Source organism: Citrus clementina, unplaced genomic scaffold (assembly GCF_000493195.1).
Source record: "Citrus clementina cultivar Clemenules unplaced genomic scaffold, Citrus_clementina_v1.0 scaffold_9, whole genome shotgun sequence".
Classification (NCBI taxonomy): Eukaryota; Viridiplantae; Streptophyta; class Magnoliopsida; order Sapindales; family Rutaceae; genus Citrus; species Citrus x clementina.
In genome coordinates, this window is record NW_006261964.1 from 4,601,105 (window position 1) to 4,655,091 (window position 53,987).

The 53,987-nt window shown below is 35.1% G+C and overlaps 1 protein-coding gene and 3 pseudogenes across 1 annotated transcript; all 4 read left to right on the forward strand.

Moving 5' to 3' along the window:
- The first annotated feature begins 4,532 nt into the window (after nucleotides 1-4,532).
- LOC18031805 (protein ACCELERATED CELL DEATH 6) lies at nucleotides 4,533-7,005 on the forward strand. Its single transcript, XM_024180498.1, has 3 exons — nucleotides 4,533-5,142; nucleotides 5,524-6,062; nucleotides 6,418-7,005. Exons 1-3 carry the CDS (start codon nucleotides 4,533-4,535, stop codon nucleotides 7,003-7,005), a joined length of 1,737 nt encoding a protein of 578 aa, XP_024036266.1.
- Nucleotides 7,006-10,868: 3,863 nt separating this feature from the next.
- On the forward strand, nucleotides 10,869-13,133 carry LOC18031253 (annotated as a pseudogene).
- Nucleotides 13,134-23,370: 10,237 nt separating this feature from the next.
- On the forward strand, nucleotides 23,371-27,419 carry LOC18033114 (annotated as a pseudogene).
- Nucleotides 27,420-35,585: 8,166 nt separating this feature from the next.
- LOC18033461 lies at nucleotides 35,586-37,795 on the forward strand (annotated as a pseudogene).
- The last annotated feature ends 16,192 nt before the right edge of the window (nucleotides 37,796-53,987 follow it).

Below are 53,987 nucleotides of genomic sequence, written 5' to 3' on the forward strand. Positions count from 1 at the left end.
CAACCACTTGTTGCGAAATTACTTGGTTAAAATATTTACTTGAAGACTTAAAGGTGAAACATTCGCAAGCAGTTATGTTATATTGTGATAACAAGGCAGCCATTCACATTGCTTCAAATCCTATTTTCCACGAGCGTACAAAGCATATCGAGATTGATTGTCATCTTATACGTGAGAAACTTCAAACCGGCATGATTCAAACAGCCCATGTACGCACCAGCCAACAACCAGCTGATATTTTTACTCAAGCCCTTGGTCCAGCTCAGTTTCATCATCTACTTGGCAAGTTGGGTGTTATGAATATACACTCCAACTTGAGGGGGAATGTTAAAGATTGAGAAGTCAATCACGAAGATTTGAATTGATTGTATAATTATATGACTTTATTTGTTTCCTTTCTTACTTTTGTACAGCTATAGAAAGGAATCACATTAATGGGTTTGCCTTAGATTTCGGCATTCCTCTGCTTTTGTATCTTGTATATAAACTCATGATATGTTGGCTGAATAATATATACAGAATTCATTCAATTCTTTACAATAGCCATAGTCCTCTCACTTTCTGAGGTCTTTCTCCACTTCATTCTGTCACTTAAATTTTAAATAAAATTATCTTTTCATTTCTTTTTGCTCTTTTCGTTCACTTTCGTTGCCCTGGCAGCAATGATGGTAGCATTTGTTGCAAGCACATATGCAATGTTGGCACCTTCTTTAGGGCTTGCCCTTGTTACTTGTATCATTGGCTTAACCTTCTTCCTCTTGGTTATTTTCAAGTTACAAGGTTATGTCAAAAGCGAGGAAGAGGAATCTGAACATTAGCTTATGGCTGCAAGCCTGCAATAAAAATATTATTGTATACCTCTCTCTAACACTATGATTACGTTAGCGTCATCCTTCTATTATGATTTAGAGTTATAAGTTATGATTGAAATTTATTACATTGATCTTATTTGATGTATTGTTTCAAGGTTGTCTAACATTCTAAGAGCTTGAATGAAATGATCTCATCTATTTATGATGCTGAATTAGTTGTTACACAAGCATTCCAATTAATTCCAAAGAGGACCAGAGGAATGATTATTAGTTTTCCGATGGATAAAGTTTCTTGCTAACCTAATTAAGTGGAGAATATCAAGAGAATTATGAAAAATTGTCGGGGGTGGACCAAATCGAAGGGGCCTTATTCGTGTCGATGGATAATGGGATAATGGATTCGTCACAAGAGCCCATAGTGCAGAAGAGTTACATTTGGTTGTGGCTGCGCTCATTGCAACAGTAACTTTCTCTGCAGCTTTCGCCTTACCCGGTGGCTTCGGCGAGCAAGACCCCCACAAGGCCAGGGCTGTCCTCGTCAGAAATGCAGCCTTCCAAGCTTTTGTTAAATCGGATGCTATAGCCATGATTATTTTTGGATATAGCTTAAAATTTAATCAAAAGTCACTTTGATGAACTCCCTGACAATTTTTTTTTTTTAAAAGTATAAATGTTCATTAGATGGTAGCGTAGCTAAATTATTAGCATATTCCCCGTTGCTTTATTGGGATTGTAGTTGGCCAACCAAATGAAATTTTATATTTAAAAAAAATTCTCAAAATTGATTACATGATAAAATTTTTTTCATTATTTTGTCGTACTTTTATTCATTTATCATTGCTAAAAGGGTAAATTTCATCGTACTCCTTTATTAAATTAACATACTTCAATTTATTCTCTAAAAATATAAAAATTTCAATCTACCCCAAAAACCATTTTTTTTATGTTAATTTTAACGATAGAAAATATAAAATTGTATTTGTACATTTTCTGTTAGGGTCACTAAATAATAAAAGTCAAACTTCTATTTTTTACTTTTATTACATGAGTATTTTAATAAATTAAAAAATAGACCCCAAATATTTTAATAAATTTCACTTTACACCAAAATAGTTTATTATCTTAAAATTAATTTTCTTGTTTAATTTTTATTATATATATAAAATCATTTGAAAATTGAATGGTTGTTGCTAAGAGTTACAGTAGCAAGAAAGGAAGAATCAAGAAAAGAAGACGAAAAGGACAAAAGAAGACAAACAACTAAAAAAATAATGAAGAAGAAGAGCAGGAGACGAAGAGTGAGAGAAAAAAAGAAATTGAACAAATGAATTAAAAATTTAAAATGTTATCAGTTTTTTATTTTTAATATTTTAATCAAAATTTCTTTAAAGTAGAATTTTTTTTTATTTAATGCTCAATTTCTTCTAATAGTCCAAACAATAAAATTATCCATTTAATTCTCGCAATTCCAATTTCTGTTCAAATCTCTAGATGGCATTTTATCAACTTTTTTTAATTTGTTCTAACAATGGATTCATTCTCCACAAATTTTCTTGCGTGTCCCAATCAGAAATCAAAAACTCATTTCAAAGAACTAAAGATTCCTTTAGAAATGTAACAAAAATATAATCTGCTACACAATTAGTTCTAAAAAACAACCTAAATCAATGGACTCAAACCCTAGCTCTCAAATTAAAGCATTAATTGAAAAATAAAAATAAAAAGAAAGAAAGAAAAGAAAAACAAAGGAAGAGCTTTCGCCGTTTAAATTGGAAAAAAAAAACAAATTTTTTTTTTTTTTTTGGAAAACCATAGCCACCATGTTGTTACCAATTCCGTTTCCACCACCGTAATTCGACTGTCCTTTCCACCATCAAACAACTCGACGGCAATTGCTGGCCAAAAGCCAACCTTCTTCTGCCCTTGGTTCGCCATGAAAATGTTGCGCAAATCCTCCAAATCACAAGCTCCGCCACCAGTTCGCTGTCACCAAGCCAGCCATCACTGCCGTCAATCTAACCCACCATTTGATTCATTCGATTCCAACGAGCACATCTGAGCAAACAACATCCCCAATTGCAGCCAAAACCTTGTGTTTGGAGGGAAGATTTTGGATGGTTTTTGGTTGGGGTTGATGGAGAAAAACATGTTTTATGATAAAGGAGAAAAAATATGGAAAAAAGAAATAAAGAAGAATTTGAACAGGGAAGGAAACGAAAAAGACGAAGAAGAGATAAATAAGAAATTTCCCTTTTATATAATTTTTGAGATTTTAATTTTTTGATTGTGTTATATACTTTAATTTTGATGATAATAACATTGATTGATGCAGAGAATTATTTAATATGATGCAGAGAAGAAGAAGAAAGAAGTAGAAGAACAAAGAATAGATAAAGAAACGAAGATTAAAAAAAAAAAAAGAGTAGAAGACAAAGAAATAAGAAGTAAAAATTGATTTTTTTTAGTTTTCATTGCGATGATATTGTAAGTAAAATTCTTGATTATTATATTTTTTTATAAATTAAAAAATAAGTATAAATTAATTTAATTTTTTAAAAGTCTTTTATTTCTTTCCATAGAGATTTTCATTCATAAATTAATTTTTGTCATCTAACTTAAAATATGTCAGATTTTAAGGGACAAAATAAAATTATCTTTTTTAATCTCGCATAACTGTTTGTTATGATTAGGGACATTTTCGTATTTTTTTAAGTCAACATTGGTGAACTGTTATAAATAACGGTTTTTTGGGGATAGATTAAAATTTTCATATTTTTAGAAGATAAATTAAAATATGTCAATTTAATAAGGAGATATGATGAAATTTATTCTTACTTAAAAAATAATTAATTGACTTTATTAGTAATGATATAAAATAGGGTATAACTATATTAGAGTTACTCCACCTTTAAACTCCATAAAAAAATAATAGTAATAAATATAGATTTAATATTAATTCTTATAATCGTATTGTCATTATCGGTGGCTATAATATGGAGTAGATCTAATATGGTCGCTGCCTATAAAATAATATTGGATGATTGGACTTGGCCGGCCAAAAAAATTGATAAAGAAAGACAAGCAGCAAGTCACAGAAAATAAAAATCGTAGTCTCATACAAGACAACTAGTGGCCTAGTAGTGTTCAAATAAACCTACATCAATTTTTTCTTGCGTTCACATTTGTTTTTTCTTGCAATCAATTCTATAGTAACGTGAACACTATTTAAGACTGCAAATGGTCATTAGTTGAGTATAATAAAATAACTACCATGTAATAAAAAAACTCCGTATACATTATTTAATTGTCAAGTGGTGGAGGTGCAACTTGTCATTGGTTAAGTTATATACAATTATGTGTTGCCTGTAGGATTAGAATTCTTTAAATATTGAGCAGGTGGGGAAGTTCACTGGAAAAAGACCAAAGTCGTAAAGTGCCGTTGTGAAGAACATGTGGTCTATGGATTGCCGTGGACTTAGAGAGTTTCAGTAGTGTAGTTATGAAGCGAAGCCCGAGAGTGAAGGAAAAATACTTGAGCTACATTTTTAATTAAGCTGGCTATGTTTTCATCACTGCCCTCTATTTTCATCTAAATTCCCTTAAACATTTAAGTACTCTCAAGTCCCCAATCTAACAAGTCCATTAGCTTGTAGCTTCCTCTGCTTCAAACGCATCCTAGTCCGTACTCAAACTAAAATATCATCGCATTTAGAAATTAAGATGGATCCTGACCTGTACAAGGCAGCAGCTGAGGGTGAAATTGATACGTTCATCAAAATTGCAAACGACCATCTTGGGAGCGTAGTGACACACAACAAGAACACTGTCCTTCATGTCAACATTGCATCCAATAGAGAAGGAGAAAGTATATCAACCAAGTTCGTGGAGCAGGTACTTGAAATGTGTCCATCATTGCTACTACAAGTTAATGCCCAAGGTGATGCTCCACTCCATGTTGCGGCCAGATACGGGCATGCTGCTGTTGTGGGAGCTCTGATTGAATTTGCGGAAAAACAGCCCGGTCAAGAGCTAGAAAGTGGCGTGGAAAGTACAACAAGACATATGCTAGGGATGAAAAATGATGAAGAAAACACGGCATTGCACGAGGCAGTGCAAAATGGTAGCCTTGGTGTCGTGGAAATTTTATTGAAAGCAGATCCTGATTTTCCGTATTCTGGTAATGGTAGCGGCGAGACTCCACTTTACTTGGCAGCCGCGAGGGGACATAAGAAGATAGTAGCTGAAATATTACAACAGTGCGAATCACCGGCCCATGAAGGCCCCGGTGAAAAGACTGCCCTTCATGCAGCAGTCTGCAGTGGCTCTTACGGTATGGATGTTTTTTTTAAAAAAAAAAAAATTTTGTTGTTGTTTCTTTTTTAAAATTATTTTTAAAGATTAAATAAATTATTTTATCTTTATTAATAAAATTAAATTTTAATGTTTTAAGAATAAAGGTTGATTTTTTTTTTAAATATTCAAATGTCTAAAATATTTTATATTTGTTGGATAATTTATTTCATAACATAATTTTAAAAAAAATTTACTTATTGAAACAACTTTTGAAATTTTTTATAAAATTTTCATTAATAATCAAATAATTTAAATTTTTTGATAAAAATTCTGCTAACAAAAACTGCTCTTAAATGAATTTATTTGAAAAATTAAACCAAACATAGGCTGAGCTGTTTAGTTATTATTTTATTTTCAGGTGTGCCACTACTATTACTTGACAAAAAGAAAAGTTTGACCAGAGAAAGAGACCGACACGGTTGGACTCCACTCCATTACGCTGTGTATCTCGATCGCTGTTTCATCTCAAAGTGTTTATTAGAAGCTGATAAATCTGCTGCGTTGATTTCTGATGAAGATCGGAAGATGACAGCTCTTCACTTAGCAGCCGGCCGAGGGGATGTTTGGATGGTACAAGAAATTATTGACCATTGTCCGGAATGTTGTGAAGTGGTTGATGACAGAGGATGGAATGTTCTTCACTTTGCTATGGTTAGTTTTTATGCGCGTGACTTAAAACATCTGGTGGACAAATATCCGGCAGTCAGAAATCTAATTTTTAAGAAGGATGTGAAAGGGAACACTCCTTTCCATGTGCTTGCTGCTGTCTGTCGACAATCATACGATGCCCGCTATGACATTGTCCCTTGGAAAATTGCTAAAGCTCATTTTCAAGCTACCAACAAACAAAATATTAGTGCTGAACATATATATCGTTATGGATTTCCTGACCTCGAGGTACTTAATTCCTCTTTTACTCCTCAATGTTATAGTTTATATATGGATATGAGTAGTGAAATTAGATTCTAATTTATGGTAAATTTTTTATAGATTTTTTGTCAAATGTGCATTTATAATAGTTATTTATTTAGGATTTAACTATACACATTTCCTATATGATGTATAAATAAAACATTATTGATTCTGATTCCATATATGAAATTAATATTTAGTATGTTAATTCATAAATTGTATAGTCCAGCACGTAGATGTCGCTGCCAAGTCAATTTTTCCTTCCCTTTCCTTCTTCTTTTTTTCCCATTAAACTTACTTTCTTTTAGTTACGTTTACAATTTAGCAAATATGATTGCAGCAAGAAATCCAAGAATTGTCCAAAGCTGATGGCAGTGGACAATATCCAGACGGTGTCGTCAAAATGAACAAAAACAAAAAGATTGCGAATTATTCGTTTTGGAAAGACTTAGATGAAGATGTCATTGGAATGAAAGAAGCATCAGAGTCACATTTGGTGGTCGCAGCACTCATAGCAACAGTAACATTTGCTGCTGCATTCACCTTACCCGGTGGTTACAAAGGTGATACTGAAGACGACCCAAACAAGGGCACTGCAATTCTCAGTAAAAATGCAGCTTTTCAAGCATTTGTTATATCAGACGCCATAGCCATGGTCCTCTCGCTTTCTGCTGTCTTTGTCCATTTCATTCTGTCACTCAAGTTCTTTCGAAAATTCATCTTTTTATTCGTTTTTGCTCTTTCGTTCACTTTGGTTGCCATGGCAACCATGATTGTAGCATTTGTTACAGGCACATATGCAGTGTTGGCGCCTTCTTTAGGGCTTGCTATTGTTACTTGTATCATTGGCCTGGCCTTCTTCCTCTTGGTGGTTTTCATGTTTTACAAGGTTAGATCCAAAGCAGTGGAAGATGAATCTGAAGATTAGCTTATGATTGCAATAAAAGTAATTACTATATACCTCTCTCTCATACTATGATTATCTTAGCGTCATCCTATTATTATGATCTGGAGTTATAAGTTGTGATTTAGATTTATTACACTATCTTATTTGGTGTATTGCTTCAAGGTTGTATACCGTACTGAGAGCTTGAAAGAAATGATATCATCTATTCATGATGCAGAATTAGTTGTAGCATAAGCATTCCAAATTAATTCCAATGATCAATCTTCTCTACTCATTTTAGGACCTGCGGAATGAGTATTAGTTGTTCCAATGGGTAAAGTTTCTTCTTATTCTAATTCAGTGGAGAAACAAATTTGATGTTTCAAATTGCGAATAGCATTTACCATGAAAAATCGATTGTACAACTCTAAACAAATTCTAGTTTTGCAACGTCTACAATCTACTTATGAATTGCATAAAGAATAGAGCTGGAGTCAGACATAAGTCGAGAAAATTAAGATGTACAGCCAAATTCCAACTGCTAATACTTGTTCTAAATTTAAAAATCAACTAAAGCAGGACAACAGTATGATTACAAACCGGATAACCAGATGCTAACAGTTTCCACTTTCAAGAGCTTGAGAAGGTCAACAAGAAATTGAAAGTAGCATTCCAACATTTCTAATTATCTAAATTTAAAAATTTCCATATTGACATGCTTTTCAAGTACTGAACAAACGACAATCTTAAAAGTTATTGCACAGAAGCTTCATAAAGAAACCCGTCCTAGAAGTTCACTCCCTAAATGATTACTTACATTATCACCTTAATTGTTATATTGTGAATTGTATGAGATATTCATGTGTATGCTATGTTATTTGTATCAAATTTTAGTGAAGCATAACACACTCCCTCTCTCTCTCTCTACACACACATACACACACACGTGTTATATATTACACAATTAAAGCTATCTCCTGTGCTGCCCTTGAAATTCGTCCCTTTTTTTTTTATTGTTTCATAACTTTTCTTAGCTCATTATATGATTTGATTTGATCAACATGTCATAGCAAGAAATCCAAGAGTTGTCCAAAAATGTTGGCGTTGGATAATATCCAGATGGTGTTATTATCCAGGTACAAAAAGAGAAAATGCCGCTTGAAGAAGAAGAAGGATTAAAAGAAACTAAAAACGCGACATACCGTAGTGGCTACGCTCACAGAAGATGTTGTAACCTTCGCTGGGGCTTGCCATTGTCACTTACGTCATTGGCTTGACATTCTTCCTCTGATTTTCATGATTTACAAGGTTCTATCAAAAGCGGTGAAGATTAGACATATGGTTGCAGTAAGAGTATTATTATATCCTGCTGTTATGATCTGGAGTTGTAAGATGTGAGTTTGAAATTTATTGCACTATCGTTCTTATGAGTTGGTGTGTTATGTACTAGCTAGTTTCCTAATTGATATTTGGATATTTCAAATTGTGATTTGGATACTTAACAATCAATTATAGAACTTCTAACACATTCTAGTTTCGAAATGTCTACTTATTGCATAAAGAACAGAGCTGCTGCCAGACATAACTTGAGAAAGTTCAAGTGTACAAGCTAAACTGCTGGGAACGTTGTAATGGCAATTCTTATTTCCCAGCAAGGTTTGAGAATCAAGGAACAGAGGAACGCCACCATCTTAGTAACCACAAGGCAAATGCCATTTGCTCATTGTCATAAGAATTTCATTTTGCATAAAAACTGGCATCGACCAAGGAAATTACAGATTCGCAATTAAAGTCCCTGAAATATCATAATTCCAGCTGACAACACTTGTGATGTATTTCAACATCTGCAAAACTAGGACAACAATATTTTTATAAACCTGCTACAGTTTCAGAAACTTGAAATTACAACATCCACAGAAGCACAAATGTAGCAGTTCCTAGAAGGATCCACAACAAGAAAAGGGGCTATATGTGACCGCGTTTGGAACCGCAATTATAGCAGTCCCTAGAAGCACTAATATTTTAGTAACTGCATAAGCATTCCAATGGATAAAGCCTCTGCTTAACCAACTTGGGTGTGATCAAAACGTTCACTTTTATATTGTGGCCATATCTTTTGCCGATGTGATTAGATTGAAATTGATTTGAAAAAAAGCAAGCGAAACAAATTTGATATTTCAAATTGAGAAGAGCTTGCTTGGGTACTGGACCATCAATTATAGAACCCCTAATGCATTCTAGTTTCGAAATGTCTACTAACTGCATCAGTAATAGAGCCGCAGCCAGACATAAGTCCATAAAGTTCATGCGCACATGCCACATTGCTGGCGAATGTTTGAAATAACAATTTTTTTTTAAATTTTCAGCAGGATTAGAGAATCAAGGGAACAGAGGGCCGCTGCATGTTAAGGCCTAGGCTTGCCGTGATTTATCGTCGTGGGATCACACTGTTGAGGAAAAATCAATTTTTTTTTAAATTTTAATAAAAAATTTTAGGATCGCTCTCATATGATATATAAAAATTTGTAATCTAGAAATGTTCTAATCTTAGTATTTTAATTAAAAAGACAGTTATATCTTTTTTTTTTTTATATATAAACCCTAATATATAAATAAAGTCAATTTAAACTTATATATATTTTTATCATTACATAATAAACAAGACTTTTGTAGTAAATTTACTGAATACATATACTCTGTTTTTCAAACTTACAGTAATTGCAACAATAGAGCATGTCAAACACAAATTACTTTTTTATCAATGATTTACTTTATCCACATAGTAGAAACATCTTACTTCATTAACCACCACAATTATAAACTTGCCTTGACAATTACTTCAACGCTTGTTGTTTGTGGAAAGAAACTAAAAAATTAAAAGTTCTTAAAACGGATCACATAAATCTTTTTAAATTTAAGTTCTTTTCATTCAAATTCTTGATTGAATTTATATAGTCATTTATCTAAGTCATATTCGAATGAGCTATCTCCTATATTTACTTTGTGACAAGTGTCAAGAGTTTAAGCTATAAATAAAGGAGAAATCATGTGTTTAGGGGAGAAAAAATTGATGAAACTCCCAAGTATTGTATAATTAATTTTTTACACTATAAAAAGCCAAAAAAAATACAAACAAGGTTAAAATAGTCTTTAAACTAATAACGTGAGTTATAAGGGTATAATTAACTTTCTATTTCATGTCTAATTATGTAAAAGTTTCACTAATTTTTCAAGAAATTCAGTACTTAATGACTTGAATGAAATAAATTTGAATTTGGAAGGAGTTAAGTGACGCATTTAAAAAATTTGTGATATTTGACACTTAATTCTATTCCCACCTATGTCAGTAAGGTTTGAAGAAACATATTACTTTCAAGATAAGAGATTTTACTATGTCAACTAAATGTCACTCATATATATATATATATAAGTGGTTGTAGGGTCTTAACTCTTAACCCCATTCCCTCAACATATCGAGGAGCATAGGTTATCACCGAGCTATAAGACTCAGTATGCACACAAAATTAATTAACTGGATAAAAATTTGTAACATTAATTAATAATTAATGTCCTTTTTAGTAGACTTACGAATTATTTTGAGATGCTCAATTCAATTAAAGAGGTTCACGTATGGAGGAATAAAGGAAACATTCTATAAAAAAAAATTTATTTAATTGTTGGATGGACAAGGTATGGCTTGTCAATTAGTTAAGAGTAAATTTGATTCTTTACTCGCCAAGACAAAAAAACATAAATGTCTAAGGAATCCGATTGAAATTTAATGGGGAAGAAACAAGCAGCAACTGCTGTATTTAACAAATTGAGAGCCAGGATTAGTATGCGCATGCGTGCAGTCTGTATTCACATTCAATAATCCTCGCAATTACAACCAAAACAACATGGTCATGGATCCTCTCTTGTACGAGGCTGCAGCTAAAGGTGAAATTGAACCGTTCAAGGAAATTTCAAATGTACTTGGAAGAGTAGTTACTCACAACAACAAGAATACAATCTTGCATGTCAACATAATATCACGAGATCGCGAAACAATAGTATCAACCGAGTTTGTAGAACAGATACTTGAAATGTGTCCATCATTGCTGCAAAGTGTTAATGCGAAAGGTGATGCTCCACTCCATGTTGCGGCCAAATGCGGGCATGCTTCTGTAGTGACAGCTCTGATTGAAATTGCGAAAAAAACAGCCTAAAGAGCTAGAAAGTGGTGTGGAAAGTACGGCAAGGCAGATGCTAGGGATGACAAACGATGAAAAAAACACAGCATTGCACGAGGCAATGCAACATCGTAGCTTGGATGTTGTGAAAATATTAATCAAAGAAGACCCTGCTGTTCCATATTCCACAAATGGCTGCGGCGAAACTCCACTTTACATGGCAGCCGAAAGAGGATTTGAAAAAATGTTAACTGAAATATTAGAAAACTGCCCTTCAGTAGCCCATGAAGGCCCAAGTGGAAAGACAGCCCTGCACGCAGCTGCAGTCAACATCAACTCTATTGGTACTAGTGCTTTGCCTTTTTGCATGCTTACAAATTAATATTATCTTGTTACATAACCAATTTTGGTTTACCATGCATGTTGATTGTGTATGCTTCATTTATTTATTATTGACGTCAGTTTGTCGTTTACCATTATTATTATTATTTTGATTTTGTTTTAGATGTGGTAAAACTATTACTTGATAAAAAGAAAAGTTTGATTGGAGAAACAGACCGATACGGTTGGACCCCGCTCCATTACGCCTCGTATTTTGATCGCAATATCATCGCAGAGCTGTTACTAAATTCTGATAAATCTCTTGCGTACATTGTGGACAATGATCGGAAGATGACAGCTCTTCATTTAGCAGCCGGCCAAGGGAAATTACGGGTAGTGGAAGAGATTATTTCCTATTGTCCAGAATGTTGTGAATTGGTTGATGGCAGAGGATGGAATGTTCTTCACTTTGCTATGGTTAGTTTTGATGCTAGTGACCTGAAACATCTACTGAACAACTACCCGATAGTCAGAAATCTTATAAATGACAAGGACAAGAAGGGGAACACTCCTCTCCATTTGCTTGCTGCTCTCTGTCGAGATTCGTTCCATCGCATTGTCCCTTGGAATGTTGGAGGCGATTATCAAGCTGTCAACAAGCAAAATATTAGTGTTAAACACATAACACGTTACGGATTTCCTCAGCTTGAGGTAATTGCCTTAATTTTGACTATTAAGATTATTTAATTACATACGAATATGTAGATACACATTTCATAATTTCATCAAGAACTCAATATGGCATGTATAGCATCGTGGTTCAACACATTTCATATGAAGAATTTGGTAGAACTTAATATACAACCTTTATTAAACGTATTACCTAGTTGTAGATGTTGATGCCTTTTAACTTTTTCCGTTCTAATTTCCTTCTTAGTTGTTCTATTTTCAATTACTTTCTTTACTTTGGTAAGCAAATTAATATGGTTAACATATTACAGCAAGAAATCCGGGAGTTAAGCAAATATATTGGCAGTGGACAATATCCAGAAGGTGTTGTCTCAATGAGAGAAAACAAAATCGTAAAGCGCACTTCGCACTGGAAATTTATAGACGAAAATTATATTGGAATGAAAGAAGCTTCGGAGTTCCATCTGGTAGTGGCTACACTCATTGCAACCGTAGCCTTCTCTGCAGCATTCACCTTACCCGGTGGTAACAAGAGTGAAGGCAGCCCAGACCAGGGCGCTGCAATTCTCAGTAAACAAGCAGCTTTTCAAGCATTTGTTATATCAGACGCCATAGCCATGGCCCTTTCTCTATCTGCTGTCTTTGTTTATTTCATTCTGTCACTGAAGGCATTTCAAGAATTCATCTTTTTGTTCGCTTTCGCTCTTTTTTTCACGTTGGTTGCCATGGCAGCAATGATGGTAGCATTTGTAACGGGCGCATATGCAATGTTGGAACCTTCTTTAGGGCTGGCCATTGTCACTTGTATCATTGGCTTAAGCTTCTTCGTCTTGGTGATCTTTATGTTCTACAAGGTCCTATCAAAAGCGGATGAGGAATTGGAAGAGCCATGGTTCCAATAAAAGTATTATTATATATTTCACTATACTTCATCTACTAATATTTACTACGTAAGCGTTATACTGCCATTATGATCTGGAGCTGTAAGTTGTGACTTAAAATTTATTATATTATCTTATGCATATGAATTATGTACTTGCCAACTAGGTTGTATAATATACTTAGAGGATGAAAGAAAAAAAGAAAAAAAGATTATGTGTTGGATTTTTTAATTTAACATTGTTGGATCCTTAATTTAATGTTGGGCTTATATGTGAATAATTATGTATTGCGGATTGCCATATAAGATTAAGCCTAATTAAAAGTAATCTATTAAAATTTTTTAATTTGGACTTTAATGTATTTAATAGGGTGTAGGTCTTTAATGTATATAAACTTAAAAAGATAATTATTATTTTTATGATAGGCATAAATAAGAATACCTAAAGATAATAGAAAAAATTATTTATATAAGTAGTTATGGTCCCAGGTTACATATATCATTCTATTCTCTTCTGACATCCTATCATCAGCGAGAGTACAGTAAAAAGTTTAAAGGATTATCTAAGAGAACGTGTTGACCTGGAAGGTTAACCATACAACTTTAGAGAGCAATCAAGTATCATGGATTCAGGTACGCTTTAGTATTTTCTATTATTGATTCTTGGTGATACAACATGAATGTTCTTAGATTATAAGTACTCGATTTCACTAGGGGTGGGCAAATTACCCGACCCGACCCGATCCGACCCAAAATTTTGAGTTCGGATCGGATCGAGTGTAAACGGTGAAACCCGATCGGATCGGGTTGTCGGGTTTCTTGAAAAACAAAAAAGCCTAACCACATACACGCACACCACACATGGCCACACAAACACACACAACACAAATCACATATTCATTTACAGCACACACACACACAAACACAAGGCTGTTGTTGCGCACAAAACACATCTACGAACCACGGTCAATCACACCCAATGGCCGACAGCAAGTCGCCAACAGAGTCCACACCTCAAGAAGCATCCGATCTGTTGCGAATCCGCCTGTGTGCTCATTGTTGCTCAGTGTTGCTACAAGTTCACTGGTTCGCGATTGCTGCTGCCTACTGCCCATTCGATCGATTCTCGATCTGCTGCTGCGCGAGTGCGCGTCATCCCATCTGCTGCTATGCGTTCGTGGCCACTGATTTGCAGCCAAGTGCCAAGTGCCACCGAAATTCAACTGTGATATTCTTGATAAAATGTTCCTTTAATATCATCTTCTCATCTTATCTTTCTCAGCGACGATTATATATATATATATATATATATATATATATACATGCACCCATATGCTTGAAAATATTTCTTAGGTAATGAAATTCTTTGAGTCTCTTGGCACCATCTTTTAGTCATTAAAATTGCATATAAGGTTAATAAAATCCTCCTCGTTCCTTCCGAGAAATTAATTCAAAATGGTCCATTGTGATAACTCAGGTTCATAGAAGCTAAACTTATATGAAAAGAAATATTAGTAGATTACACGCATTGTAGTTGAACTTTTACAGTTGTTGTTTAAAATCCCGAACTTGATCTGAATTCTGCAGCTCCAAGACCCGAACTCAACCCGATTTTTTGACTCGATCCGAACATATATCGGATCGGGTAGGGTCGGGTTGTAAGTTAGGGTTGTATTCGGATCAATGTTTGCCCAACCTGAACAACCCGAAATCCGATCGGGTTGACCCGAACCCGATTTTGCCCACCCTTAGATTTCACCACAAGATTATTGTTCTAACAAGTGGTATCCGAGCTATTTCATTGGTGTTCTTGAATTTGACAATACCGAAATTATTAAAATTATTGAATTTTAGAACAAATTTGTTGTTAACTTCTAGTATTAAGCAAAATGCATTTTCAGAAAATTCAGAATCAAGGAAAATTAACTAAGAAATTTAGAAAATACATATTTTTTTTTTCATGCTTTGGTGTCTGGTGACAGCTTTGCCAGTACCATCAGTCGTTGATCGTTGACTGACCTGAATTTTATTTTTTCAATTTTTTAAGGGAAAAAATTGTTACAATTTTAAATTCAGATATTGGTATGTTTATATATATATTGAGATGAATTAATTGAAGCAACATGTTACAAAAATGACCTCTCTTTTGGGAAATTAATTTGTTTTAGAATATAAACGGTTCTGTGTATGTAATTTTTGTAAATGTTGATCAGCCCAACATGAAAGTCCATATTTGACAAGAATCGCATGTGCACCTATGGTAATAAACAAGTGGTGATTATTCGGTTTTACATGTGAGCAATAAATCAGCCAAAATGAAGATTTATTGTTCAACATGTTCTTACTATCACTGTTTGAATACAACACCAAGATATCACTTACAAGTTAATATTTTGTCCAAAGATGAAATATTAATGGAGTGCCCGATATCTTCAGATAGGGTTTACCTTTATTTGGATTTATTTTTGTTTTAAGACCTATATGAGCTTGTTTTATTTATTTGTTATTCTCTGTTCAGTTATGTCTGCTATCAATATTACTGCCAACATCAATTCTATTTCTATATTGAATGGATCTAACTTAAAGTCACGGCAAGAAAACCCCTTAATAGTTCTCACTACCATGGATCTTGACCTTGTGTTAAGGGTTGATTCTCCCCCAACTCTTACGGATGAGAGTACTTCGGATGACAATAAGGATTTGGAAAAGTGGGAGAAATCAAATCGCATGTGTGTGATGATCACGAACAAGATCATTTCGGAAGCATTCAGGGACTATAAGTCTAAAAAGATAACTATGGTTAAAAAGTTTCTTGCAGAAATTGAAAGAAGACTTGTCAAAAATAAAAGAGCAGAAGTAGGTACACTCTTGACAAATCTAATTTCAATAAGGTATTAGGGCAAGGGCAAGACTAGAAAAGAAAAAAAGATAGGGAAGCTGCAGACATAGCACCCTAAAAGAAACAACAAAAAAAATCTAATGATTTGAAAGATACTAATTGTTTCTTTTATTGAGTTGAAGTGTATGGTTTGGTTTGTTCTGAGGTTAATTTAACTTCAATACCAAGACACACGTAGTTGATAGATTTTGGTGTAACCATTCACATAAGTGTGTTTATGCAGGGTTGCCTGAATTGCAAAAAACTCAATGATGGCGAAAAATACATCTATGCGGGCAATGGTAAGACGGTTGAAGTTAAAGTGATTGAAAAAAATTAGATTATTATTAAGGACTGGATATTATTTGGATCTTGATAAAACAATTATTGTTCTCTCTTTTAGATGGAATTTGATTTTATTTCTATTTTGGACAAATATGGCTTTTCTTGTTCATTTGGATATAGAAAATTTAGTATGTTTCATGATTTAAAGCTGGTCGGCTTTGGTTCTTTGTCAGAGGATGATAATTTTTATATGCTTGATATAATTGCTTTATTTAATTAATCGCTGCAATTAAGTACTCGAGATGTAGAGTGAAAATTAATCAATGAGAATTCAGCTGCATTATAGCGCAAAAGATTAAGTCATATCTCCAAACGAAGAATAAAGAGACTTGTATCAGACAAAATTCTCAACTCCTTAAATTGTATAGATTTTAATGTTTATGTTAACTGTATAAAGGAGAAATAAACCAATCAGAGGAGATTTAAAGCTCACAGAACTATGGACGTCTTAGAACTCATACATACGGATATTTATGGATCATTCCTTATAATTGCTTGGAATAGTCAACTATATTTTATGGCATTCATAGACATTTTTTTTCTAGATATGGCTACATATATCTCTTCCATGAAAAGTCATAATCCATGGACATGTTCAAAATTTTTAAGGCTGAAGTTAAGAATCAATTGAACAAAAGAATCAAAAGCGTCAAATCTAATTGTAGTGGTGAGTACTATGGCAGATATGATGGTTTGGGTGAACAACGTCCAGGACTGTTTGCTAAGCTTCTAGAGGAAAGCGGTATCATCCCACAGTACACTGTATTGAGTTTGTCCACCATGAATGATGTTGTTAAAAGACGAAACAAGACACTTAAGGACATGGTAAGGAATATAATTTACTTTATCAGAATTACTCTGACAAGAAACACTTAAGACTGAAGCACATATCCTTAATAGGGTTCTAACTAAAGCAACTTGTAAAACCCTTTACGAACTTTGGAAGAGTAAGAAGTCTAATTTAAAGTACTTGCTTGCTTGGGGATGTCCAGCTAAGGCAAGACCTTATAGGCATAATAAAAAAAAAAAACTGAACTTAAAGAAGGTGAATTGATATTTTATTGGATACTCTAAAAGATCCAAGGGGTATAAGTTTTATGATCCCATGACTAAGTCGATTTTCGAGTCTGAAAACGCGTGGATCTTTGAGAATATTAAGTTTGTGGGTGGAGATATAGTAAGGACTTAGTCTTTAAAGAGAAATATGTTGATATTTGCATAGGTGTTATTAGTATTAATCAAGGTCTCATTCTTACCTTTGTTCAAGACACATCAGGTTAAGATAATGTTGGAAAACCCTAGAAATTGTTCCAAAAGAACAAACTCTACCGCCTTAAGAACCTATGTTATTAAGGAGATCTACTAGAGAAATGAGAAGTGCAATGCCTGGTAGTGTCGTTGAGTGCACTAAATTTAAAACCTTACTACTAGTATAAATAATTAGTACAGATCGAGTAAGGATCGATCTCACAGAGACTATACTAGTTATATTTATTATCAACTCTAAAGCAAGACTTAAAACAAAATAATAATTTAAATAATTAATATAAATTAATCTAACTAAAGAAATGTCAATTATAAATGCAAGGTGAGTTTTTGAATTTTTAACTAAATAGCAAGAAATAAAGAAATTTAACTATGAAAACAAAAATTTAATAAAAACTCTAATTAAAGGAGAAAAAAATAATAATAATGAAAACTTTGGTTAAAGGATCATTCGCCACCACCAAACATGCACATAATATATTAATTATATCATCAATTTATATTGAAATTATCAACCGTAGACAACAATAAGCTTTGTTTGTCTCAATCTTTACTTAATGTGTCGTTAGGCAAAACAAACTCTTCACTTAATCTCTAACCATTAAATAATTTAAAACAAGCTCTTTAAATTTAAGATAATGGAAGCATTAAGTAGAGAAAGATATTAGATTGATCAAGGCAATAAACACACAAGCTCGGATCATTTAACCTAGATTATGTTCTCCAATTGAAATAATTGATTTCAACCTGTTACTTATGATTAAAATTTCAAGACAATTACGGATCAAGAATTTTAAATCTAACAATAGAATTTATTCAAGTCCTATCTAATTGGCCACTCAAACAAGATGAGAATAAAATCATAAACATTAATTATAGAAGAACATAAACAATCTCAATTAAATAAATTGAATGATAGAAATTGAACATTAATCATATGACATGTTTGGGGTTTTGAATTCACCCTCAACCAAATAGAAAATCTAGCCTAACATAATTAAATTGGGAATAAGAGAATTGATAAAACTAATCATGGAGATTAATTCAAGCGGCTGCCTTTTTCTTCAATTCCTTTCGACTGCTGATTTTTTTCTTCTCCTTTGCGGCTGCAAATTGTTCAGTTTCTCTTGCTGTCGATTCTCCCTTTGTGTTGCTTCCGCTTTATCCTTTTATAATGCTTCAATTGTGGCTTTTAAATCTTTGCATGGAAAGAATTAAATCCAAAGCCAAAACTGCACATGCCATAATGTGCTTGCCATTTAAAGCCATGCAAAATTATTTGCTTCCTTTAATTGCCATGCACATGCCGCCCACTTTGCCAATTTCCTTTTTCTTCAATTTGCTTTCCATAATTTAATCCAATGCATGCAATCTTTTTAAATTGGTCAAGTAAATCCATGCACATTAAACAAGTTTCCCTTTTATGCATGCTTGTTCCCAAAGTCTTTATTAATCTCCATGAAATCCTATATGCTTCCAAATGTGCATCAATTAATTAACTGGCTTCCAAAAAATCTTCAGTTATTTCCTTTCCTAATTCCTTCAAGCATATTTATTCTTAAATGCTCCAATTTAATTTCTCTTTAATCACAAAATATACCTAAAATAAAAAAAAAAAAAAAAACTAAGATAAAAATTAACACAATAAAAATATAATTTACTAAATTAAAAATTAACTAAAATAATTAGAATATTTAAGACTAAAACAAGAAAGAGATAGAGAAATTAATAGCAAAATATATGAAAAATATGCACTTATCAATGCCAGATAATTACATTGTATTTCTACGAGAACATGAGGTAGATATTGGAGTGATGGAAGATGATCCAATTATTTTTCATCAAGCTATTAAAAATTCGACCTCTTAAAAGTGGATTGATGTCATGAATGAGGAGATAAAGTCCATGAAGGACAATGACATATGAAATATTGTCCTATTACCAGAAAGTACGAAACCTATTGATTGCAAATGGATATTTGAGATCAAGAGTGATTCAAAAGGCAATTTGGAGAGATACAAAGCACATCTTGTCTCAAAGCACTTTATATACAAAGAAGGTATCAATTATAAAGAGAATATCTCTCTAGTATCTTCGAAAGACTCTTTCAGGATAATAATGGCGTTGGTGGCACATTTTAATCTTGAGTTATATTAAATGGATATGAATACAACATTTCTCAACAGAGATATTGATGAGACGATCTATATGGTGCAGCCAGAAGACTTTATGTCAAGAGACCCAAAGAATATGATTTGCAAACTTAAGAAATCCATTTATAAACTCAAGCAAGCATCTCGACAATGACATTTCATGATTGCTAGCACTTGTGTCAAGATACCATGTATTTTCTTGACCTTTACTTATGTCATTGCGTGCTAGTAAAAGGATGTCATCTTCATCATTTTTCTCTTCAGCATAATTCACTTTCTCCTCAATTCTGGTGCTTAGAGCTCTACATTCTGAAGCATAATGCCCAAAGTTTTGACAATTATAGCATTGTACTTGGATTTGTCATACCTCGATCTTAAATTGCCTTTGCCTCATCCTCTGGTTGAGCTTTCTCCTTTGACATAATTGGAGTTGTTGTTGTTGAAATTCCAACCTCATCCATGACCACGACCTCTACCTCGAACATAATGCATTTTCTCGTTGTCAGAGCTTTCTTATCTTAAGTTGGATTTACTTCTATCTTGAAAAGTTATTCTTCGATTCCTTACTTCTTTTTCAATTTTTCTTCATAGGCTTGCAATTTTCCTTGAAGTTACTGGATCGTAATATCCTTCAAATCTTTTGTTTCCTCAATTGTCACAACAATATAGTCAAACTTCGAGTATACTGATCGAAGTATCTTTTCAATGATCTTTACTTCTTTTAACTCATCGCCATTTCTTTTTAATTCATTGGAAACGGTCACAACCCGAGTAAAGTAGTCAAAAATTAACTCTGATGCCTTCATGTGTAGGGATTCAAATTCTCCTCATAATGTTTGGAGATGAACCTTCTTAACTTGCTCCGCTCCTTTGTAAGAGGTCTCTAACTTCTCCCATGCTTCTTTTGAGGAGGTTGCACCCGCAATATTTTCAAAAGATCTTCATCTAATGATTGAAAGATGAGATACTTTATTTTATTCTCTCTCTTCTTCAAATCTTTTAAATTCTCCTTTTGCATCTAGTTAAAGTAGCTTCATTTCCTGGCACAATAAAGCATTTCTCCACGACATCCTACACGTCATGTGCACCCAATAGAGCCTTCATTTTAATACTCCAGTTGTCGAACTTACTTCTCTTTAATTGTGGAACTTAGAATGACATCATGCCACCATTTGCCATAATTCAAAAATTGAGCGAGAATATGGAGATTTTAAATGCACGGATGAATCCGGAACGCCAAAAAACCTTGGGAGGAACTCAAGTCAATTTTCAGTCAACGATCAACATTTCTACTTAGATGACTTGCTCGGTCTAGTTCGTGGTGGCTCGGTTTGGTTTGGTGTGGTTTGGTTCGGTTTGGTGCGGGTTCAACTCGATGAGTTGACTCAGATTCAGGATAGAAACTTCCGACTACGAGTGTGGGTGCATTTGGTCTCTGATCGGACTGATGTTTGCAACATTGCATTTCTCTCATTGAGATCTTCGATTTGATATGCTATACGACTATATATAACATCAAACACTAGCTCTGATACCACTTTGTTAGAGAATCAACAAATGAAACACTAAAAAAACACACTATTTTATTTCTTCAACAACACTCCTCACCAACTACAACTCTTATTTTTCACTCTCTACAATTTAAAAATTTTGTTACTTCAAGTGATGCATAAACCAAAGGGGAGTGAGAGTTTTTATACATGAAACAAACTAATCACAACCATTCATTTATTCAACTACTACACAAATTCTCATTATTCATTAAAATCTATCACTCACCTACTTCACCAACTACACCTATCACACCTAACACAAATAATTCAAACATCACCATTCATACCTACTCATGGAACCTTCCATGAATTGAGCTTGAATTTATTCAAATATGGATCAAGTTTATGATCCAACAAATGTGCATATTAAATAAAGATTATATAAATCTCTCCACTATTGCATACAAAGATCTTTGAGAGCCTCAAAATATGTGTCAAGAGGGGACTGAATAAAGTTGCATGTCGGGATAAAAGACACCATCCTTCTAGCCTTCTCGCCTCCATGCTAAATTGTTTAAGCATAAACTTTTCCAAATCTATGCAAGATAATGACAATGTCGTCCCCTGCTAAATATCAAAAGCTCCTCAAGGTCTAAACAATGATCATGGTCATCCATATCTAGCATTTCCCTCATACACTAAATTCTGCACATTCATTTTCCGTCATACACTAAACCCAATTTCTATAACATTCACAGTTTCCTCTAATAGCCACATATTTTATAGGAGATGAAAGAGAGAGTTGTATATAAATAAATAAAAATAGGAGAGAGAGTTATTTAAAAGCCTATGATTTGAACCGCCCCCTAAAATGTACAGAACAAACAGTCAATAACACCCATTTCATTCAATCATCAAGGTACCCCAGTGTAGCAATAATAAAAAGAATCCAACAGCCAACACTGATGAATGAAAAATATTCACAACTCCCAAATTATATTAGTATTATTATTATTATTATTATTATTTGTAATTAAGGGGAAGATTTATATTACAAAGATTAAAATATATATATATTGACTGCATTTTTTTAACTTAATTTCAAGTGATCATGTATTAAGTTCCATTAAGATCGAAATTGCTTCTTCAGAAAATTATTGAGAAATTATAAAAGAAAAAATAATTTAATTTGCCTTCCAATTCTATGTTTTCCCCCCAAAATCAAAACGAATCATGTGAGGCTCAAAATTTTATTTGTTTTGCCGTGAAATTTAAAAACAAAAAAAATAACTGGCTGATACCAAACACCCCATGACTCATTCACAGTGTGCAGGAAGACGTTTGGCTGCTGGGAATAAAAGAGGTGTAGAGTTGGCCCCTCACCGATGTCCTTCAAGTTGGTCACTGCAAGAAAGTAAATTTTTAGAAGGCAGTACTAAAATCTCGGAACAATTCTGCTTCCAAAACATCTATTATTTAGATCAAAATAACCAAAATGATCACAATTCCCCTATATTTCACTATGGCATCAATATAAGGATTAAAATTCTCTCATGATCTGATCTCCTCCTGAGCAAAAATATACATAGGTGGTTGGTAGTTAATAAATAAAAAAATTAAATTCTATCCATACATTATCAGTTAAATACACATAATACAAAATCATTAAAAATTTATGAGAACTCATATCAAGAGAGAATTTTTATTACAATGATAAACCCCTCATATTAGATTGACAACAATTATACAATAATTAAAGAATAGTGTATGTTTTTTGTTGCTGCTTTAACATCGGGATTTGCAATAGACAGCCAAAACAAATGAGGGTCATTAATTTTTCATCCTCATTAAATTTATACACGTGGCGCATTCTCGACCAATTTCTTATCGCATCATGAACCGTTACATACAGAATCCCATAGCAAGACAGCTTTATATAGAATAGAGGGAAAGAATCTCCGCATATTATTTAATTGTTGGATGGTCAAAGTATAAAGTACAGCTTTGTCCACTCCAGTCTCGAGAGTCATTTTCATTCTTTACACGTGGCAAAAAGTAAAAGGAACATGTCAATGGTCAAATGTGATGGGTAAGCAAAGCATATTGATGGATCAGGCAGCACCTACAGTTTTTATATAAAGATATCCCGGTTCAGGATTAATTAGTACGTATCAGACAGTTATTCAAATAAACCATCGCATTCCCAAACATGAATCCCGATCTGTACAGGGATGCAGCTAAGGGTGAAATTGAACCCTTCAACGAAATTGCAAAAGATGAACTTGTAAGCATAGCGACTCACGAAAAGAATACAGTCCTTCATGTCAACATTGCATCCCAGCAAGAAGGAGAAAGGGTATCAACGGAGTTCGTGGAGGGGATACTTGAAATGTGTCCATCATTGCTGCTACAAGTTAATGACAAAGGTGATACTCCACTCCATGTTGCGGCCAAATGCAGGCATCCTGCCGTCGTGGAAGTTCTGATTAAATTCGCGAAGAAACAGTCTAGAGAGCTAGAAAGCGGTGTTGATTGGGTAAGGTGGATGCTATTGGTGGAAAATGAGGAAAAAAACACAGCGTTGCACGAGGCAGTGCAAAGTGGTAGCCTTGATATTGTGAAAATATTAGCGAAAGAAGGGCCTGATTTTACGTATTTGCTTATGGTGGCCAACAAACTCCACTTTACATGGCAGCCGCCAAAGGATCTGTGGAAATGGTGGCTGAAATATTAGAAAACTGCCCATCAGCAGACCATCGAGGCCCCGATGGATTGACAACCTTGCATGCAGCAGTCATTTGCAATGCCGAAGGTAATTAAGCTGTTCATATGTGCAGTTTAATAGCTTTTCCAGACTTAATAAAGTCTAGGATCCCGGACCCGATCATTACTAGTATGATCATGTAAGAGATCCTGCACTTTAATATAAGGAGGCCAATCAAATAAAATTACTTAAAAATCACTCAATCATATCGCTCACCCTTGTGATATAGATATGATCAAGATAAAAATATTACCAATTCTAACTATTTAAATGCATCCAGCTAGTGATCAACTATGCATCCTCTGTGACAATATGCTTAAAAATCTAGTTGTTTTACAATTTGAGGTTACCGTGTATATTTATATTTTTTAATTTTATTAATTAAATATCTATGCGCATTACATAAAACTTGAATTCCAAAATTTTAAGTCTTGATAAGACTGCACACTAACGAGTGTAGCTAAGGCCTTGATCTCAAATATATATATATATATATATTCTTTTTTCAGATGTGATAAAACTATTACTTGAGAAAAAGAAGATTTTGACCAGAGAAAGGGACCGGCACGGTTGGACCTCACTCCATCACGCTGCATATTTAGGTCACTCTAACATCACATCAATGATGTTAAAATCTGAAGATGACAAAATTGTTGCGTTATATAAAGAAGATGATCGCGGGATGACAGCTCTTCATTTAGCAGCCAGCCAAGGCTATGAAAGGGTAGTGAGAAGAATTATTCGCCATTGTCCCGAATCTTATTCAATAGTTGATAACAGAGGATGGAATGCTCGTCACTTTGCTATGGTTAGTTTAAGGGGTGGAGTATTGAAAAGTCTTCTTGAAAATCCTTATGTTATATCTCTTATACATGGTAGGGATAAGAACGGAAACACCCCTCTTCATGTGCTTGCTGCTGCCTGTAGAGATTCATCCTATTTCATTGTCCCTGATTCTGATATGTATGAGGCTGTTAACAAGCAAAATACTAGTGTTGAACACATAGTACGCTATGGATATCCTGAGCTCGAGGTAATTCCCTCTTTACTCATCATCAATGTTATCATTTTATGAATTCAGATCCTTAATTTACTCATTTTTACCATTTGCTTGCTTTTAATCTGAACTGTACGTCCTGTCTTTTTTTTTTCCCCAGCTATTAATTAAATTAAAAAAAAATAAACAAATAAATAGTTTGCATAGCCATCCAAATTAAATCATATATAGCCATCAAATTATAAATGGATCTCACCATGCTTCAGCTTGCTTGAATCCTGAGTGAATAATGTTAATGGAATTAATGCTTAGGTATAATTAATTATCTTATCAGCAATCAATATGCAGATCAGTATAGAATACACTTTCTGTGCCGCCCATTGCTCTAAATCAATTGACCTCTATGCACATTTATACCTCGGCAAAATATTCTTTCAGTTTAGATTTCTTAACATATTCTAATAGAGGTAATGAAAAAGTTGTTGCTTAATAAAAAAAGAAACAAGAGGTGGTGTAGAGATAATTTTATACCTTATTAATTTTTTTTTCGTGTAATTAATATTCAAATTATGTTAAATTACAGAAAGAAATCGAAGAATTGTCCAAAGATGTTGGGACAGAAGGACAATATTCAAGAGGTCTTCTATTCGTAAGACCACGAGATCCTGATGATGTACTGAAAATGGAAGATAGAAGTGACTACCGGAAGGTTAGAGAGTCACATTTGGTAGTGGCTGCACTCATAGCAACAGTAGCCTTTGCAGCAGTTTTCACCATCCCTGGTGGTTATAAAAGCGATAACGGCACTGCAATCCTGAGGGGAAACACAGCTTTTCAAGCATTTATAATATCAGATACCATAGCGATGGTCCTTTCTCGTTCTGCCGTCTTTATTCACTTCGTTTTGTCTTTCGAGGTAGGCGGGAAAGCCGAGATTGATTCGTTAGTTACGGCCTTTATTTCCACCATGACTTCCATGGGGGCAATGGTGATTGCATTCGTCACGGGCACATATGCAATGTTAGCGACTTCTTTCGGGCTTGCCATTATCACTTGCTTCATTGGCTTGACCTTTTTCCTCCTTGCTTTATGCGTCATGAGAAGGGCATTTTATATTATTGAATGAATTATAATTTAATTATATAAGACACGGGGCCTCCTTTAAATTTTCTTGTTTAGTAACTTCTTTACTCCAGAAAACAAATTTGTTTATATATGCAACATAGGTGGAGCCTGATACAAAGATGGATTGATCTCCCATCAATCTAATTTTCACTTTCCCGTTCCCAATAATATGTTATCCGTTTGTTTGTTTTATAATTTCATTGATCATGTTAGACAATCATCACTTCCAACTTATTTTATGTCTTTTTTTAGATCAAGTCTCTTTAAAAATTTGTAGGATTCTTTTTTTTCTTTGTTTTAGAGTATACTCTTTAGTCTTTACAAGTATAGGCACAGCAAAGGACATTGTTCATTTAAGGGAGAAAGAAACTGGACCATCGATTGAATAATAATGACGCAAAATCATTGAAAAAGAAAGAAAAGACGAACCGGTGTCTGTGTGATTCTTGATGTCTAATTTCCAGGTGTAATCGGATAAGTTGGCTTCAAGATTCTTCACCAACAATAAAGAACGGTCAAAAAAAAAAAAAGCGATGAAGAAAAGTTGTAGAAAATAATTGCAGTCTTAATCTTTCTTATAAGACAACTAATCAGTGGGGTTCAAATTTGATTAAAAAACACTAATGTAATGAAAGTAAATTATAATATAAATTAAGAAAAACTCTATATACATTATTTAATTAATATCAAACACTTACACTTATGAGAAGATCTTAATACATAAATAGTATATAAATAAAACAAAAATAACGTATACATCATTTAATTGTTGTATGGTCAAAGTACAATATTTTTTTTTTTAGGTTCTTTTTTTAAAAGATAGAAGGTCAAGATACAACTTATTGTTTAACTGAGTAATATTCAGTTGTGTATTAATTTTTTTTCAAAGATAAAATGAAAAGAGACTCACTTTTGGTGGTAGCAGCAACTCATAGCAACAATAACCTATGCTGCGGCATTCACCTTACCCGGCGGTACTGCAATTCTCACTAAAAATGCAGCTTTTCAATCATTTTTGGTATCAGATGCCATAGCCATGGCCGTCTCACTTTCTACTGTCTTTGTCCATTTCATTCTGTCAGTTAAGTTATTTCAAAAATACGTCTTTTTATTGGTTTTTGCTCTTTCCTTCACTTTGGTTGCGATGGCAGCAATGGTGGCAGCATTTGTTACAGGCACATACACAATGTTGACACCTTCTTTAGGGCTTGCTATTGTCACTTACATCATTGGCTTGACCTTCTTCCTCTTGGTGATTTTCATGTTTTACTAGGCTCTATCAAGAGTGAGGGAATTTGAAGATTTGCTTTGGTTACAACAAAAAGTTTTAATATTGTACACCTCATCTTCTAATACTATGCTTTTATATTGAAGTTATCCATTAGTTTCAAACTAATAGTGAGTTTTGTTAATGATGAAGATTAAAGTACATAAATGCCATTTTTTTTTCACCTATTAACCATTAAACAATCAGTCATGGAGACTTGTAATTAGTTCTTGAAGAGTGTGTTTATTTAAAGTGAAAACAAGAGTCTTGTCTCTCTGGCAAGTTTTAATACTGTACACCTCATCATAATAAATAGCGACTAAGTCCAGCTATTGTTTTAAATATGCGAAACATATAGAGATGATGATCTCATCTATTTATTATGCGCAATTAGTCGCTGCATAGGCATTCCAATGGGTAAAGCTTCTTCTTAACCTACTTAAGTAGTGATCAAAATATAATGCCTACAATCGTGTTGTGGCGATCAGTTTTGCCGACGTGATTAGATTGAAAATGATCAATTGAAGAAAGTAAGTTAAACAAGTTTGATATTTCAAATAGAAATGAAGAGTTCTTTTGAATACTTTTTGACCATAAATTGTACAATTTCTAACACATTCTAAATTCAGAATATCTACTAACTGCATAAAGAATAGATCTGCAGTCAGATATAAGTTGAAAAATCCATGTGTACTTGATATTTTAGAATATATCAGAACTAATATATCCAATTAATATATATTATGCATATATTTATTTTAAAAAATTATCATATAATTAATAATTATATTTAATTGAACTACACATATTATATATATATATATATATATATATTAATTGAATGTACTCTAGAATTAATTCTTTTTGTGTACATGACAAATTGCTGGCTTATTTTTCAGCAAGGTTAGAGAATCAAGGGAGCACGAGACCGCTTCATCTTACCACAACTCTCATTGTTATGTGGTCTATTTATCCCAAATCCCTATAACATCTAAAACCACATGGCAGATACCATTTGCTCCCTCTCATAGGAATTTCCTTTTGCATACTAGCATTGACGAAGGAAATTAAATACTCGCAATTTAAGTCCATGAAATAATTAACGTAATTCCGGCTGCTAACACTTGCCAAATATATATTTCAGTATCTGCTAAACTAGGAAGGAAACTAATATTTTCACAAGCCAGAACAGTTTCAAAAATTAATTAAACTTGAGAAGATCAACATGAAAAGGAAAAGAATAGTGATATTTGCTTAAATACTAGAATAAAAAAATAACGCATAATATCAGAGCCAAAAAAAATTCACTGAAAGAAAAAAAATTATTTCACTCATGCACAATAAAAAAAAAAATGTGTTGTCCTATTTTTTTAGTGTTGTTATGTTATATAGTACTCTTTTTTGTACAAACATCATATTATTCATAATAATATGTGCTATGTATTTTTTGCTCTAGATCGTTTCATAGGAATGCCTGAGGTTCTAAAATTATATATAAACCAGGAAATTTGACATATATAAACCAAGGAATTTGACTTAATTAAGAGCTACTTTACTAGTTACTCTAAGAACTAGAAGAAAATTGAAATACACAATCTCACAAAATCTTTATGATTTCCAAAAATTAAACATCAATTATAGATAGTGTTCAAATTTAAACAAATCTTTACCGTTGGTGTAAAAATTGCAACTGGAAAGCTAAATTCACACGTTTCTTACTTTAATCTATCTTTTCACAAACAACACAAACTGAAAACTTCAATTCCTCTTCTGTGAATGACCACCGCCGGCCGCTTTTCCACCTGCCACTTCCTGCGTTCAACAATGGCTGCCTAACTAATTAATACAGCACCGATAAGGCTAAATCTTCCTTGCACCAAATTTGAGTTTTAAAATAAAATCAAAATCGCTATGTAATCTTCTGGATTAATCAAATCAAAATACAGATAATCATACTTTTAATGAATGCAACTTATCATTATAAAATTTCAAAAAATAAAAATAAAAACCTAGCTATCATATTATGGGGGATCAGATACCAAAATAAATTTGTGTTGAGAATTCAGGTTGTGAAGAACCAGCATTTGATCCCAAGGCCCTGCTGGCATGCCACCTGAGCAACCATTTCCAAAGAGCAGCTGATGAGGAAGGTGAGGTGTATCCTATGAGCTGGCAAAACTGTTATGGTGAGGAATATCAACATGTGAACTCTGCAAGCTGGAAATTTCTAGAATGTTTTCAATGATTGGCTGTGCAGCTGTCACTCTTTGTCTTATTCTTTTTCAGCTGCACCTTGAGCCAGCAACCGTTGTCTTTAGTTTATGTATAAATATTTGAAACAATTGTATTTCATCTTTAAGCTTCCTTTAATAAAAACAAAGGCATGTTTGTTTCTCTGCTGCTTGCATATTCAAGCAATTCATCAAGAATTTAAGTTGGTATCAGAGCAACTTTAAGCTATGGAAAGCAGCAGAAATTCACAAACAAACATGAATCAAACACTGGAAAATCCAGACGACCAAAACTTGAATCAACCAGAAAATGTTGATGACCAGAATCCAAACAACAACACCAGAAATATGACCCTAGTGAATGCATCTCCTACCCAACACATCACCAGCAACACATATGTGTTCACCAATCCTATCAAGCTAACACAGAACAATTTTATGCTCTGGAAATCACAAGTGATTTCCAGCATAAGAGCAAATGAGCTCGAAGGCTTCATAAATGGGAGCCATATTTGTCCCCCCAGATGCTTCACTAATCCTGGACCTAATCAAACTACTATCACCACCACAAATCCAGAATACCAAATCTGGAAGAAACAAGACCACATTCTTCTGAGCTGGTTGCTCTCATCACTCAGTGAATGAGTGCTTGGCACTGTGGTGGATTGTTCTACTTCATGTGAAGTATGGACAACCCTTGCCAATCAATATGGTGCAAGAACAAGAGCCAGAGTTCTATACCTGAGAACACAGATTCAAACCACCAAAAAGGGGTCCCTTACAATTCATGACTATTATTCCAGAATGAAAACTATCCTAAACACTCTTAGAGCAGCTGGAAATAACATGACTGATGAGGACTTCATTATGTGTGTTTTAGCTGGAGTAGGACCTGAATATGATTCTGTAGTCACTAATATTAACTCCATGCCAGAAACTCCTTCATTATCAGAAGTGTATGGAATGCTTCTCAGCCAAGAAACTAGAACTGAACTGAACCTCAGCACAGGGTCACTTGAGGCCAACTTCACACAAATGAGAAATGGTAGAAGGAACTGGGGGTATGGTGAAAGATTTGGTAATCAACAGCAACCTGGAATAGTCTTTAGAACCCCTGTTGCAGAAAATGAAGGCTCTGAGTCAAAGGGTCCATGCCAGATTTGCTTAAAAATGGGTCACACAGCTGCTGAATGCTGGCATAGGTTCAAGAAAAATTATGTGCCACAACCAAATAGGAGAAGAGGGGCATACATGGCTTCAGCAGAAGGACAGAGCAGCAATGCCTGGTACCTTGACAGTGGTGCAACAAACCATGTAACCAATGCCATTGGGAACATGAACTTGAACTCAGAATACCAAGGTAATGACAAGCTCACTGTTGGTAATGGTAATAAACTTCATATCTCTCACATTGGTTACTCTATGTTACCTACTTACAACCCACACAAGCACATCAAACTAAACCATATTCTCTGTGTACCTGATATTGCAAAGAACCTTATTAGTGTTTCCAAATTGCTTCTTGATAATGATATTAATGTTGAATTTCATAAATCTGTTCGCTTCATCAAGGACAAGAGCCAAGGGAAAATTCTGGTGAAAGGAGTGGCTAGAGATGGACTATACGAGCTACTATGCATGCCTACTCATTTGAGTGGCAACAAGGTCACATATGCTGCTGAGTTATCTTCCTTTTCAGAGTCTGAGTCAATAAGCTACATTAGCAATCCTATGTCAATGATGTGTTTCAATTTCAGTGTTGGTAGTAATGAGTCTGTCAGTACCAGTATAGCTGAGTCTAGTGAGGTTGATAAAGCAAGTAGTAGGAACCTTAGAACCAATGATATGGATCTTTGGCACTATAGGCTGGGGCATCCAAATTTGTCAGTCCTAAGAAACACTCTACTTTCATGTAATCAGCTCAATATCAATAAAAACATTTTTCCTTCATTTTGCAATGCCTGTCAGTATGGAAAGCAAGCTAAACAAAGCTTCAAAAGCATAGAAACCAAAACCAGCACAGCCTTAGAATTGGTTCACAGTGACCTCTGGGGACCAACACCTATCCCATCAACCCATGGACATAAATATTACATATCCTTTGTGGATGATAGAACTAGATACACATGGCTGTTTCCTATAACAGCAAAATCACAGGCCCTTGACACATTCATTGTGTTCAAAACTCAAATAGAAAATCAGTTAAATCTGAAAATCAAAGCCTTACAGACAGACATGGGTGGAGAGTTTAAAACATTTGAACCATATCTAAAAAGAGAAGGAATAGCTCTAAGACATTCATGCCCATATTTACATGAACAAAATGGAAAGGTGGAAAGAAAACACAGACATATTGTGGAAACTGGTCTAGCATTGTTAGCTCAAGCAAAAATGCCTTTAAAGTATTGGCAAGAAGCCTTCAGCCATGCCACATATCTCATAAACAGACTGACCTCACCTACACTCGAAAACAAAACTCCTTTTGAGCTACTATATCTCACCAAACCAGATTACTCACAAATCAAAGTTTTTGGTTGTGAATGCTATCCATACTTGAGACCCTACAACAAGCATAAGTTTGACTTCCATACATCCAAATGCATATTGCTGGGTATTAGTATCAGTCATAAAGGCTATGTTTGCATGCATCATTCAGGAAGAGTCTACATTTCAGCTAGTGTCAAGTTTAATGAAAGCTCATTCCCTTTTCAAAATGACTCAAATTTCTGCAAGTACAGGCTCACTGACCAAAATGTGTCCCCCACAGTCCTTGAAAAGTTTCAAGTTGTGTCTTTTTCCACAAGTGTCCCTTCTGAGTCAGCACAGCAAAAATCAGCTCATAGTCAATCTCAGGCCACTGCTGGAAACTCAGAACAGCTCTCAAATCCTGTTCAAGATTAAGCATGTGAGAATTTGAACCTCAACAATATGTCAGCTAACCAATCCCCTGCTCAACTCCCATCAAACTCCACAGAAGAAAACTGCAACCTGCCAGCAATAACAGAACCAAACACTCAAGCCTCCAACACTCAAAAGGAATTACCTTTACATCCTATGATCACAAGATCAAAGGCAGGAATCTTTAAACCAAAAGTCTACCAAACATCTACTCAACCTGAAACCTCTTTACCCCAAGACTCAATTGTGGCATTGAAGGACCCTAAGTGGAGAAGAGCCATGGAAGATGAATACAATGCCTTAATCAAAAACCAAACCTGGACCTTAATACCACATGACCAGAACTACAAACTTATTGGAAACAAGTGGGTGTACAAAGTGAAGGAGAATCCAGATGGTACCATAAATAGATACAAAGCCAGACTTGTCGTGAAAGGCTTTCTACAGACACCAGGACTTGATTTTAATGAGACTTTCAGCCCTGTGGTCAAAGCTGCAACCATTAGAATCATTCTGACTTTGGCTGTGAATAATGATTGGATGTTGAGGCAAGTTGATATAAATAATGCTTTTCTGAATGGGGAGTTGACAGAAACAGTGTACATGCCACAACCTGAAGGGTTTGAAGACAAAAGAAAGCCAAATCACATTTGCAAACTCAAGAAGGCTCTTTATGGCTTGAGACAGGCACCCAGAGCCTGGTTTGACAAGTTAAAGAGTGCTCTGTACTCTTGGGGGTTCAACAATTCAAAGTGTGATACCTCACTGTTTTTTAGAAAGAACAATGCTGAAATGGTCATTATACTTGTGTATGTAGATGACATAATTGTCACTGGAAGTGATAACAAAGGAATTGAGGGTGTGATAGGAAAGCTAAGTGAAGCTTTTGCATTGAAAGATCTAGGAAATCTGAGCTACTTCCTTGGGATACAGGTCATAAGAAATCAGAATTCTATTCTGCTTTCTCAAGCTAAATATGTCCAAGACCTATTAACTAAAACTGAGATGGAGAGCTGCAAAGGAATAGAGTCTCCATTCAGCACATCAGAAAAGCTGAAGAAAGAAGAAGGTGCCAAGCTCGATAACCCTTCATTCTACAGAAGTGTTATTGGAAGCCTGCAGTATGCTGTTCTAACGAGACCAGAACTTGCCTACTCTGTCAACAAGCTGAGCCAATACATGTCTGACCCAAGACAGCCTCACTGGATAGCCTGCAAACGAGTGTTGAGATATCTAAAGAACACTGGTAACATGTGTTTACAATTCAAAAAATCAGAACATCTTGATTTAGTAGCCTACACAGATGCTGACTGGGCAAGTGATCCAGATGACAGAAGATCAATAAGTGGGTATTGTGTGTTCCTAGGAGATAATTTGGTAGCTTGGAGCTCAAGGAAACAAGGAATAGTGGCAAGATCTACAGCAGAGTCAGAGTACAGAGCCATGGCTTTATGCACCACTGAAATCACTTGGATTAACTCTCTGTTTGATGAGCTGAAGATTGAAATGCAGAGAACTCCAATGATTCTGAGTGATAGCACAAGTGCAGCAGCAATAGCCACAAATCCTGTGTATCACTCAAAAACAAAACACTTTGAAATAGATTTACACTTCATTAGAGATAAAGTTACTCAAGGAGAGCTGGATATAAACTTTGTGGCCAGCAAAGACCAAATTGCAGATGTCTTGACCAAACCACTGCCTTACTACAAGTTCAGTCAATTTCGAAGCAAACTCAATGTCTTTAACAAGACCTTAAGTTTGAGAGAGGGTGTTGAGAATTCAGGTTGTGAAGAACCAGCATTTGATCCCAAGGCCCTGCTGGCATGCCACCTGAGCAACCATTTCCAAAGAGCAGCTGATGAGGAAGGTGGGGTGTATCCTATGAGCTGGCAAAACTGTTATGGTGAGGAATATCAACATGTGAACTCTGCAAGCTGGAAATTTCTAGAATGTTTTCAATGATTGGCTGTGCAACTGTCACTCTTTGTCTTATTCATTTTCAACTGCACCTTGAGCCAGCAACCGTTGTCTTTAGTTTATGTATAAATATTTGAAACAATTGTATTTCATCTTTAAGCTTCCTTTAATAAAAACAAAGGCATGTTTGTTTCTCTGCTGCTTGCATATTCAAGCAATTCATCAAGAATTTAAGTGTCAGATCAACTTATTATGCTCGTTTGGGATCCTTTTATTTAGTTGAAAAGAAAAAGGAAAATGATAAAAGGGACAAAAGTATGACAAATTTATGATAAAAATATGTCCTTTGTGAATGTTTAAAATTTTCTCTAATAAGTTTACATTTTTCTTTTTTCTAAAAATTCTCAAAATTAATTAAATGATAAAAGTTTTTATTATTATATTGTCACGCTTTTATTTATTTAGCATTGCTTAAAAAAAATTGATTGACGCTATCGACAATAATATCAAATAATATTCGATAGCTAGACTTGGCCGTTGACGCCAAAGACAAAAAGAGAGAAAAATAATTGATAAAGAAAGAACAAGCGCATAGAAAATAATAATTGCGGTCTTATATAAGACACTAGTGGGGTTCAGAAAAACCTTCTCCACCCATATTTTCTTGGCTTCACATTTGTTTTCTCTTGCATTCAATTCTATAGTAATGGGTTACTAACACTGATCATTCGTTAGAAAAATTAAAAAAAAAAAATGTATACATTATTTAATTGTCAACCGGTCAAAGTGCAACTTGAAAAAAATCCACATATTTTATTAAAAAAAAAAACTGTATTCATTATTTTGAAGTATAAATCCTTATTTTCAAAAGTGTGATAGTTACATTATGTGGCCAAGTGCATGGGGAAAAGTCCACCGTAGTGAAGTTCTGACGTGAAGAACCTGTGGTCTATGGATTGTCGTAGACTTATAGAGTTACGGTAGTGTTGTGGTGAAGCGAAGCCCGATAGTGAGAGGAAAAATACTTGAGCTACTTTTTTTTATTTCAGCTGACTATTTTTTCATCACTGCGCTCTAGTTTCATCTAAGTTGCCTTAACATTTAAATACTCTCAAGTCCCCAATCTAACAAGCCAATTAGCCTGTTACTTCCTCTGCTCCAAACGTATATACAGTACACAGTCTGTACTCAAACTCAAATATCATTGCATTCACAAATTAAGATGGATCCTGATCTGCACAAGGCTGCGGTTAAGGGTGAAATTGATCCCTTCAACAAAATTGCAGAAGATCATCTTGGAAGCATAGTGACACACAACAAGAACACAGTCCTTCATGTCAACATTGCGTCCCAGACCCACAAACAAAATAGAGAAGGAGAAATTGGATTGATGAAGAGTCACAACAGGAATCAAGTCCATCATGTCCATCATGCCACAAACTTATTCCAGATCCAAATACACAATAGAGAAGGAGAAAGCGTATCAACCAAGTTCGTGGAACAGATACTTGAGATGTGTCCATCATTGCTACTACAGGTCAATGCCAAAGGTGATGCTCCACTTCACGTTGCGGCCAAATGCGGCCATCGTTCTGTTGTGAAAGCTCTGATTGAATTCGCGAAAGGACTGCCTCAAGATCTAGAAAGCGGTGTGCAAAGCACAGCAAGGCAGATGCTAGAGATGACAAATGATGAAAAAAACACAGCATTGCACGAGGCAGTGCAACATGGTAGCTTGGATGTTGTGAAAATGTTAATCAAAGCAGACCCTGATGTTCCGTATTCTGCTAATTGTAGAGGCGAAACTCCACTTTACATGACAGCCGCGAGAGGGATTTATTTTTATGAAATGGTAGCTGAAATATGAGAAAACTGTCCTTCAGCTGCGCATGAAGGCCCCAATGGGAAGACTGCCCTCCATGCAGCAGCTATCAGCTATGAACCAGGTACCGCTTTTTGTATATATCTACTTCAAATTTTAAGATGCCGACATGTACAGTAGCTATTAATTAATTCTAGCTATCTGAATGCAACATAGTGTGGGTAGGTTACGATCCCGTAGTAAGTAAATTACTTGAGAAAAGGAAGAGTTTGACCAGAGAAAGAGACCGACACGGATGGACTCCACTCCATTACGCTGCGTATTCTGGTAATTTGGGTGGCACACATCTATTGTTAGAATCTGATAGATCTGCTGCGTTGATTGCTAACAAAGATCGGAAGATGACAGCGCTTCATTTAGCAGCTGGTCAAGGGAATGAATCGATAATGGATGCTATCATTGATCATTGTCCGGAATGTTGCGAACTGGTCGATGACAGAGGATGGAATGTTCTTCATTTTGCTATGGTTAGTTTTAGTGCTAGAAAATTAAAAGATCTGTTGGACAAGTATCCATTAGTCTGGAACCTTATAAATGAGAAGGACGTCAAGGGAAACACTCCTCTCCACGTGCTCGCCGCTCTCTGTCCACAATCATACTACGTCGTCTCTTATGTTGTCCCTTGGAACACTGGTAGAGCTTATTATGAAGCTGTCAACAAGCAAAATATTAGTGTTCATCACATAGTACGTCATGGATTTTCTAACCTCGAGGTAATTAATTACCTTTTTACTCATCAGTTTTATATATGGTTATATATATAGATGTGAGTAATGAATTTGGATTCTGATTTGTGCTAATTTTTTATACATCTTTTAATTTTCAAAAAATATATTTATAATAGTTATTTATTAGAATTTAGTTCTGAATAGCTTCTGATACTACGTATAATATTATTAGAACTTAGTTGCGTCTATTTTCTCGTACTATGCATTATACATACTAAAGATTTATCTAATTTAGCAAATATATATGATTTCCAGCAAGAGATCGGAGAGTTGACCGAAGCTGATGGGAGTGGACAATATCCAGAAGGTGTCGTCAAAATGAAAAAAGACAAGATCGAAAAGTATTCATTTTGGAAATTTGTAGATGAAAATGTCATTGGAATGACAGAAGCATCAGAGTCACATTTGGTAGTGGCAGCACTCATAGCAACAGTAACCTTTGCCGCAGCATTCACCTTACCCGGTGGCTACAAGAGTGATAATGAAGACGGCCGAAACAGAGGCACTGCAATTCTCACTAAAAATGCAGCATTTCAAGCATTCGTCGTATCAGACGCCATAGCCATGGTCCTCTCACTTTCTGCTGTCTTTGTCCATTTCATTCTGTCACTTAAGTTATTTCGAAAGTTTATCTGTTTATTCGTTTTTGCTCTTTTGCTCACCTTGGTTGCCATGCTAGCAATGGTGGTAGCATTTATTACAGGCACATACGTGGTGTTGTCACCTTCTTTAGGGCTTGCCATTGTCACTTGTTTCATTGGCTTGACCTTCTTCCTCTTGGTGATTTTTGATGTTTTACAAGGCTCTAAAAAATTTGGATAATGAAGATTAGACACATAGTTGCAGTAAGAGTACTACGCTTAGTTTATACATCCTGCTATTGTGATCAGGAGTTGTAAGTTGTGACTTTGAAAATTATTACCGTATCGATCTTATGAGTTTGGTCTGTTATGTACTAGCTAGTTTCCTAATTGATATTTGGATATTTCCAACTGTGATTTGGATAACCATCAATTACAGAACTTGTAGCACATTCTAATTTGGAAATGTCTACTTACTGGATAAAGAATAGAGCTGTTAAATTGATAGTTTAAAAGTGATAACAATTTTTTTTTTCAATTATATGAACTATGATAGTTTTATATCATTAATTTATTTATATTACATTAGTTTGTATATAAATAAAATAGTTGTGGCTCTATCATCAAACAAAAATTACAGTGGCAAAAATATGAACTATTGTATTTAATTAATGTTTCACAAAATTAAAAGTTAGGAAAATATTTTGAGTTTAATTGTTTAAAATTCAATTTGCCATTAATCAAATTGTTTTTTCTTTCTTTTTGTTGTTACACCCGTGTGGCTGGAAAAAAATCGTACTTGGATCTTTTGGCTTCTGTTTCAGGTTCGGACTCGGATTCCGGATTTCCTAGTCGGGAGGAGAGGTTGGGTAAAAATTCTCCCGGTGCCAAACAGAGGAGTTGAAGTCAAGAATTAAATTGATGACAAGTGAAGTTTGCTTGGAAAGCTCTTGGGAAAAGTGGAGTTTCGAGAATGTCTACTAACTGCATCACTAATAGAGCTGCAGCCAGACATAAGTCGAGAAAGTTCATGCATACATGCCAAATTGCTGGGGAATGTTGTAATGGCAATTCTCATTTCTCAGCAGGGTTAGAGGATCAAGGGAACAGAGGGCCGCCTCCGTGTTAAGGCCTAGGCTTGCTGTGATTTATCATCGCGGGCTCACACTTCACACACAACTTCATACAAGTAAGATATATGCTCTCGACTTACCCACACTTCATGAAGACCGCATGCTTCATTCAGCACCTTGTGTGCAATCCCCTCCAAGATCTCCCTCCCGAAAATTTTGAAGGTGATGCCACTAGAGACAACAGGAAAGAGCACTTCCTCTGTACAATCCCCCGTTGTTTCTTTAAGCAACAGAGCACATAGACATAGGGAAACAAGTTGGTGGTCGTGGTGAGTGGCAGGTTGAGTGGGTCAATATATATAACCTAACATTTAGGTAGTGGAACTCAAATGGGCAATCATAATTTAGACTGGTAACAATCTAATTCATGCAAATATGTCCGCATAAAAAGTAAAGATTATATAAATCTCTTCGACTGGAATGTTCGGTGAAAGAAAGCTCTAAAGCAATAAAACAATCCCCTGCAAGGTAGCCTTTACCGTTGCATACAAAGATCTTTGAGAGCCTCAAAAAATGTGTCAAGGGGCGATTTAATAAAGTTGCTGGTCGGGATAAAAGACACTGCTTCTCACCCCATGCTAAATTGATTAAGCATAAGATTTCCACATCTATGCAAAATAATAACCATGTCATCCCACCGCTCAACGTCAAAAGCTCCTCAAGGTTGTAAACATGGATCATGGTCATCCGTATGTAGCATTTCCCTCATATACTAAATTCTGTACATCCATTTTGCCACAGGAAAACCCAATTTCTATAACCATCACGGTTTGCTCTAAAAGCCGCGAATTAATAGCTGTTGAAACTTGAAAGAGGGAAGTTCATGCGTACATGCCAAATTGCTGGGGAATATTGCAATGGCCATTCTTATTTCCCTCTCAGCATGGTTAGAGAATCGAAGGAGCAGAGGTTCCAAAATTATATATAAACCAAGAAATTTGACTTAGAACTACTTTACTATTTTCTCGAAGGACTATAACAAAAATTAAATAAATAATCCCAGAAGTCTTCTTGATTTCCGAGAAATTCAACATCAATATAGCTAGTGTTAAAAGTTAAAACTAGGGGTGGGCAAAAAAACTGTGGTCTTAAAAATACCGAACCGAACCGGCGGTTTTTTCTAATTCGGATCGGTTTTTATTTTTAAAAAAACCGAAATATATCATTTGTAAAAAAAACTGAAATGTCGGTTCGGTATTCGGTTCACTCAGCTGAACCGAAAAACCAAATTAATTTTAGATTTTATTCAAATCAACATGTGTTAAATTTTTTTTTTATAGATCCAAATATTGAGTTGGAAAATGCATAAAGTTGATGTTGATATTGATGAAGATGGGAGAATATTGTTGGCGTTTGTTTCTAAATTTTCTTTTTATTTTGTGTTGTAAGTTGTAATTGTTGTTATTTTTATTTGTCTTTACAACATTATGATTATGTTTATGTAGATGGAGTATTGGAGTTTGGTTATGTATTTTGAAATTTTAATATTTTATATTTTGTGAGTACCTTATTAGTAGTTAGTAAGATATTAGTAATAAAATGTGTTTTGAATACTTTGTATTTATTGTTAATATTTGTAATGAAATTATGATGAACTAATTGTTGAAAAAAATTATTACATTTATGAGGCCCAATGGGCTAAAAATTTAAAAATTCAAAATAGGCCTAATAGGCCCAAAATCGAAAAAACCGAACCGAACTGAACCAATTTGAAAAGATCCGTTTGAGTTCGGTTCTTATTTGGTTCTTTTTATAAAATAACCGATTTAAATCGGTTCTATTTAATTTCGATCCGAACCAAATCGAACCGAACCGTGCCCACCCCTAGTTAAAACAAATCTTACCATTGGCGTAAAATTCCAGCATGAATGCTTAATTTACACATTTCCTACTCTGATCTCTCTTGATACAAACAACACAACTCAAAACTTCAATTCCTCTTCTATGAATAAAACTAGATATGAAAGCATGATGATTTCAAAGTTTAAAACATTCAAAAATCAAATACCTCTTTTCTTTCCCTTTTCTTTTTAGTGGGTTTAAAAATTAGTACTATGGCAATGTGGGCTTATTAAGTTATTGGATCAACTAATGAGATACAGTCATAATTACTTAAACAGAAAACCGGCAACGCCCTTGGTTATTACGTACAGAAGGTAACGAAATTCTTCTCTGCCACTTCCTGCCTTCAACAATGGCTTCTCAATGATCTTTTGTTGTAAGTGCTGGCACAAATAAAGGATGTTGATAATTCAGCGAGAAAATAAATAAATAAATAAAAAGACGGTTGGCTGATTTGATGGTATCGGTAATAAAATAGCGCTGGATAGCTAGACTAGGCCGTTGACGCCAAATACGGGAAAAAGAGAAAAATGATCGAAGACGAAAGAACAGGCAAACCTGGAATTCTTGATATTTATAATTCCAGATTTAGTCGAATTAGTTGGCGTCCAGATTCTTCACCAACCATGGAGAAAAGTCAGAGAAAATAATTGTAAGTCTATCAGTGGGGTCCAAACAATGAAACAATACTTCTACTCCACGCACTTTTTCTTGCCTTCACATTTGTTTGTCTTTTTTTAGACTTGACCATTTCGTGTTTAGGTTTTTCAATTTTTTTTTATACTTATCATATTGTTTATATTTATATTAATGCATGTGTTTCTATTCATTTAGTAAGATATGCTTTAAAAATAATAAATACTAAGGTTACTATCGTTTCACTATTTCATAAATTATAAGGTATTAAATAACTATAAGAAATATTGTAATATATTATTTTATTTTATTATATATTATTTTATTTTATTAGTATACTTTATAAAACCTTCTATTTTTTTATATTTTTATTAACAAAGTTAGTGTTGATGCGAGATTCTGGTTCTCCTCGTTCTACGACCAGGGTCTCTGCTCGATCAACTTCACCACGACCAGGATCTCTCCTCGTAAAGCTTCTTCTCCAGAGGTTCATGCGCACACAGACAGGTCAAAGTACGCCGGTTGTTTTTCCGGCGCAAACCCTCCGACGCTCAAGTCAGATATGAAGGTTCGGGGAACGCTTGCCACAAATCTTATGGCTGTTAGGTTGTTTTCTCTCTTTTCTTAGTTCAAATAGCAAAAAGTCTAACCCTTTTACCTTCGTTGGCTACTTTTTTATAGGCTTCCTCTGAGTCCCGGTCTTCCGCAGTTTACGCCCGTTGTTCTCTCCACGCTCGGATGTGGATGTCCCATTATCTTCATGATGGGCGAATGGAGATGAACCTCGTGCCTTGATTCTCGGATAGGAAGGCACGTCTCGCCAACTGCCGTTGACCGGGTCTCCTCGCCTCGAACCCTAGCAAGAGTAACCGTATGCCTCTAGCAAGGGTTCCGCCTCGCGAATGGCATATTCGTGGACGAGCAGAATATTCCTGCTCCTTTTCCCTTGCTACCTGGCTCTTACAGGAGACACCTGCTCGCAGAATTCTGCCACCAAACATCTAATCATCACGTCTGGTCTCACCGAAGTATTTCCCTCAAACACCGGTCCCCCAGTTTCTGGTGTTGGGTAATGTAATGGACCAGCAGTAGAAACTTAGCAGTTCTTGGTCGCGCGGGACTGGAAAAGGCCTCGAGGAGGAGCTGACCAAGGTCAAGGAGGATCTTCAAAGGCAGAAGGCTATGTACGAGGCTCAGCTCGAATCCCTCCGCGACTCCCATCGGGTTCTGGTCGAGAACTTGGAAAAGGAGGCTGACGACCAGTACGACCAGGGACTTCGGCGTTCCTATCGCTGCATCATGGCCGTCCTCGGGAAGCAGCATCCTGATCTCAAGATGGACGACCTTACAGCCGGTGTCGCCGAACATATGGACGAGGAGGCTGCAAAGGAGGATGCCGAAGGGTTGGAGCCTATCATAGTTGAGGAAAACTCCCCTCCTCGTGCCACTCCTGTTGATGTGGGTGAGGCGAGCACCCCCCCGGACGCGACTGGTGATACTCCCCCAGGGCCTGAGGTGGACCAACCGACTGAGGCTGCTCGGCTTACGGACCCACCGTCCTCTTAGTCTATTTCTTGTATTGTAATGAACAACGTTTGGAAATTATCTGCTTTGTTAATTACTAACAAATTAATACAAATGTTTTTTATTCACTTTCCTGCGTTGTAATCATGAGTTATTTTTCCTTTCGAGAATCTGCTCGTCTGCGTCAGGTCGAGCAGGTTCTGTCTTGGCATATGGTTTTGCCACATGCCTTAGAAAAGTCTTCAGTGGTTGGGATTCTGCTCGCTTTCTCCCAGTCGAGCAAACCCTGGCACGCTTGGCTTCTGGTCTCGCCATAAACAGGCTTTGAGACTTGGCGAGCCTTCGCATGCCCTACAAAATATTCCGATGCTTGGGGATTCTGCTCGCCTTCGCCGGGTCGAGCAGATCCTGGCACGCGTGGCTTCTGTCTCGCCATAAATCAGGCTTTGAGACTTGGTGAGCCTTTACATGCCTTAGAAATTTATCTCGAATGCTTTCGAGTTTGCTGGCCTTCGCGTGGTCGAGCAGATCCTGGCACGCTTGGCTTCTGTCTCGCCATAACACAGGCTTTGAGACTTGGTGAGCCTTTGCATGCCTTGGAGGATATCTCGAATGCTTTGGAGTCTGCTCGCCTTCGCGTGGTCGAGCAGATCCTGGCACGCTTGGCTTCTGTCTCGCCATAACACAGGCTTTGAGACTTGGTGAGCCTTTGCATGCCTTGGAGGATATCTCGAATGCTTTGGAGTCTGCTCGCCTTCGCGTGGTCGAGCAGATCCTGGCACGCTTGGCTTCTGTCTCGCCATAACATAGGCTTTGAGACTTGGTGAGCCTTTGCATGGCTTGGAGGATATCTCGAATGCTTTGGAGTCTGCTCGCCTTCGCGTGGTCGAGCAGATCCTGGCACGCTTGGCTTCTGTCTCGCCATAACACAGGCTTTGAGACTTGGCGAGCCTTTGCATGCCTTGGAGGATATCTCGAATGCTTTAGAGTCTGTTCGCCTTCGCGTGGTCGAGCAGATCCTGGCACGCTTGGCTTCTGTCTCGCCATAACACAGGCTTTGAGACTTGGTGAGCCTTTGCATGCCTTAGATGATTTCTTCAAAGCTTGGGATTCTGCTAGCCTTCTCGTGGCCGAGCAGATCCTGGCATGCTTGGCTTCTGTCTCGCCATAAACAGGCTTTGAGACTTGGCGAGCCTTTGCATGCCTTAGGTAATTTCTTCACAGCTGGGGATTCTGCTAGCCTTCTCGTGGCCGAGCAGATCTTGGCATGCTTGGCTTTTGTCTCGCCATAAACAGGCTTTGAGACTTGACGAGCCTTTGCATGCCTTAGATGATTTCTTCAAAGCTTGGGATTCTGCTAGCCTTCTCGTGGCTGAGCAGATCCTAGCATGCTTGGCTTCTGTCTCGCCATAAACAGGCTTTGAGACTTGGCGAGCCTTTGCATGCCTTAGGTAATTTCTTCACAGCTGGGGATTCTGCTAGCCTTCTCGTGGCCGAGCAGATCCTGGCATGCTTGGCTTCTGTCTCGCCATAAACAGGCTTTGAGACTTGACGAGTCTTTGCATGCCTTAGATGATTTCTTCAAAGCTTGGGATTCTGCTAGCCTTCTCGTGGCCGAGCAGATCCTGGCATGCTTGGCTTCTGTCTCGCCATAAACAGGCTTTGAGACTTGGCGAGCCTTTGCATGCCTTAGGTAATTTCTTCACAGTTGGGGATTCTGCTAGCCTTCTCGTGGCCGAGCAGATCCTGGCATGCTTGACTTCTGTCTCGCCATAAACAGGCTTTGAGACTTGACGAGCCTTTGCATGCCTTTGATTATTTCTTCAAAGCTTGGGATTCTGCTAGCCTTCTCGTGGCCGAGCAGATCCTGGCATGCTTGGCTTCTGTCTCGCCATAAACAGGCTTTGAGACTTGGCGAGCCTTTGCATGCCTTAGTGACTTCTTCGATGCTTGGGGATTCTGCTCGCCTTCACGTGGCCGAGCAGATCCTGGCATGCTTGGCTTCTGTCTCGCCATAAACAGGCTTTGAGACTTGGCGAGCCTTTGCATGCCTTAGTGACTTCTTCGATGCTTGGGGATTCTGCTCGCCTTCACGTGGCCGAGCAGAACCTGGCATGCTTGGCTTCTGTCTCGCCATAAACAGGCTTTGAGACTTGGCGAGCCTTTGCATGCCTTAGATGATTTTTTCGGTTCCCAGTGACTGAATTTCCTCGACATTCTATCAAATGCAGGATTCAACTTACATGGAATTGTTTTTTCATAAAATATAAAAATAAAAGATAAAGAGCACGAGCAGAAATTGCTTTAAAATGTGAACAAGTCTTACTGGAAGTATTTTCGGAGGTGTGCTGCATTCCATGGGCGTTTCACCTCGTGGCCGTCCGTGCGAACCAGCTTGTAAGCTCCGGGTCCCACCATCTGCTTGACTCTATATGGCCCTTCTAGTTTTCTACTCGGGTATCGAGGGTTATTATCTGCATTGCTTCCCTTTGTGCCGAGGAGTAGCAGCTTCTTGCGATCCTCTGGTCTCCTCGTACCACTCCAACTACCCCATTCACCCGGTACTTCAGAGCCAGATAAGGGTTGGACAGCACTGTTTCCTCTGCATTCGTCACCCCGTCGTCCTCGTCAAAAATCTGCCTTGCCGGGGACTGCTCTTCCTCTCTATGGAATTCTCCCCGCAGGGGTATGTTACCTCTCTCACCACCAAGTCTCCCGATGGTTTGACTTCTCCTCGTGCTACCGGGATCTGGTGCCACTCCACCTCCTCTCACCCTTTCCTCCTGGGTTACCCTTCGTTCGCTCCGCAACTCATGCAGAATGGTTGTCAAGGACTTCATCTGCTTTTGCATCCGTTCCATCCGGTCGAACATGGCTTTTTCCCGTGCTTCACCGGCTATCTCCCTCAGTGTCACGGAATCGTTAAGCCTCATATCACCCCCTTATGCACTACTTCCTCCTGCCCCCATTGCTTTTCAGTTACTTCCTCTCACTTCTTGCTATCAACAGAAGCTTTTTGCTCAGCTCCCCACAGACGGCGCCAAAATGTTGATGCGAGATTCTGGTTCTCCTCGTTCTACGACCAGGGTCTCTGCTCGATCAACTTCACCACGACCAGGATCTCTCCTCGTAAAGCTTCTTCTCCAGAGGTTCCTGCGCACACAGACATGTCAGAGTACGCCGGTTGTTTTCCCAGCGCAAACCCTCCGACGCTCAAGTCAGATATGAAGGTTCGGGGAACGCTTGCCACAAATCTTATGGCTGTTAGGTTGTTTTCTCTCTTTTCTTAGTTCAAATAGCAAAAAGTCTAACCCTTTTACCTTCGTTGGCTACATTTTTATAGGCTTCCTCTGAATTCCGGTCTTCCGTAGTCCACGCCCATTATTCTGCCCACCCTCGGATGTGGATGCCTCAATGTCGTCATTGTGGGCGAATGGAGATGGACTTCGTGCCTTGATTCTCGGATAGGAACGCACGTCCTGCCAACTGACGTTGACTGGGTCTCCTCGCCTCGACCCCTAGCAGGAGTTTGTCCTTGTGAATGGCATATTCGTGGACGAGCAAAATATTCCTGCTCCTTTTCCCTTGCTACCTGGCTCTTACAGGAGACACCTCCTCGCAGAATTCTGCCACCAAACATCTGCTCATCACGTCTGGTCTCACCGAAGTATTTCCCTCAAACAGTTAGTCCTCTATTGTTACTAGTTGAAGCATGGGAGCTAGCGAAGCTAATTCTATGAGTGGGTAAAAATGAGTTCACATAGGAGACCACGATAAAATTGTATAAGCTACTTAATCGTTAATTATTGAATAAATTTCGCCAAGAAGTTTTATTTGTTGAGAATAATTTGTGTGGGGCTGTCCCACTACTTTATTGATGAAGCGGTCATAGCGAAAGCGGAAATTGATAAGGTAGGAAAATCAAATATCGTTCTAGTATTGGACCAAGCTAACGCAATCAGATTAGGCTCTAATTGAAGCATGATTAGATCTCGTTATAATCCAAAAGATTTAATGAGATTTTTAATAACGCATAAAGCAAGAATAGATGATGCTCTAATTTAAACAACTCTACAAGAGATATTTTGATAGATAATTCCAAAGAAAATTACAAAAGGAGAATTTTATTGAATAATTGAATCTGAGTTATGAAAACAATAACAAGATAGAGTAAACTCACTTCCATAAGTTAACTTAAAAATGGAAACTAAATCACAATTATAATATAAATAAAAGATCAAAAACATATCATAATAGACTCCAATTAAAATAGAAAGTCCTAAACTAATAAAAGTTCTAAAATCCTAAAATACCTAAAATAACATCATATATCATTCTCCCCCTCTTAAAAGAAACTCATTCTCGAGTTTGAATATAGTCTGGAGAATGATACTTGTAGTATAAGACCAAATCATCTTGTAATTCGAACTTATTGTCTTTCTCATCAATTTTTCTCGAAACTTTAAAGAAGTCATATTTCATCAATTTCCTTTGCTTGTACAATCTTCGTGGTGATGAAGACTTCCAAGAACAAACAATGATCAAATAAATCTTTCCCTTCCCTAATCGTTGCTCAATGCATTCCCCAACAAGTTTAATTGGCAAGAATGACTCTTATACTAATTAATGGAGTGGTCGTAACAGAAACAGAAATTAATAGGACAGAAAATCAGATATCATTCTAATATTAGATCAAGACAACGCGATTATATTACTCTTTAATTGAAGTATAATTAAATCTCATTTTAATTCAAACGACTTAATAAAAGTTTTAATAATTCAAAAAGTGAGATTAGATGACGCTCTAATCCAAACAATTATACAAGAGAGATTCTTATAGACAATCCTAGAGGAAATTATAAAAGAAGAATTTTATTGAATAATTGCATCTGAGTTATGAAAACAATATTAAGACAAAGTAAACCTACTTCTCTAAGTTAACTTAGAAACGGAAAATAAATCACAATTATAATAGAAATAAAGAAGAGATACGTACCATAATAGACTCCAATTAAAATAAAAAGTTCTAAAATAATAAAAGTTCTAGAATCCTGAAATTGCTAAAGTAACGTCTTACATCATTTATCATGATAACTTGCTAAGGTGGTGAGAGCAGTAAACTAGTGTTTTGTCACATGACAAAGTAATGGTTCTACTATGAAATCTATAAACTTTTTTAATATTAAATTCAATGGTTCCCAAGGTAGAATTAACTAATGCCTAATTTAGGATCGACTACTATGTCGCATGGCAGAGTCCTAATAGGACAATTCTACACAAATTTTTCTTTTATTTGTGATACTAAGTAAGATATTCCACATTCTAAAAGAGATGTCGTGTTATTAATTTTTCATCAATTTAATTTGTTTTGCATTTCGTACTTTTCTTTAGACATATACTTATCCCACTGTAACAAATTGAACTTAACAGTACTTTTGACTATGTATAAACAATTGATTTTTTAAAATATAATTTGAAGAAAAGAAGTCATAAATCAAATTTGATTCATTGAATTGTGAGAGCTTTTTTGGATTCTTGACCATCGATCATAACTTATATGTGGCTGCCCCATTTGAACTGTTACAAATGCTGTTGTAACTTAATTAAAGTTTCATGATGGAGTAAAGAACATGTATAGTATAAGGCAAGGAATAATAAGGAATGAATCTTCATATATATTATTTAATTGTTGGATGGTCAAGCTATAATTTTTAAATGGGTTATTATCTTTTTATTATGTCAAGTATTGTAAAATAACATACCACTACACAAAATATTGAAAGGCAAATTTTAACTACATTAACATTTTAAAAGTAATAGTTTACTACATTTCCATCCGCCATTAGTCTATTGATGATGTCGCATTGACTTCATATGGGCAAAATTGTATATTCATCAAATGAAACCCAAATATTTGTAATTAAGTCTCACAGTTATCATTTTTTTACTATGACAAGAATTACAAAATAACAAATTACTACATGGATAAAAGGTAACACTTCACTACATTAACTTTTAAAAATAATAGTTTATTACATTTCTATCAATTTACAATTAATTATGCAACAAATCAATTGTAGAGGCAATATTTTTATTCAACTAAAATTATATATTTAAGCGGCAATGAAATGTTGTTTTGCACTAAGAGGAAGGCAAAATTGTAAATTCACATGGCATTACTTTAACATTTTTTTAAAGAGTTATACATTAATGGTAAAATTGATATTTTAACATATTAACTATAGAAGTGATAGAAATGTAGTACACTATAATTTTTTAAAAAGTTCATGAAATGAAGTCTTATCTCTCAATAATTTATATAGTGATTTGTTATTTCGCGATATTTGATGTATTGAAAAAGGGATCTACCTATATTACAACAGTTACACCATGCCATAATTTTTTTATTTATTTGGCAAAGCTATTGGATGATTTATTGTTCAATCTAATCGGCTGAAAATAATTTTTTGAAAAATCAAACAGCCTGCTTTACGGTTTAGGCAGTTGCTTTCATATAGGTAAGAATTGACGGACATGGATACTTGAGGCAACTATAGACCGAAATTGGTATAAAGAAGATCACAAACATCATCTAATTGAAACTGAAAGAGTGAAAGTGATTCCGACATCAATTTCACTTCTTGAGGCAGCATAGTAGACGAAAATTAGTACAAAAAAAATTGTAAAATTAATTCAAGAATTCCGATCATAAATAAGAAAATGGCCTGTCACGTGCAGGCAAATTTTTATGCTATTTGGATGAGTGATTCAGTTTGAGTTGTTTTTCGGTGGCTTTAGTAGAGGAGTCAAATTGAAATTGAAGAGTTCAAACCAAATTGGTTTTTGATGATTTAATACCTGGATGCGGCAGCAAATGCTTCGCTAAATAGTTTTTTTATTTATTAATTATGTGGGTTAGTAGACTTCAGTTGAAAATTTAATAAATTTGTATAATAGTTTAATTATATATTTTTATTTAATTTTAATGAAAATTTATATTTAACTATTTTCTACATTATAATATAAAAAAAACCACACTTCTAATATTTTTTATAATGTTAATTAATTACACTTTTAACTTGTAATTTTTCTCAACCAAATCGGTGATGGTGATTAATTGACGGCGAACGAAACGAGCAGTCTACAAAATTCTAAACTTGAGAACACTAAACTTGCCATTAATCGTTGGTGGTTGGTGTACTTGGCAATAATTTGGTGCCTGTTGGCCATTGATTGTTCATGAATTTGGTGCCTAGTGGCCATTAATTCACACATCTCCATGATGGCAGCAAGACGAGAACCCTAATTGTATTAAACAGCCGCCTAAACCGTTAACCGGTGGCTATTTGATTTTAAAAAAAAAAATTATATGCAGCTGTTAGATTAAACAAAAGCATGCATCAGCTCTGCCAAATACACAAAAAGTTTGTAGTATACTACAACTGTTGTAACGTGGGTAGATAAAAAAAAAAATCTTTGTAAATTAAATTAAGAATCACTCTGATGTTTTCTTTTATATAATTGTCTATTGGACCCACTGACCCCACAAAGCATTAGGGTTAAAACTAAGCGTGGGGAAACAAAGCCCCATGCCCCCATGTCATATTTGGTGAAAAATAAGCCAACCCAAAATTGATTGACTGAATGAATATTAATTAATGAGCATGATTGTCCTTAATAATCTCACTGAATAGTATTGTAATGCTTCAGCAATTTAATTAAAGGTTCACAAAGAAGGATCCTGCTATGTTGACACAAAGGCAACATACCACACTTCTTTGTCCATTTGGGTTAATTACACTGCAGTCCCTATTTTATTCTAAAATTAGAAAACAATTAGATAATCCTAAATTTTGACTCATTAGTCCTACTTATTTTGATTTTTTAAAACTTAAATCAAAAGGTGAGGGTATTTTTTAATTATTAATTCACACACCCATCATCAAAGTTTTAAAAAGAAAATTTACTCCATACACTTACCTAAATGTCAAATATATCCTTGATAAAACTAATTTTTTATTTGTACTAAATAAATTAATTAAAATGATATAAAAAAAACTGATTGAATTCTTTACATGCCCATTAGTTTCATTTCTCTATCTCCAGCAATTAGCAACTAATTTCTATTACTAACTCAAAATTATCGAACATGAGATGTGAAAAAGATTCTCAAATAAGTGTGGAGCATAAAATGACTTTACCTCTAAATTCTTATTAAAAGCTTCTGAACTTATAAATCAAGCTCGTAGATGTAAAAATAAATGACAAGCAAGTTGCCACCCCCCCCCCCCCCCCACTTTTTGATGCCTTCTTATTAAATAATAAAAAATTATAAATTGGTATATTAATATATTTTTATTGCATATTGAAATTATTTCCTGAATATTGAATAAGTATTATGAAAAAAAAGTTAACTACAAATTAAGAACAAGAAATCAAATTCATACTCATATTTATCATAAAATATGGTTCGTAATTAATACATGGTTTTACTATATATTAAATTAATTAATAAGAAATAATATTAATTTAAATATATTAATTCAAATACAAGAATAAATCAATTTATCAGTGAAATTAACAAGTCATTTGACACAATATATTGTATTACATTAGTTGTATTGTATTACGGTATATTAAACTGTAATACAATATCATGTTTGCTGCAACATAAACTGTAGTATATGTAATAATATTTTATATCACTATTTAGATTACTATTAATTTTCAATTAATATTATTCAAATTTATTAATATTTAAATATTTATCATTTGTTAATTAACTATTTAAAAATAATTAATTTTTATTTACTAATTATTATATTATAATTAAATAACACAATATAATATTTTTATTTTTATATATTATTTAAGTATTTATTATTAGTTATATTAAATTGTTAAATAATAATCAATTCTATGTATTAATTAATATAATATAATTAAATAATGTAATATTATGTTATAAATTTATTTTTATATAATATTTAAGTATTTATTATTATTAGCTTATTAGATAATAGTCAATTTTTACTTATTAAATTTTATAATATAATTAAGTAATACATTATTTAGTTGTATTTTAATTAAAATGTTTTAATATTATTGAATAATAAATTGTAAGTTGTATTTTAATTAAAATGTTTTAATATTATTGAATAATAAATTGTAAATTTATGGACCAATATAACTTTGTTACTTTTGTAATTTTGTAGCAAACATTAGGGATTATAATGTTAATAACTCAAAATAAACATCTTAGCCATTGCACTTGTTTTGAGTTAAATCTAACGGTGGATTAGAAAAAGAAAAAAGAATGTGGTATGTTACCATAGTGGTGACATAGCTAGACCCCACAAAGAAATATATTGATTACATATTATAAATAAAACCGAAGCAATGAGTCTTCATGCATATTAATTAATTGTTAATTGAATGGTCAAGGTACATTTGACTTCTGAATTAATTAAGAGTCAATTTGATGTTTTCCCGCAAAACAAAATTATAATTGTCTATTGGATGATGGTATAATTGCATATCATTAAAATTTTATCATTACAATAGGAGAATGATACTCTACTTAAGATAAAATCTTATAACATAAGAAGGACTGATTTAAGAACGAGAAAGACTAAGAGGGGATGATTGATCACTTTTCCTTTTTGGAGAATTAATGAAACTATAAGAACTCATGGCATACTCCCCCCTTAGTTTATTGGGATCATACTTCAGTTGATGAACCGAACGAAATGGTAGTGGCCTTTGTGCATGTATATGCATTAATTAATTGTTAGTGACTTTAGATATTTTCTCCGAGTACTATCATCTATGCAATACCGATTACAAGAGCATAGCTGAACACAGAAGCGAAGGGTGGGGAAACAAAGTCCCGTGCAAGTCATATTTAGTAAAAATGAAAAAAAGATAGTGCATATAAAATTTATTAACTGAATGAATATTAGAACATTAATCTTCTCCTTAATAATCTCAATTACAGTTCAGTAATCTCAATAATATTTTTGTGATGCTTGATCGAGTAGTTAAATGAAAGAGAGGTAAAGATTCTCGATATATGTTATACAATGGTTTGATGGTCACTCAAGGTATAGCTTTAATCACTTTAATTAATTTTTGAGAAATTCTCTCCCAACCACGATAAGAATGTTAAAAGTGAATCTAACTACTACAAATTTTTAATAATATCTGAGAATCACCTTAATTTTTAGTTTTATATCAACTATTTTTCTCTTAATTATATTAATCACTATTAAAAAATCAAAGATTAAAGACTATTTTGTTTTTGGATTCTTTTAAGAAGGTAAAATAATATTTTGGGATTGCTAATTGTAGTCTTTTAATTTAAATTATTTAACTGTAGCTAATGAAGTTATCGCAAAAGTGATTGGTTGATATAAAATTATAACTTGAGGTAATTCTGAAATATTACCGGTGATTACTAATTGTACTTTTAATATATTAATATTCTTGATGTGATTGGAAAATAATTTTTCTTAATTCTTTACTGGACAAACTACGAAAAGCATCAAGCAGCAAACCGCAGTACTTAAAAGATCCAGGATTAGTAATTTGGTATGCATGCTGCAGTCTGTGCTGAAAACTCAAATATCATCGCAGTCACAAATTGACATGGATCCTAAATTATATGATGCTGCAGCTAATGGTAACAGCAAAACTCCGCTCTATATTGCTGCGGCAAATGGATCTGTCGAGATAGTAACTAAAATTTTACAGAACTGCCCATCACCTACTCGTGAAAGCCTCGATGGGAAGACTGCCTTGCATGCTGCAGTCTATACATATCCTACAGGTTCGCTTAAACGACCACAAACACACACATACACATACAGTTATTATCAAGTGCGGACTTTCGCAAGAAATTTTATGGACATAAAAAATAGGAAATAAAAATGAGATAGGATTCGATGTTTAGCTCGATCCGTGATGAGCACCGATTGAGATTTATTTAATATGTGTCGTAGTTAGGTTCCAATCATTACAAACTCAATTGAGCATGTTAGACAATCACCACGATCCCCTCACCTTATTTTTGGTCTTTTTTGAGATCAAGCCTCTCCAAGTATCCCTAGATCTCCACCCGCGTTTGAAAGTACACTCTTTAGTCTATACAAGTGTCAGCATAGCCGTCTGACTGAAAAAAAAAAGTGTCAGCACAGCAAAAGCAAAGGATATTGAAAAAATGGACCATCGACTGAGTAATAATGACGCCAAATGCAAAAAGAGAAAAATATGAAAAAGAAAGAAAAGATGTTCTTCTTC

Coding starts and splice junctions, on each gene's coding strand:
- LOC18031805 (XM_024180498.1), top strand. CDS start 4,533: ATGGATCCTGACCTGTACAAGGCAGCAGCTGAGGGTGAAATTGATACG. Junction 5,143..5,523: donor AGTCTGCAGTGGCTCTTACG/GTATGGATGTTT, acceptor TTTTATTTTCAG/GTGTGCCACTACTATTACTT. Junction 6,063..6,417: donor ATGGATTTCCTGACCTCGAG/GTACTTAATTCC, acceptor ATATGATTGCAG/CAAGAAATCCAAGAATTGTC.